Raw genomic sequence first — 69,798 nt, forward strand, 5'->3', positions numbered from 1 at the left:
AACTTACTGGTACGCAAGATGCGCTTGACAGATTTCATTTCATCCTGCATACTCGTTTTATAAAGTCATACAATACTATATAATGCCAGGTCTATCTTCCTTCGTAAGATCGGTCACGCAGTTTGCCTTTGTTGGAAGAGAGGTCAAAGAACCAACCAGGACAGAATTTTTTCGGTTTGTGACTGGACTTCTTTCTTTATATTCAGAATCCATTGTCTCGTTGACAGGGTCCCCAGCGCCCAGCCCGCAGCTCAGCATCAGCAGCACCGGCGATGCGGGGCAGGGGAAGAAGGCTTCGCGGCAGACGCGCAGCAGGAAGGCGAGTCTGGACTCCAAGCTCGGCGAGTCCGGGAACAAGGCGGCCCCGCGGAAGAAGCAAGCAGGCAACTCCAAGGCGAGGCAACACGTGATCCTTGGAGGACAGGACCATGGAGACGACTCGGACGGAAGCTCAGTTGAAGGTGAGTTTCGAGTCAATGTGGAGAAAAAGAAATTTAGGGATCCTTAACTTACCCCGAAAGGGCACCATAACATTATCGCAAGCGTTGAAGTTTTAAACCGTAACTTAGGCCCATGACTTGCTTATAAAATGGTAAGTTAGTTTTCTAGCTTTTCGGATTTGTCTTTGGAACACTGACAGCACGTTATTGACTTTTTGCTCATTTTGTCAGTATTTAATAATGTACTGAGAATTTTGTTTTGTACATAATTTTTCAAAGGAAATTACTCATACGTACTTAGAATATACAAAGTATTATTGCTGTTTATACGAATACATAATTAACGAGGAAAAAGTCAGTAACGTGCTGAGAGTGAAGTACCCGCCCCAAGGGCCTAAGTGCAGCTACATGCGGCATTTTTCAAAGGAATTTTGATCAAATAACACTGTCTCTCGGGTAAATGACCCAACGTATCTGAGGGGAAAATTTCGTCGGTTTTGACGTTCGATGCCTCCTTCATGCTAAGTAAGGCGTAGGCGAGTATAGTTTCCTCGCCCAAATTAGGGCGAATTGGAAGGCTTCCTCTTCCAAAATTGGGTAAGGAAGGGTGTTTCAGCTACCTATATGGCTCCATAGTATTATGACCCAAATCTGGGTAAGGAAACCTTTCTCACCCAAATTTGGGTGATAAAGAATTCCTCGACCAAAATTTTAGTCATGATCATGACTCTGTCATTCTCAGTGTATACTATTGGAAAAATTATTTTGGAAAAAATGACCAGTAATCAGCTGCACCAGCAGGATTGTTGTTTCAGTCTTGTTCTAAACGTTCATTTGGCAAAAAAGGACCTTACTGGCACGTAAGATCGAGGGGTCCTATTCAAAAGATCTTATCTGGGCGTTCCCCCCAAGTGAATCTTATCTTAAAAACAGATGAATTTCACTTAGTTTGATCGTTTGATACAGCTACATATCAATATAATTTGTGATTTTGTTCACGTAAATCTGAAGATGGAAGATCAAAGAAACCAAAAAAGCATGAAGAAATATATTCCGCTTACTGACGTATCCATTCCAATTGATCAAAATGAGTGAAATTTGCTTGCGTTTAAGATAAGATTGCCTTGGGGGAACGCGCAGATAAAATCTTTTGGATAGGACCCCTCGAGAAACGCTTGACAGGATTTTTTTCATCGCGCACTCTGGTTTTATGGAGTCACAATTTGTGATGCCACGTCCTTTCCTCCTTCCTACGATCGGCCTGGAAGAGTTCTAAAAACCAAACAGAAAACAAAATTTTGGTCTCTGACTGGACCTTTTAATTGGCAGAATCCGTTGCCTTCACTGTGGGAAAAAAACCACAGTAAATCCTGTAGCACCTGTAGTGATTAGTACAGCTGTCACTGTAGTTCAGATTACAGGATTCACTGTACTTTTTTACCGGATCTACTGTACTTTGTACAGGATTTACTGTACCACAGAAGTGGGGTACGGAATATCCTGTACCAGGTACAGTAAATACTGTAGCCAAGCACAGTAAATACTGTGGCCAGGCACAGTAAATCCTGTGTTCTGAACTACAGTAAATCCCGGCAAAAAAATTAACGGGATTAACCGTTGTTTTTTGGCACAGTGTTGTTCACAGGACCCCCAGCGGCCACCCCGCGGCTCCGCATCAGCAGCACCTCTTCCCTGGCCGGCCCGGCCGGCGATGCGGGGCAGGTGAAGAAGGCTTCGCGGCAGACGCGCAGCAGGAAGGCGAGGCTGGACTCCAAGCTCGGGGAGTCCGGGAACAAGTCTCGGGACAAGGCGGCCCCGCGGAAGCACCGAGCAGGCAACTCCAAGGCGAAGCAACACGTGTGTCCAGTGTGCGGCAAGGACTGGCCATCAGCTTCCAAGCTGGAGAGACACGCGACGAAGCACACCGGAGAGAAACCGTTCGAGTGTGATGTGTGCGGGAAGAAGTTTGGTGTGAAGGGTAACCTTGATGTGCACATGAGAGTTCATACTGCAGAGAAGCCGTACGAGTGCGACGAGTGTGGGAAAAACTTTTCGATGAAACAAAGTCTTGAATGGCACATGAGGATCCACAGCGGTGAGAAGCCCTACGAGTGTGATTTGTGTGGGAAGAAGTTCACTCTGAAAGGTACTCTTGATGTGCACAAGCGGGTTCACGGTGGTGCGAAGCCGTACGAGTGCGACGAGTGTGGGAAAACGTTCTTGACTAAACAAAGTCTTGAATGGCACGGGAGGATCCACACCGGGGAGAAGCCCTACGAGTGCAGCGTGTGCCAGAAGAAGTTCACTCTAAAGGGAACTCTTGATACGCACATGAGGGTTCACACTGGTGAGAAGCCTTACGAGTGCGAGGTGTGCTTTAAAAAGTTCACTCATAGAAGTCAACTGTCTCTGCACAGGAAGGTGCACGCTCCGGAGACTCAAACTGCAGACAACGGAGATTGTATTTAGAATTTAAGTCGAGTGTACGAATTCAATTCTTATGTAGTTTTTAGAGTCCTCTGCAAAGATTTCATGTGCTCTGATTTTGTTTTGCATGCCCTTTGTAATGTGTCCAACGACACTGGGAGCAATTTTGAAATAGTGTTTGCTTAAACAACCATCAAACCACCAGCTTGTGTCGAATTTTAAAGGGCAAGCTGAGGTCTCCTCGCTTGGTAAATGTAATAAAATTTTGTCTTTCCAATCAAGTGTGAGAGAAAGTGCTCCATTGGTAGACGCAACGTTTCGCTACAAAAAAAAAAAAAAAAAAAAAAAAATAGGCACTAACCGAGCAATATGTTTGCTGGTTTGCTATTTCAGTGAGAGGTGAAACATCTTGCAGAGTTCGTGCGTTGTTGTGACCGTCTAAAATAAGTGCAAGTCACCAGGTTAGGTTTGCCTTTGCAATCACTAATTCTGTCATGTCATTCATTGTTAATTTTTCGGGTTGTCTCTTTCATGGAACGGACTTTTTTTTTACGGTGTTACAACGTTGGTCGGAAGTAACATTGAATTTTAACTTGTTGTTGACCATTTTGTCATTGATTTTCGTTTAAAGTCAGTCATTTGCGTGTTGTATACGTCGTGTAGTATGTTAATTAACAGCCTTTGTTTGGGGGGAAGTGTGTAATCTCTATGCAAACCGTCACTATTTGACATTTAAGCTACCGATTAGCGCCGGCATTTTTAACCTAGCGATCATAGTGGGCGAGTAGTGTGGTAAAATAAAATGGCCTGCACGATCCGACGCCACTCCATGTAACATAGTCACTCTCCATGCCTGATGTACTGTTGTAAATAAACTCATTCGGTCCAAAACAGCAATCCATCCGAGTCTCATTAATACTATTCCTACCACGTTCTGACAAATTCTGCAGACCTTTTTTACGTGCTTTACACCCACAGATTGCAGCAGGGGGCGTATTATGGTAAATTTACACGACCTAAATCGACAATCTCCGATTTTGCTCCGATTTTGCTGACATTTAGCTCAAATGTTGCCCTCATGGGGAGGACACCCATGTGAAATCTCTCAGCTAGCCCCAGTGCTTTGGTTTCCGAGATATAGCGGTTCAGAGGTTTCATTTAAGGGGGCAATACACTGAAAATGGCCAAAAACTGACGTGTGCGATTGCTTCCATACGCGTTGTTGAGCGTTGTTCAATCTTTTCATGTGTCAAGACCTTGCAAAATGAAGCATTTTAAGCCCAGAATGGCGTCGATCGGACGTCAGGGAGCGGAGCAGCGCCCAATCAAATTTTCGTCAAAAGTCGAACTGGCGGGCGTCCCTCAGTCCGCAAAAATGAAGATATCTCGACCCTGTTTGCGCCAAAATGTAGGTAATTGAAGCGGCTATAGCGCAAACTAGGATTATGAACATCGAGCAACCGAAAGTACTAAATTTCATCCAAAAACACTTTTTGAGGATTTTGCAAAAATGATCAAAACAGGTTTTTTCGTAAAATTTTGTACTTTTGATTGTTCGATGTTCATAATCCTAGTTTGCGCTATAGCCGCTTTAATTACCTACATTTTGGCGCAAACGGGGTCAAGATATCTTCATTTTTGCGGACTGAGGGACGCCCGCCAGTTCGACTTTTGACCAAATTTTGATTGGGCGCTGCTCCGCTCCCTGACGTCCGATCGACGCCATTCTGGGCTTAAAATGCTTCTTTTTGTAAGGTCTTGACACATGAAAAGTTTGAACAACGCTCAACAACGCGAATGGAAGCAATCGCACAAGTCAGTTTTTGGCCATTTTGAGTGTATTGCCCCCTTAAGACTTTCCAAAACTTTTAAATACGAAGCAAAAAATGGGTCCCGTTCAGTCTAGTAGGACGAAAACGGTACGGTCGACTGTCATTTTGTCCACCTACCCGGGAGGAGCTGCGGACAAAATGAAAACAGCCTGGGCGGATAAGGCCGCCGTAATCCCTACCTGGGCTGGGTCAGTCCGGGGCCGGCGAGGCGAGGTCGAGACCCTCCCGTCAGAGATGCGCAAGCCAGCGCTTGGTAGTCCCGTGGAGTCAAAGGCACCCTGAGTCAGGCTAGCGGGCGACCGCCGTATACCTGCTGAGCCGCACCAGATGCTGACCTACGTAGCCTCGCGCAGGGCTTTGAGCATCTCTGACGGGAGGGTCTCTAAGGCCAGGCACCGGCCGGTGGCGCCCGTCCAGCCAAAGTCGTGGGGATGACTTGTGGACATAATGACAACAGCAAAAATGGACAAAATGACAGAGTCGACAGTAACATACACGTAAAATCACGAGAGGAATCCGAATATGCCCCCGGACGGATCGTACCTCGACTCCTTCTATCCGTAATCGCGCTTTTGAGCTTATTATTCAGGAACTTTTGAGGCTCTGGTTCGCGGTGTTCCAAATCGAAAAATCAACTTATTCAGGGTGCAATCTGTATGTCTCCGACCCTATACCCAAGTTCAAAGTCCCGAAGTACGGGATACGGCCCAAGTTTTCGCTCCACAGCCCGTTGATAAAGAAAAAACCGCCGATTTGACCCATTTTGAGCCAAAATGGCACATATTTGAGGCCATAGAGTAAGGTGATCGGCAACACACAGAGGTCTGGTAGGGTCAATTTGAAAGGAAATTTCATGCCCTTTCGGTAAGTGAAATAACACTCGTGGGTATTTGCCTTCTTTAGACGGTAAACGGCTATATGTAAAAGTGTGCAAACCTCAAAGACAACATATTTCCACTAAGATTCCAAACGCCATGAGTATAGCACGTATGGTGCGATGCAGCTGAGATATCGCACCATACGTGCGATGCCATAGCCATATCGCACCTTACGTGCGATGCATCCCGAAAATGCCCAATGCTAATGCATGGGAATGGGGAGGTATTGCACATCGACGCTATGCACATAGCGTTTGGATTCTGAGTGTCACCAAATTTTGGTATTTGACAGAAATGACGGTCTTGTGCCTAGTTCCCTGGGATAGGCACTGCAGCGCGAGCATGTTGGTGCCAAGTCCGGGCAAGTCTATCGTACGAGGGATTTACTCGAATGGTACAGCACCGGCCACCTCGTTGATGGAATAATAGGGTACTTCCGAGAAGGGCTGAAGCGGAAGTTAACAGGAAATCAAGAAGAACAAAGCATGGGAAATGAGTATAAGAATGAGCGTCAGCGTCGCTTCCGCAGAGTTATATTCTCTTTTCAGTCCGGCGTTTGTTCTTGATTTCTTCTCAACTTCCGGTCTAACTCTCGATGTTTTTGTACCATAATGCCAATTCCTATGCCAAGCCCTCTTATTCGTCACGTAAGTCCAGCAGATGGCGTGTTATGTATGCCTCGGTACCATGGCAAGTGCGTGGGCCAATCGAAAAAGAAAAGTTGGCATTGCCCCTTGTGCAGCTCACTGTTATTCCACCTGCGATGCAGACCGCACTTTCAGCGCGATACAAATTTCATCGCTCTTTTCTGTGATGATCATTGCAAAAAGGTGTGGTAAGCTGCAGCATCGCAGAATTTTGCAATGATCATTGCAAAAAACTGTATTGAATGCACATTTTGTGTTGCCACCATCGCATTATGCAATAATTTCTACTTTCATTGCAGAAATGTGCGATGATCATTGCAAAAATTTTGTGATACAAAAGTAATCGCATCTGGGGAGTAATGATTCGTGGGAATCACATTTTGGATATTATCGCACGTTTTTGTGTTGAAAGTATCGCAACTTGGATAACAGTGCTGGTATTGGACGGGAATGTGGAGCGATTGAGCACCTCCATCCCTTAGCAGTTAGTGGTTATTTTGGCGAAAGGGTCATTCTTCCCCCAACCCAACGGCTCTCTCGAGACATGTCATGGATTCAAATAGAGGGGGACCAGAGACCAGAGGATTGCCCACTGAAAAATTTCGCCAGAGGAGCATCAGTGCCGTCCCGTCTTGTAGACTAGGGTGGAGCAATGGATCTAATATCGATAATCTTTCACTGGTAAAACTAAAGCGTAGTATTACCCTCTGTTTTCAAGAGTAATCTGTTTACGCTTGAAATCAAGCGTAACAGGCTCATCCGCCAAGATTCCCCCTATCTAAATGCATGGGGGAATTTCCAGACTATGCTTATTCAAGCGTAACGTCTTCAAGCAAGCATAGAGTTGCGCTTTAGTTTTACCAGTGTTTCACAGGATTGGGACCCCCAGGATACTGTAAGACTAGTGCCAAAAGAGTTTTCGCCGGCGCCGCCCCCTTCTTGGATCTAAACATCAGAAATGACGCTTTTTTACGACCATACCGTCAACGGGGGTAACTTGGGACACTTTTTCACGTTTTTCGAACGCCAGAGGCAAGATACTCAACCCAGACCAATGGATCCTCACTATGTTTAAGTTTGACCCTTATCCCATGATTTCATGCTTGTCTGGTTCATTTGCCTCGATTGTATCGTTTCCCAGCGGTCTCGAAAGAGTGTCCCAAGTTACCCCATGACCGGGGGTAACTTGGGACAGTAGGTAATAAGCTACATTCCCATGCATCTATTGATGTCAATGGATGTAATAAATTGAAGTCACAACATGTAGACCGAGAATTCGGGCCGAGGAACTCTTGTAGGACCGACATTGGACTAAATCTAGGGCTCTACGTGGAACTCTTTGTTCTACTGGTATTTTCTAGGCATTTTCTGAAAATTTCAAAATATGCATTGCCAGAAGACAAAATTACAGAGCAAGGCATCTCTTTCCATCTTCATCGTAAAATCCGACGTTTAAGTTATGTCAGGGACCGGGTCAGTCAACTCCTAGAAGGCTAGGACTGCTGGAAACATGAGGAAAAGACTGACCCAAGTTACCCCGTAAAATTTGTTTTTTTGATAAATTGAAGTTTGGACCGAAGATGGGAAAACTATAATCAACGCCCTTTTGCGAACGTTATTGTCTGTGTATGATCTAACAACCTAGAGAGACTAATCGGCCAAATCTGCATTTCACTCGTTGCATTAGGGTCAACTTGTCAATGATTGACATATTTTGTCAAAAACCCTATTATGTAGTTTCACGTTTCTCAAATACTATTTGTGATGTTAAGCACCTCTTCCACCTTTCCGCGCGTGCCCTGAGGCCTCTGAAACAAAATCCAGCCGCGGGTTTGACGCTGGGAACCCCCTTCGCTGAATGGCAGCACCAACAGGCTGTACAGGGCAGACTGTCCCAAGTTACCCCCGTTGACGGTAACATTGGAATCGGAACAAATTTGACATGCCCTATGTGACTGAGAATGAAAAAGTCTTGATCAATACGCCCTATTTAGGGTGAGGTATTCTTAACACCCGAATTTGGGCAAGGAATGTTTCCTTGCCCAAATTTAGGCGAGGGAAGCTTCCTCGCCCAAAATTGGCTGAAGGAAGCTTCCACGCCCCAAATTGGGTGTGGATGGGTGTTATGACTCTAATTTGGGCGAGGAAACCTTCCTCAGAATTCCTCACTCAAAATTTAGGTCATGATCACGACTCTTTCATTCTCAGTGCTCGCTTTTAATGCGGAATGTATGTCTGAATGCTGTGAAATTTTGGGAGAGTTGTCGGACAAGTTCTTAGGGCCGGGCAAAAGCCGTTTTTGTTTAAAAACAACGTGAAAATCGTCGTTTTTGCCGTATTTAGAGGGTTTTCGTCATCTCTGCAGTGTGTTGTGCCATTTGAGACGTCCCACTTGAACCATCTCTAAAGACACGTTCTGGGATGGCATTTTTTATCCACTGAACTCCAAAAGTGACCTGAGCGGAACCGGAAATGGCACTGATCATCGCGCCGGAAGTGACCACGTTTCGGTCAAAATATGTAGGGAAGCGCCATTCAACATTTCGGCTTCATTCCCACTTCCGGCGCGTTCAGGACCGTTTCCGGTTCCACTCAGTGTACACGCTAGCCCAGTATGCGCTTCATAAAACAAATATTAGAAACACTGATGCTGTTACCACATCTTGTTGTGTTACAAGCATGTTGTACCGAATTGAGTTTCCTACAACAATAAATCTGTAGAGTGGACGGGGTTGTCCTAACAACATTTGTGTTGGTCTGTCACGTCTATTTCTAAACAGAAAACCTGTTTGTCAAGAATTAACTGTTTTTCATCACGATTGCATTATAGTCTTTTGACAAGGATGTTGTCCTGGAGTGCTATTGTCTTAATGGATGTACCGTCCAGACTAAAATCAGAGCAACATTGCTGAGATAGTGTTGTGTTATTGTGGTGGATTTATAACAGGTGCAGGGCGGACAGCTGCTCAGGCACTGGAAAGGCTTGCTACTAACTTCTGTTCTTTGACTTCCGGTCTCGGGGATTTGTCCAAGTACCCTTTACGGAATTCCGATTAATCTTGAAAAAAGAATTAGTCGCAAAAACAGCTTCCGTAGTCGCATACACAGATGCGATTAGTGGGACTTGCATCTGGTCTACGTCTTCCGTTTTAACATTCGGTGGCGTATACCCCATAGGATACGTCGGAGAAGAGCCGGACCGGAAGTGGAGAAGAACTCAAGTAGAACGTAGTAGTCTTCGAGTATGCAGCCCTGAGGAAGCGGCAGATGAGCGACGCAAACGTCCATTTTCACGAATTTCGCCTTGTTCGTTCTTCTAGATTTCTTCTCAACTTCCGTCCCAGCTCTCTGGAGTTCCCTACATGCATAGACCGTGCGTGCCTATTCAGCTGCGAAACCTCTGTCCTTATTTCCCGTACCCGATTGCATGACTTATTATGCGACAAGTGCGAACGTTTCGTACTTCGGTACTTCATTCGTCCGTACATTTACCATTCAGAAATACCGGTATGTGTTTCAGTGCGTCAGTGGGAATCATGTGTCACATTTGCTCCAATGTGTCAGTTTATGCTGCACCCGTTGATATTAGTCACAGTGCACAGCTTAAATACTCCTCACAGAATCACTTCGTATTCCAGCATTCGATCGCAGATCAAAACGAAGATCATAACCGGAAGCCGGGAGGAAAGGAAGTGGATAGCGGAGCACCGTTTCAATAACACTGTACAAGTACAACCAAACGTGGACGATTCCACGTTTCAAATGCCGAACTGAATTTTCAGTCTCTACACTTGAAAGTGCAGAGATTGCAGTCTCCACACGTGGAGTTGACCACGTTTGCACCATGCTAAGAGGTAGGGGCTTTGTGACGAGGGGTTATCCACTCCGGGAATCGTTCGTAATTTGCTCAAAAGTTTTGCGAAAATCTTAAAAGTTTCAATGGGGAGAGATACGTCATAGACTCAAAACACTCAAAAGCTAAGAAAAATCTTCGAAAACCTCTTCTTTTATGCAAGATGTGTTCAGGAATCGCGGGAATCCGGAATCGTGTGTATGCCCAAGTACCGAGCGGGTAACCCCTCGCTTTGTGAGCTGCGAACTCTGCACTTCCAAGAGTGGAGACTTACTCCGCATCAAAGTGTTATAGTTCCACGTTTGGTTTCACAGTGAAATGCCGACTAACATTCTCAATTCTAATGTCAAAAATTAATTGAAACAGAAAGCGCTTTTGGAGGGGATACGCCTCGGTGCACTCGCTGAGGTCTGAAAGGTCCTGAGAAGCTCCCGACAAAAAAAAAAAAACTTGGTCGGCGACATCGTAGGACCGGGCACCTGTGGTGTTTTATCGGTTCCTTGTATGCATACGAACTGCCGAAAACACATTTTGGACGAAATCCGAACCGCCCTCTGGATTTGGCAGGGGTCAAAACACCCCAAAAATGCCCATTTTCGACGTTTTGGGACTAGATGGGTTCTCCTAAACCAAAGCCCAAAAAAGTACCCAAATGGGCCCTGGGCATAGAAATAAGTGCGATCTTTCGATAGCCGGTCCGCAAAATGAGTTTGGACAAGCCGTTTAGGCGCTATCGGGCGCCAAAGTTGACAAATTTCACTAATTTCACAAATTTTTCGAAAAAAAATGTTCTTTTCCTTGTAATGCAGTTTTGATGGGCCTGATGTGTCAGAAATGTGTTCTTATCCTGCTTTCGTCAGTATTTACTTGATACAACTACGCGTCAGCTAACTATTACACTCATTTTCACGCTGTGCACGCTATTCAGCAACTTGAACGCCTGGCAGTTAGAGGCGTACTACACCCAAAAAGCCACTTGGCCGGCGACCATCTCGGATCGGGCTCAAACTTTTTTAGGCACGAAGTAGCCTTATAGTATCCCCCAAGATTCAGCCTCGCTGGGATTTGATCGCGTGGCCCCTTATGCAAGTCGAAACCTCTCTATAGGATTTTGATGAGATTTTGCAGACTGGTACAATTCTGAGACGTGATTTCAATTCTGGAATAAGGTTGAAATCTTACCGATAAATTTTGAGAAAATTGCCGTCAAAATCACTGTTTCTATAGCAAAGCTCGACTCGTCAACGAAAAAGGAAGAGAGAGGGGGGATCCGAGCCAAACCCAACCAATAGCGTGGCTCCTTTTCGCTTCTGTACAGGTTACCCCAAAAACGGTCGCTGCTTTGAAAAAGGACGTTCGAATAAAAAACTTTCTGCGACCGTGATAGAACAGATGTAACAATAGCACAAGAGGGATTTTTGGACGCAGTCTTTTCATTGGCACTGCCTGATGAAATTTTTTTATGGGAATGTCTTTGCTCATGCGCGGAACATTACACAGTCTTACCAATATGGAAACCAACACTCATTGTGAGTTTTGTGTTTGTTTCATTTTCAATGTGTATTTTCTACCACAAAATTAATCTGTATAAATTATGACATTGTATCTGAATATATTTTAAAGACACATGTTGAAGGAAAGATTTGAAAAAAAAATGTTAATTTTTTCATTTATCAACCTTTTTACTGAATCAATAAAACAAAAATATATTTCTTACATGTGTCTTAGCTGGTCTTAGCTCTAGTTTTTGTTTGATGGTAGTTCTCATTCAGTTACCACCATGACCACATGCTCCACCTCGCGACTTTCAGTGCCCGTTTAAAAAAGATCGTGCCGAGAATGTGTCGAAATGATGTCGAAATGATGCCGAAGTGTCCGGCATGCCCTGAATGATGCCGAAATGCGCTCGGCAAGCCCGAAATCCACCCGCCGCCGGCACGCGGCAAGCCCGAAATGAGCCCCGCTGTCGCGGGCGGCCCGGAATCGTACCGCGACCCCGGCCGCTGCCCGGCCGGGTGGATTTCGGGCGTGCCCGTGCCTTTCGGCATGATTCCGGGCATGCCCGAGTGACGGGGCGCATCGAGACCCTAATCAAAGAAGTGTCAAGTTAATGTCTTTGACCTGCGTACAAAATTGAAAAGTTAAAATAGTGAAATTCTTTCTTAAGTTTCAAGTCTATCAAAACCGGCGTGAAAAATTAGAAAATTCCGTGCAAACGAGATGTTTGTAGGACAATTTTGAATTCTTTGACTGAACAAATCTCCAATCAAATTAAACACTTTGATACGGGTACTTGAATGAATGCAGTTGAATCCGTTGAGCTACTGATGCTTAACAGCCTTAGCATACCTAAATAGTAACTTTAGCTTGCCATCCTATAGAAAAGGTCTGGCTCTCAATAACATGAGCCGCGGGAAAAGGGTACTACTTCGAGTACGTGGATTATAAGGAAGCGAAGAACCTGGTTTGCGTGTAAGAGCCAACACCCCAATAACTGGGTTTGGGAGCCTGAGACCTGGGTTTCCAGTGGGCCTGGATCCGCGTGTTGACTAGTCCACACGCAGTGCTCTACCTCCGCTCAAGTTCACCGAGTCTGCTGTTAGATCCAAGTGCCCAGCTGAACCCGCGCACCTTGTCCAAAAGTCGAGGGGCTCTCCGCGAGTAACCCAAGAGTCTCGCGGAGGTTACTTATTCGTCAAGACACAGGGCTCGCCGCGCGCTCCTCCCCCAGCAGCGTGTCTCCCCCGCCCCCTCCAGTGCCGCTCGGGGTCGAGCGAGCTCGCTGGAAGGCATCGGGAGCCTGAGGCCTCCTCCCCAGGTCTCCTCCGTGGTGCAGTTGGCAGCGTCTCGGTCCACAAAGACGGTCGTCCTGGGTTCCAATACTAACCAGTGTTTCTCCTTCAGCGTTCTGTGTACGTGTGTGTGTATGTGAGTGTGTATGTGCGTCTGTGTGTGTACGAGTGTGCGTGTGTGCGAGACTGAATAGGATCCGCCATCCAGGTACCTCCCCCTCCCCGGCGCCTTAATGGGAGGGACGGTTCGGCACGATTTCGGCATGCCCGGCAAGCGTCCGGCATTGCCGAAAATCGGTTTATTTTCCAACAAAATGATCGTTTTTCGGCAAGCCCGGACTCCTGGTTCGGGGCGGATTTCGGGCGTGCCGGCCGGGCATGCCCGAAATCCTGCCGTCATCCGGCACGATTTCGGGCAAGATCATTTTTAAACGGGTGCTCATGTTCCTCGAACAAGACTCACCTGCGATTCGAAACCATCCCTCCTGAGTTTATAAAGTTTGTCAAACCAACCGTCGTGGTGTGGTTACGTTGTGAGTGAGAGCTATTTCACAGAATTGAAGAAAACATGACTAGAGAACCGTAGCCTTTTGAAACAAGCCGAAACAATTCAACGTCAGCAACAATGGAGGGGCAGTTTTAATGCGCGACTACTCGTGTTTTCGGCTTCGCTATTTTCGCAAGGGCGCAGACGCCGAGAAGATTGTTGCCAACCCGCGAAAATTAATTTACTGCCTCCTTTCCCCCACGAACATTTTAATAATGATTGACTTAAAAGATGTTCCACTGTGGAATACATTAGCATTGGAATTTTTCGAATTTTACGGCATTTTGATATATTTGTTCCCAAGTTTAAATTTTGACGGGTGGCACATCGACCACATTGGTACCACTGCCATTCGTACCCAAACCACCCCCTATCCCTTTTACACAACTTTTTCCCTTTCTCCACACTCCTTTACAATAACCATATTCACTTCGTGGCTCCTAGGATTTCTTGAAATCGTATTTTTTCAGGATGCCTTTCACCCAAACGGACTGCCGAAACACCATGGGAGCGAGATTCGACTCGAACTCCGGATTTTATAGGGGTCGAAAACCCCCCAAAATAGCTGTGTCTGAGGGTTTGGGACTTTGTGGGTTGGTGGAACCGGCTGGCCAAAAAATCTACCCCTTAGGTGTTGCGTGTAGAAAAGAGTGCGCTCTTTCGTATGGCGTGTCGCACGAGGCTCTATGACGTCGGGTTTAGACGCTGCGGCCTCTCAAAGTTGCTCAATTTCACCATTTCAGCGTAGGGGCGTTTGAGGTAGACCGAGGGTAGAATGGCCCAGGTTAAAATCCTAACGGGGCATAAGTTAGCCAGAATGGGCTCTGTCATGCAGATTGACCACTGAACCTCGTCTCGTACTTGAAGCCCCGCAGAAAATGGTTCGGCTAATCCCATTGCTGCTTTGACGTGCGACCAGGACACTGCGGCGATAGGGTCTGCCGAAGGCAGGCCAGCGCCGCTCGTCAAGGCAGGTGTAAACGCCAGACGTGGATTATCGTAACTTGAGCGGCATCGCAAAGCCTGTTACGACGACAAGACAGTCTGGCGCACACTAACCCTGTATCAAAAGATTCAAGACACAGTCTAGCGTACACCAACCTTGTATCTAAAGATACGACAAGACGCAGTCTGGCGTACACCAACCTTGCATCAATGGAGGATGATCAGTCTGGAAATATGGTGTCTAGTCTTTCCCCACCCCTGAGGTGATAGACCTGACCCTTCTACGTAGGGTTTCGCTTCGTAACACGAGGCTTATCGTAGGATGTTTAATGCCCGTTCTTTTTCGTTTAGTCACTTCTAGCATAGGGCCTGGAGTGAAGAACGAAAAGAAGAACATAAGCCGGAAACAGCTGCCAAGTAACGCTTATTTATGGGGTATTTCGGAGCAGCCCTGGCCTGGAAGAAGAACAAAAACGAAAGTTAGAAATGGCAGTTTCTGTGAGAAATATACGCTCCAGATGAGCATACGCAGCGTATATTTCTCATAGAAACTGCTATTTCTAACTTCCGTTTTTGTTCTTCTTCTTCTGGGCCAGGGCTTCTCCGAAATACCCTATCGATAACGCTTGTATATTCTCAATCCACAAATTTAAGGAAGCTGAATTTATAATACAATTTATTTTAAACCTGCCAAACTCCCCCGAAAAAGGCCGTTTTTTTGAACTGTTTTCGGTCTTTGTTCTTCTTGTTCTTCACTTCAGGCGCTGCTAGAAGTGTCCATTACGAACCGATGCTCCGCAGACTCTATAGTGTGTAGACCGCCTTTCTTGCTTCGGAGACACATCTTAATGGGATTAGAACCTTTATTTCGACGAAGATCCGGGTGTCGGCAGTCGGCCAGTTCTTGCATGTAGCAGCACCATGGGGGGTCAGTGGGACGGTCCAGGTGGTGGTCCGAGATGTTTGTGGCGTGCGCCTTTCTCGAGGTTCCCTGGCCTGCCCTGCAACCCTGCACCCGCCAAACACATAGGCCTCCGAGAAACAGCCCACGTGGTAAGAGATCCTTAATTGAGGCCGTCGTGCCCGAGGACCCGGTGCCTCGCCCCTTTGCCTCAACTAACGGTGTGTTGCTTGCAGGTTCCGTGAAGGCTGAGGAATCGGAGGACCTTGGAAGACAGGACCATGGAGAGGACGCGAGTGGCGGTTTCTGCGAAGGTGAGTCTGGAGCCAATGTGGCCACGACGAAAGCCGCATACAAAAGTTTTTAGGCGACTTCCGTATTTCGGCGTTCTCTTTGGAATTACTAGCCAGGGGAAGGCCTTCGGCCTCGATGCTGAGCTGGATTCTGCTGGAGATGGTAATGCATTTTCATCAGTTGTAAATTTGGATGTGTTTATTTTGAAAATGAGCCTCTTTTCTTTTTGGGGGGTGATAGCCAGGAAGTATGCTTTTGCGCAAAGGATTGTGATTCGGCAATGGTTGGTTTCTCCTTGAATCGACGGAAGGCTATTTAATAATCTAAAACTAAATGTTCCAACCAATCCTAACCTAACCTAACGGGCTCGTGACAGATCTTACTCTACTCGTGACAGATCTTACCCTACTCTCGACAGATTTTATTCTCAAACTAAATGGTCCAACCAAACCTAACCTAACCTAACGGGCTCGTGACAGATCTTTCTCTACTCGTGACAGATCTTTCCCTACTCTCGACCGATCTTATTCTCAAACTAAATGATCCAACCAATCCTAACCTAACCTAACGGGCTCGTAACAGATCTTACTCTACTCGTGACAGATCTTACCCTACTCTCGACAGATCTTATTCTCAAACTAAATGGTCCAACCAATCCTAACCTAACCTAACGGGCTCGTAACAGATCTTACTCTACTCGTGACAGATCTTACCCTACTCTCGACCAGGGTTCGGAAAGTTACTCAAATTTTTGTAACTAGTACCGTTACAGTTACTTGTCCCAAAAGTTTTACTAGTTACTGTTACCGTTACTTTCGTCCGGAAAAGTAACTAGTATCGTTACTGTTACCGAAAAATTTGTAACTAGTTACTTTTACTGTTACTTTTTGGCAGAGTAGAGAAGTTCAATGCATAAAAAAGCCCCCCCTCCCCCGGTCACTTTTCCAAGCTGATCGGGTTCAACAAACGTCGTCTCTTCATTGCTTCTGCGACCAAGGTCAAGTGCACAGCCTCGCCCATTGCGACCGTACTTTCACGCCATCTTTTCATAATTGACCTGCCGCGCCGATTCCCAAACATGTGAGCCCCCGACCTGCCCGTCTCCTGCCTTTGTCTATTCAGGCCAGGCAGTTGCAGTGGGAGAGAGACAGGATGCCGCGCTCCGTCCTTTATGCCATTCTCGGGACCAATAAACCAGGAAGGTTGACCGGCAAGGACTATGGCGTCCGGAACGAATTGTCGCACCCTCTCTCCCTGACAACACACGTGGGGACAAAACAAAGTCAATCCGAGAAAAATATCTCATCAGCGCCGAGTTTTGCCTCACGTGTGCGCGAGAAGAAAAGGGAAAATGGTGGAGCCGGCGAGCGAAATGTAACTGTAACGAACAACTAGTACTTTACCGGCAAATTTGTAACTAGTACCGATACAGTTACCGAGCCTGAGAAAAGTAACTAGTTACTAGTATCGTTACTCAAAAAAGTAACTAGTACCGGTATTGTAACTAGTTACTACCTGTAACTTTCCGAACCCTGCTCTCGACAGATCTTATTCTCAAACTAAATGGTCCAACCAATCCTAACCTAACCTAACGGGCTCGTGACAGATCTTTCTCTACTCGTGACAGATCTTTCCCTACTCTCGACCGATCTTATTCTCAAACTAAATGATCCAACCAATCCTAACCTAACCTAACGGGCTCGTGACAGATCTTCCTCTACACTCTACCAAAAATGTCCTGTAAATGCCGTTAATTTATTACCAGTTTTTACTGTAGGTCAATTCACAGCGTTTGCTGTGAACTAGTTCACGGCGTTCACTGTGATCTCGGTTACAGTGTTCACTGTGATCTGGTCCCCAGTAAACACTGTGAGTTTGACGCCGCTGAGCACCGAAGTACTGCAAATCAGGCTCCAATTCACGGCGTTTACTGTGGCCAGATCACAGTGAACACTGTAACCGAGTTCACAGTAAACGCCGTGAACTAGTTCACAGCAAACGCCGTGAATTGCATAACAGCAAACATTGGTAATAAATTAACGGCGTTGACAGGACATTTTTTGTAGAGTGTACTCGCGAAAGATCATACCCTACTCGCGACAGATCTTATTCTCAAACTAAATGGCCTATGAAGCTTGGCGTACGACTATGGAGCTTGGACTATTGAGCTTGGACTATAGAATATGGACTATGGAGCTTAGACTATGGAGCTTGGACTATGGAGCTTGGACTATAGAGCTTGGACTATAGAGTTTGGACTATAGAGTTTGGACTATAGAGTTTGGACTATAGAGTTTGGACTATAGAGGTTGGACTATAGAGGTTGGACTATAGAGGTTGGACTATAGAGTTTGGACTATAGAGCTTGAACTATAGAGCTTGGACTATGGAGTTTGGACTATGGAGTTTGGACTATAGAGTTTGGACTATAGAGTTTGGACTATAGAGTTTGGACTATAGAGTTTGGACTATAGAGTTTGGACTATAGAGTTTGGACTATGGAGTTTGGACTATGGAGCTTCGACTATGTATACGCATATGAATATAGTAAAAATAAACAGAGGAAGATACCTCTTGTAAACTAAAGGTATCAGGGGGGGGGGTCGGACAAATGAGCTATTCAAAATCCCAAACAGGGTGCTTCGCTTCGCTCAGCAACAAGAAAACAAGGTGCAGCGGTCTTTCAAAACCATTTCCTAGTATTACGCCATTTGGTGTCATTTAGAACTTTTGTTTGTTTTTTAAGAAAATGTTCACCTCGGTACTCCCGTGGGGTTAAGATACGTTTTGTTTGTGTGAGTGTGTGTCGGGAGGCATGGAATTTCGGGACTGGCGCAGCGTCTCGAAGCCTGTTACCTCAAGCCACGGTCTAGCGTACACCTACCTTGCTATACACGTGCTGACATTTGGCCAGTAATTGAAAGAATATGGACGGCAGTTGCCGAATTTTGGGGACCTAGAAATTAGGCGAAGAAGGTTCCCCAAAGTGGGTCCCATCACTGAGAATTTAAGATAAATGATTACGCGTTAAATAATGGGCGAGGTACCTCATCGCCTAAGAGAATATGGTCCTCACCCATTTTGGGTGGTAAGTTATACCTCGGTCAAAATTGGGTTCTGGTCAATACTTTTTCATTCTCAGTGAGTCAGCACCTTAAGGTGAGGTGTGGTTAAAAATTTGTACCAAATTTGATATAAATGACAAATTTAATCCACCTGTTATATTAAGGCAATAAATTCTTCTATTACCGACAGCACGTCCTAAAGGTCTATGTTATGAACCATTAAGTGAGTGGTTCATCTAACGTGGACTGATGTATTCATGCGCCTTTTCTGGTCACCCAACTCTTACGACAAGTGTCGAAGAAATTTTTTTCTACCCTGTCAATTAGCCACGCATACAGTTTTGTTTTATACTGACCATACTTCGTGGGATAGTTCTTTGTGGTCCATGTAACAATGTAACAGAGATATTTCAAATAACTATCCACTTTCTTAAATGGTTAAACTTAAAATGGTAAAAAATAGATAAAGAAATTAATTTTTTCCTATTAAAAAATTGCGAAGTTTGCTCAGTCAAAACAAAAAACTTAAATTCTAATATCTCTGTTACATTGAAGTGTAGGGGTTTAGGTAACTCCAAAATAAATTTCGGATCATTCCGTCAAAAAACTTTGTGTGGCTGATTTTTCTACTAAACACTTAATTTCAATGAAAAAAGCCTACTGTGGCTAAATGGGTGGGTAGATTTGGACGAAATTTGATGTGTAATAGTTTCCTGCCTAGTACTTAAGGTGGGAAATACCCGTTGAAGCCCCTTTTTTCTAAAGTGCCTAGTTTTCATCGAAAATTCTTTCCTACTTTAATGAGTTTAATTTTGTCTTGTAATGTGTTCCTTATAGATTCCGAATTCAGCCAGACATTAAACCCAAGTACCCTATGAGTGTTGAAAGCTTCGGCCATAAAACAACGCTGCCAACCTTCGGTGCGCACGTTTTCTCGAAAAGTAATTGATCTCCAGGTCCAGGTATTCTGTACAGGATACTTGACACATATATCTAGTTCACACCGTCGCCTTTTTTTGAAAGTGAGTTCCAGTTTTTGCCCCGTCCCGTTTATTTTTTGTAAAAAAAATGACGGAGGGACGGGCATATAGTATGATGCATGCTGTGCGTCCGTTCGTTCGTCCGAGGACTTCCCGTGGTCCGATCTTGACCAAATTTGGGCATACAGGACATGAGCCCCGTCCCGTTTGAGCCCCGATGGTCTGAGCCCCAACTTGAGCCCCGACCCAAACCCCAATATCCAGAGCCCGGATTGAGCCCCGGCATAAGCCCCGTTCGAGCCCCGCTTGAGCCCCACTTGAGCCCCGTGGTAATAAATCATGCAAAAATGCATGATTTCAGGCCGCGGGGCTCAAATGGGGCTCAAACGGGGCTCAGATGGGGCTCAGGTCGGGGCTCAATCCGGGCTCTGGATATTGGGGCTTGGGTCGGGGCTCAAGTTGGGGCTCAACTCGGGCTCAGGTTGGGGCTCAGGTCCAGGCTCAGACCATCGGGGCTCAAACGGGACGGGGCTCATGTCCTGTATGCCCAAATTTGGTATGCAGCCTCCTTGGGTGACCCTAAGAACCGCCCGGTGGCAGCAAATCCGATCCGAGCCCCGGGGGCGCTGCTGCAGGTGCATCATGGTCTACATGGGGTCGAGGAGGATCTCGGCAACGGATGCAGCTAGCAGGGCATGTAGGGGTATTTTTGGAATCGGTGCGACGAGAAAAAACCAATGGTGCCACTTTCGAACGAATCGGAGAAGTTCGGACCCGGGTTCAAATCCCAGTGGGGTATATTTTAAACTTTCTTTTCATTCGAGTTTCTGCATTGTTGCTTATGTTTTTGAGGGCGCTGATGACGAAAATAACATCTATTTTGACCCTAGACCCTGGTTTAAAGTCGTCAGGGTTAAACAAAGGCGAAATTCACACATTTGTTAATGTACGGGACGGGCCAAAGTTGCCGATGTATATCGCTACTTTTCCTGTTATTCGTAAATAAGGCTGAAAAGTGAAAATGGAGAGTCAATACTTCATTTTTTTGCACTTTTCTGCCGTGTTTGTTTTCAAAAAACTGGAACTCACTTTCAAAAAAGGGCGACCTCGACCCCGCCAGTTCAGCCGGGGCCCCTCGCGGGGCGCTCTTCTCAACTGGCGAGGTTTGCAAACGCTTTTGGTCAGCGTGTATCCTAAGGCCTTTAGCCAATCAAGGCCCATTAACAAGGGCCCGTTACCGTCTGCTAAGCGCAGTGTGCCAGCAAAACGGACACCATCGTGAGTTACCGTAACTTTGCATGACGGGGCGTTCCACGTCAAACCATCATGGTCCAAAACGTACTTGCTCAGATCCGGCCCCCAATTTTTTTATCTGGTAGTGTACCACCCTAAGACCACTCTCATAAATTTTTTTGAAAAAAAATTCAGAACTTTGGCCACAGTGATTTTTTGAAACTTCAAAAAAAAAATTTAATTTTTTTTTTAGTTTTTTTTAAATTGTGCAACTAGGTGCTTAAATGGGTTGAAAACAGTAAAGGGCAACAGAAAATAGTGAAAAAAAAAATTGGGACCCCCCAGCCCTTACCAGAAACAAAGTTTACGATAATAAAAACCACGGTTTCTTGAATTCCCAAAATACGCCGTCTCACTTTTGGACCATATTGGCATCAAAGGACCCCAATGAGGTACTCTAACTGTCACTAAAAAATTAGGGACGGCAATCCATAAACAGCAGAGATATTGTCAAAAAACTCAAAAAGTTATCGAAGGTTATCGAAGCTTTTTCCCCCAAAATTGTCAAAATGGGACCTTTATTGATTCCGCTGAGGCACTGTGCATTGAAATACTATTCAATTGTCTATCTTAACACCATGGAAGATGTGAGAGAGGTAAAGGTCAGCATTACAAGAGTTTTGGAATTACACGGCAATAAGTTTTTTTAATTATAATAACCAAATGCGACAAAATGCATTGTTTGGCAGTCGCCAACTGAAGCTCATTGATTGGTGGGGACTTCATCCAATTTTTTTTTTTTGAAGTTTTAAAAAATCACTGCGGCCAAAGTTCTGAATTTTTTTTCAAAAAAATTTATGAGAGTGGTCTTTGGGTGGTACACTACCAGATAAAAAATTGGGGGCCGGATCTGAGCAAGTACGTTTTGGACCATGATGGTTTGACGTGGAACGCCCCTGACCCCACAATGGTGACGTGCCCACCATCCCACTGGTGCAACGTGTTTTGCGTTGGGTCCCAGAGTCATTCTGGCCATAGTTGTCAAAATTGCGTAGTGTTCATGAGCGTCGCGCCGGCCCCGGTATCGGGCTCGGCGGTCACGCTGACACCGTCAAACGAGGCTAAACGTCTCGTTTCCAATCCGAGGGGTTACCCACTCCGGGAATCATGTGTACACTCAGTCCGGGAATCATTCCTAAATCTTTCAAAATTTGATGGAAAATCCTCATAGTTTCAATTTAAAGTCATGGTAACCATGTGATACACACAAAACATTCAAATACAAACAATTTTTTCGAAAGTTCTCTCTTTTTCTCAGAGATATGTTCTGGGAATCGCGGGAATCCGGAATCGTGTGTACACTAAAGCAACGAGTGGGTAACCCCTCGTTCCAATCCCAACAAATTTTGTCAAACCTTTTTTTTTCACGTGTCTCTGGGTTGACGAGAACCCAAATCACACTGTAACAAATTCCGTACTTTCGTACGGAAATGGTACAGAAAAATATAGAACAGAGGTACGGAGAAAAGTACGGAACGTTCCGTACTTGCCCCATGAACCCATGTAAATGGGTACGGTAAAAATGTACGGAACGTTCCGAAGTTGGCAAGTATGGACGTTCCAGGCAAATTATTGACCAGACATGTTCCGTCTCTTGCGTACTTTTTTCTCACAGCGTTCAAAGTTTCGTTTCTTTTGGACAACCCATGTCGAAAACCCTTTTTTAACCAAATTGACAGCGTCATACAACAAAATACTACAAAATTCATCGTACCTTACGCTAAATCATGCGTTATACGATGCAGACATATTTGTTAACTAAAAAAAACCTGCGTAATTCGATGAAATCATGCAGACATTTGGACATATTACGTAGGCCTACACTGTTAAAAAATGATTGTACAGAAACAATCAGATGAGTGAAAATTTAGTCGTTCCAAAACATAGAATTTCATCATGAACCAAAGCGAAACAACTGTCATTGACTCAAGTCAGCGACAATTTGTCGTTGAAGAACAATATTCTTGTTATCACCCTTAACGATACAATTTGTGTGGAAACAACATCTTTTGCAATTATCTGCTCAATTAAAGCGAATTATGAAAATTCATCTAATTTGTTCGCCAAGTCATAGTGAAATTACTATTGATAAAATAAGAACCATGCAAAATAAATTTAGCGACAAAAGTTCTCCATGAGTACTTGTCGCAGACATAACAAAATCTTTTTCGACTTACAATACTTGTCGTTGACTTACAACATTTGTTGTTGGTCAACGACTTGTTCTTGAAAGTGGACTGTTCATGTAGTATTACAAGTTAGTCGTTGTGAAATTATCCTTTAGTTCCTGTACGACTATGGTTTGACAAGCTATTCGTTCCACAACAAATCTTGTTGTTAAAAAAATTAGCGACAAATGTGTCGCTAAGTTACTACAAAATTTTTGTCAGTGTATGTGCAAATTTATGTGAACCTCACGCTGATACATATCGTATTAGTAGTATACAAACGTTCGTAAGAATATGACCGTGTGGTTCACAGGACCCCCAGCGGCCACCCCGCAGCTCCGCATCAGCAGCACCTTCTCCCTGGCCGGCCCGGCCGGCGATGCGGGGCAGGCGGAGCAGGCTTGGCGGCAGACGCGCAGCAGGAAGGCGAGGCTGGACTCCAAGCTCGGGGAGTCCGGGAACAAGTCTCGGGACAAGGCGGCCCCGCGGAAGCACCGAGCAGGCAACTCCAAGGCGGGGCGACACGTGTGCCAAGTGTGCGGCAAGGACTGGCCATCAGCTTCTAAGCTGGAGATTCACGCGAGGAAGCACACCGGAGAGAAACCGTTCGAGTGTGACGAGTGCGGGAAGAAGTTCACGTTCAAGGGTAATCTTGACGTGCACATGAGGGTCCACACTGGAGAGAAACCGTTCGTGTGTGATGTGTGCGAGAAGAAGTTTTCCATGAAACAGGATCTTAAGCGGCACTCGAGGATTCACAATGGGGAGAAGCCCTACGAGTGCGGCGTGTGCAAGAGAAGGCACTGAAAATCTACCGGCGTGACTTCGTGCCGCTGCAGGGGCGTGAATAAAGTGTCAGGCCATTAAACGGCATGACACAAAAGTCACGCCAAAAATCGGCGTGACTCAAAAATTCACGCCAATTTTTGGCGTGAATTTCTTGTCATGCCGCTTTTTGGCGTGACTTGCCTCAGAAAACGCGTTGTCAATCACGCCAAATGAGGGCGTGACTCACATGTCACGCCGTTTTTCGGCGTGAATTTCGTGTCACGCCAATTTTTGGCGTGACTTTTTGTCACGCCATAATTTGGCCATGTGTCCGACCATTACGTTTTCAGTGGGTTCACTCACAAGGGACATCTTGATAGGCACATGAGGGTTCACACTGGTGAGAAGCCTTTGCGATGTGTGCAGGGAGAAGTTTGCGAGGCCTAATACTTTTGCAGCACTCAAGCGAATCCACTCTGGGGAGAAACCGTAGAGTGCGACGTGTAGAAGAAAAAGTTCACTCAGTTCTCAGTTGGTTGGTCGTGGTTTGCACCGGAGGCTTCACTCTGGAGAGACGCCTTAACTTTGTGCGGAGAGGTGTCAATTTGGTGTCGTTCAATGCCCAAGCGCTCATTCATGAGCGATGCAAGGATTTGATTTGTTCGGTTTTCTGTCTTCGTGTGGGAGGGGCAACGCAATGTGCCTGCGGACATTTGCAACAGTTAAGGACAGGTTTTTTCGCGCCTCTAAAATTTGTTTCTTTACTATTCAACTGCTCTGTATCTTGCCTAGTTATTGCCTCTTCTTGTATAACACTCCTACCCTTGCGATACGTTCTTTATGTGGCGGTAAATTGCTTTTTTTATTTGTCATATTTCTTGTGGCCATCAAAAGATTTGTTACTGAATAAATATTTCCTTTCCCTTTCCATTGACAAAATTTCCGCACATGAAACTATAAAAAGAGTCACAAATGAAACTGTTGAAAGCAACTAAGGGTGCGCGCATGTATTCTTGTAAAATGTGCCGCTCCACTGCAAAGCAGAGGTCAAGGAAGGCAAATGTGTGTCTGCCGCCATCGCGGTGCTTTGCGTCTCTTTTTCTAATTCGCTTTTTGTTTCAGGCCCAGACCACTGTGAAGCAGAATGCTTCAGCTTTGCATGGCTGCCTCTGTTTCTTCTGAAAATCTGCGCTTGCTTCATTTAGTCCGATTGGAAGCTTTTATTTTGACGAGGTTGTGGGTGGCGGTTGTTGGTACCTTCTTGCATGGCGGGTCGGTGGGTCGGTCCAGGTGGTGGTCCGTGGTGCTTGTGGCGTGCTCCTTGCACGAGGTTCCCTGGCGGACGGTGGTTCCGCCCTGCACCCGCCAAACACATTGGCCTCCGACACAACAGCCCGCGTGTTAAGGGATCCTTAACTGTGGCCGTCGTGCCCGAGGACCGGTGTCCTGCCCGTTTGGCTCCACTAACGCTGTGTTGCTTGCAGGTTCCGCGAGGGCAGAGAAGTTGGAGGGCCCAGAAGGACAGCACTGCGAAGAGGACGCGGACGGAAGCTGCCACGCTGAAGGTGAGTCCGGAATCAAGCAGTGTGGTGACGAGACAGGTCGCACTGTGAGCGGAGTGACACTGGTGTTCTCCACAGCCATCGCCACAGAGCCAACAAACGTTCCGCAGCACTGTGCGAAAAGACCACAGTGAATCCCGTTAATTTTTTTGCCGGGATTTACTGTAGTTCAGAACACAGGATTTACCGTGCCTGGCTACAGTATCTACTGTACCTGGCACAGAATATTCCGTACTCCGCTCCTGTGGTACAGTAAATCCCGTAGAAAGTACAGTAGATCCTGTTAAAAAAGTACAGTAAATCCTGTACTCTGAACTACAGTGACCGCTGTACTAATCACTACAGGATTTACTGTGATTTTTTCCCACAGTGAGTCCGGTTCAGAAAATTCTCGTTACACTTTGTACTATCGCCGTTGTAACTTTTTTCTCAGCCTTTGTTTTGCTTTTGTTGTATAATTGCAGTGCAATGTGCGAGACTTCGACAGCAAACTTTTGCGATAAAAACACGGTTCGACTCGGTCCTGGAAGTTCCAGGACCGAAATGGCTGGTTTGGGTCGCGCGCACCTGTTTCCAGGACGGATCGCGACCAGGGTGAGGTTTAGTCCTGGAAACGGGTGCGCGACCCGAGTTTTCTGACCAGGTTCCAGGACCAAGCCCCACCCTGGTCGCTTACCGTCCTGGAAACGAGTGTTCCTGGCACCCTCGGGCTCGGGCACCCGCTTCCAGGTTTGCCGTCCGTCCTGGAAACGAGTTTACCGTAGAGCCGGACGGGCGTCACTCCCAGCCTCAAACCTCTCGCCGTCTGCGCACCGCGCGCCCGGCAAGGAGGCAATCCCGCCACGCTGCCGCGTCCGGGTGGTAGAAGGGTGGCCTACCTCGCCCCTGTCAACTGTCACCTCCCTCTCCCTCCCCTCTCTCCTCCCCGCCCGTCCCCCGCCACCGCGCGACTGCCAGACACACCCCGTTATTGAGATTACCAGGGGCGGATCAAGAGGGGTGACTTCTCAAAAATCAGGATTTGGATGTTGCATATCGTTTCTCATATTTTTGGGAGCGGAGACAACTAGTCTTGAACCATCTTGAATGCAAGTTAGCTCCAAAGCTGATCCAATGTATTGTCAAAACATCCAAATTCGGATCACCCCCTTTGCCCCACCTCTTGATCCGCCCCTGGTAATCTCAATAACGGGGTGTGTCAATGAGGGTGACTTTTCCGAATTTGAGATGTTTGAATGTCGCATGTTGATTCTTATGTTTACAGGGGTGTAGGTAACAACACTAGCCTTACTTTTTGCAATGGGCCTAAGATGTTCACATTTGGAGGCTTTTTAATTTTCTGTTTTTTTTACGATACGTAAGATCAGCTTTAGAGCTTGCATTCATCATCGTTCAAGATTCGTGATCTCCGCCCCTGAAAACACAGAAATCGCGTTGCAACATCCAAAAATCCTGATTTTTGAAAAGTCACCCCTCTTGATCCGCCCCTGGGAATCTCGAAAACGAAAATTGATCATATTTTCAGGTTCAGCACCCCAAATCACTGTTCCGAGTGACACTATAAGTTCAAGATCGAGAACCTGCGGTCTCAAATATGCATCATGCTCCCCTCCACACCACTCCAACTAGCGAAAATTTGCCAAATCGCAACACTAAAAACCGTCTTTCTTCCTTGTTTATGAATTTTTTCCAACCAAATTTTGAGGGTTGCTACACTTAAGTATGGACTATAACCCATCAAAAAATAAAAAAAATAAAAAATACTACTTTTGAGAAAATCGTGTTCAAAAATTTGACTTTGTTCAATGTTTGTCAAATTTGAAAATATTTGTCAAAATGTTGAAATAAGCTTAAAGTCCAATTCAATACCTTTCGAATGCGCCTATAATGAGATCTGTAGCTTCATTTTTGAAGAAACTACAGCGTTTTCAAAAAAGGTCTGCAACGAAAATCAAAATTTTTAACAGAAGCTATAACTTTTTCAAAAATCGTTATTTTTTGCTCAAAATTGATTTTGGGGGGTTTCAGACCATAGCCAACAAGCTCGCAAAGTTTCATCGAAATCGGATAGGCCACTTGCAACAGCATGTCGAACCCCCATGGAATGACCCCCTTTCGATTCGAGTGGGTTGGGTCTGATGTTGATGTTCTTTTTCTTTTTCGGCTTAGGCAAGATGGCGTCATTGGCGCGAAGATCTTTGACGTTTAAAATGAAAAGCCGTCGCGGTGGCGCTGGCAGTCGCGCGGTGGCGGGGGACGGGCGGGGAGGAGAGAGGGGAGGGAGAGGGAGGTGACAGTTGACAGGGGCGAGGTAGGCCACCCTTCTACCACCCGGACGCGGCAGCGTAGTGGGATTGCCTCCTTGCCGGGCGCGCGGTGCGCAGACGGCGAGAGGTTTGAGGCACACTCGTTTCCAGGACGACTGGTGAACCTGGCAGTGACGCCCGTCCGGCTCTACGATAAACTCGTTTCCAGGACGGACGGCAAACATGGAAGCGGGTGCCCGAGCCCGAGGGTGCCAGGAAAACTCGTTTCCAGGACGGATCGCGACCAGGGTGGGGTTTGGTCCTGGAACCTGTTCAGGAAACTCGGGTCGCGCACCCGTTTCCAGGACTAAACCTCACCCTGGTCGCGATCCGTCCTGGAAACAGGTGCGCGCGACCCAAACCAGCCATTTCGGTCCTGGAACTTCCAGGACCGAGTCGAACCGTGAACGAATTTCCGTTTCGCACGTGTGCGAATGTGTGAAGGTTGTAACCTTTCACACCTGATCGCACCCTTAAGTGCAATAATTCAGTTACTCCATAATTTTGCAATTAATTTGAGCGATGTAACCCCCTTTTCACTCTCATTCTAGGAACATGACATCACGTTTGTACCAATGAAACAAATTGTTAATTGCCCTTGTGCATTTTGTCACATTTCCTAGAATGTGAATAAGCTAAAATATGCCTGATTCACATTGAAACGAATGTAAGACAATGCTCAAACGAAATTGACATTTTGTTTCATTCGTTTGAACGTGATGTCACGTTACTGGAAAGACAGTGTTGCGATACTTCAATCGCTATTTGTTCCGTAATTGCAGATTATTTCAAAATATTATTATTTGTTTTTCGATACCGAAATACTGACAGTGCTTTTTGCAGTTTGAATGACTGTACTCCGATCAAAGTAAATTACAAATTCCTTGCCTGGTTCACAGGACCCCCAGCGGCCACCCCGCAGCTCCGCATCAGCAGCACCTTCTCCCTGGCCGGCCCGGCCGGCGATGCGGGGCAGGCGGAGCAGGCTTGGCGGCAGACGCGCAGCAGGAAGGCGAGGCTGGACTCCAAGCTCGGGGAGTCCGGGAACAAGTCTCGGGACAAGGCGGCCCCGCGGAAGCACCGAGCAGGCAACTCAAAGGCGGGGCGACACGTGTGCCAAGTGTGCGGCAAGGACTGGCCATCAGCTTATAAGCTGGAGGTTCATGCGCGGAAGCACACTGGAGAGAAACCGTACGAGTGTGATGTGTGCGGGAAGAAGTTTACTCGGAATGGAACTCTTGTTAGGCACATGAGGGTTCACACTGGAGAGAAACCGTTCGAGTGTAATGTGTGCGAGAAGAAGTTTTCTATGAAAGAGGATCTTAAGCGGCACACGAGGATCCACAACGGGGAGAAGCCCTACGAGTGCGACGTGTGCAAGAAGAAGTTCGCTGTGAAGGGTAATCTCGATGCGCACATGAGGGTTCACACTGGTGAGAAGCCTTACAAGTGTGATTTGTGTGAAATGAAGTTTTCGTGGCGAAATCTTTTTGCAGCACACAAGCGAATGCACTCTGGGGAGAAACGGTAGGGTGTGACGTGTGTAAGGAAAAGGTCACTTCGAAGGATGTTCCTGGCTTGCACAGGAGGCGCTTATTCATGTGTGATGCAAGATTTGCACAGAGGTCGGTTTTCTGTCTTTGTCTCGAAGGATTGACTCAATGTGCCCTACGAACAGTTTAGGATGAGTATTTTCGCGCCTCTAAAATTTGTTTCTTTACCAGTTATCTGTAAAATGTATTGGCTAGCTGGCGCTTCATTTTGTAAGACACTGTTGACACGGTAGCAAAACGTTCTATATGTGGCAGTGAATTGTTCTGTCTCATTTGTCATGATCCTCTTAGCCATTGAAAGGATTTTACAAAAAGCTTTGTTATTGAACTAATATTTACTTTCCCTTTCCCATGGCGATTTTGTTCCCGGGCATGTATTAAAGAAAAGAGTGACAAATAAAACTGTCCAAGTTAACATTGGTTACGCACTATTTTTGTGAAATGTGTCTCTTCATAGCATAACAGAGGTGAAGGAAGGCGAGTGTGTGTCTACCCCCATCGCGGTGCATTGCGTCACTTTTTCTAATTTGCTTTTTGTTTCAGGCCCAGACCACTGTGACGCAGGATGCTGCACGTTTGCATGGCCGCCTTTGTTTCTTCTGAGAATCATTGCAGGCTTAACTCAGTCCGACAGGAAGCTTTTATTTTGACGAGGTTGTGGGTGGCGGTAGTTGGTACTTTCTTGCATTCCTGTCATGCATGGCGGGTCGGTGGGTCGGTCCAGATGGTGGTGCTTTGGCGTGCTCCTTGCAGACAGTGTGGTGACGGGACAGGGTTGGTTATACTTTACAAACTGAAGTGTGTACTCAGTATGCATCTACAGATGCATACTTGCAAGTACACACCTGCAGATGCATACTTAGCTGAGTACACATCTACAGATGCATACTTAGCTGAGTACACATCTACAGTTGCATACACAGCTGAGTACACATCTGCAGATGCATACTTGGAGAGGTTAGGTATGCATCTGTAGGTGTGTACTCAGCCAAGTATGCATCTGTAGATGTGTACTCAGCTGAGTATGCATCTGTAGATGTGTACTCAGCTGAGTATGCATCTGTAGATGTGTACTCAGCTAAGTACGCATCTGTAGGTGTGTACTTGCAAGTATGCATCTGTAGATGCATACTGAGTACACACTTCAGTTTGTAGAGTAGTTTTGTGATTGCAGATCTTGGGCATTCATTTTTGTGATAAGTTTCGTGATATACTGTGGAAAAAGGGACATTTTTTCCGTTATCTTATGGCCTGAACTTTCCGTGATTTGAGACCCAGGATTTTCCATTATTTGAGACACAGGATTTTCCGTGATATCAGATTCAGGCTTTTCCCGTTGTTTGAAACCCAGAGATTTCCGTACTTTGCACAGGGCGTTAATAGGCCATAGCAGTGAGGGGCAGACTTTGTGAGGGGAATTTCTTAACTTGTCCAATGAAAATACTCACGTACAGAAATGGATTCATTCCTCTTATCAAGGTTAACAAAAAAAAGTCATCCCACATCCTGATCTTAGGTTCGAAATGATGGCGGGGTTGAACTTCAAACATACCAAAGTTTTGTATCGGTAGGAGATACAATGGCTTTTGGCACTATTGACGTGAACAGGTGAAAAATCAATTGTGGAAATGGAAAACTGATGACGGGAATGGATTCGTCGGAACGAAAGTACTAAAAGAAATATACCCGTTTATTACAGGTTTAGACTCGAAATCGGCCATTAATGGCCGATCTGCAGAATCCAATACGTCGAGTTCAGCTCGTTTTTGCAACGCCTTTTAAAAGGGGTGTCAAAATCGACCTTTCGGATTCTGTTGATCGTTCATTTCGAGTCTTCATCTACAACATAAGGTTATATTTCTTTTCATTTCGTTGAGACGAATCCATTCCCATCATCAGTTTTCCATTTCCACAATTGATTTTTCACCTGTTCACGTCAATAGTGCCAAAAGCCATTGTATCTCATACCGATACAAAACTTTGGTATGTTTGAAGTTCAACCCCTCCATCATTTCGAACGTAAGTTCAGGATGTGGGATGATTTTTTTGTGTTTACCTTGACAAGAGGAATGAATCCATTTCTGTAAGTAAGTGTTTTCTTTGGACACGATGAGAAATTCCCCTCACAAAGTCTGCCCCTCACTGCTATGGCCTATTAACGCCCTGTGCAAAGTAAGGAAATCTCTGGGTTTCAAACAACGGGAAAAGCCTGGATCTGAAATCACGCTAAATCCTGTGTCTCAAATAACGGCAAATCCTGGGTCTCAAATCACGGAAAGTTCTGACCATAAATTAACGGAAAAAATGTCCCTTTTTCCACAGTCTAGGAGACAGTAAAAGGTTTTTAGAAAGCAAAGCACTGCCAGTGGTTTTTGCAGTTTGAATGTCATAACAGTATAACAGAACATCATTGTCATGCCATAAGAAGATCCAGAAAAGTCAGGAATACACTGTGCCTTCACTGTCATCCCACTTGCGATACAGACCGCACCTTCAAATTGCATTGGACTTATCTGTGATGATCATTGCAAAACGGTGTAATGAGCTGCTGCATCGCACAATTTTGAAATTACCATGACAACAATTTGCAATGATTAATTTGGATTGCGGATTATGTGTTTTATCATCGCAGATTTATGCAACAATTTCTGCCTTTCATGGCAGAAATGTGCGATGATCAATGCAGGATTATGTGATTCTACCTTTGCCTGAAATGTGATTGCAGAATTTGGGATACAAAAGTCATTGCATCTGGGGAGTTATGATTCGTGAAAATTACTTTTTGAATATCATGGCACATTTGTGCGTTCGCACTGGAATAACAGGGACAGTGGTAAACTCTTAATCTACACTAAAGGAATCCGTTGCCTGGTTCACAGGACCCCCAGCGGCCACCCCGCAGCTCCGCATCAGCAGCACCTTCTCCCTGGCCGGCCCGGCCGGCGATGCGGGGCAGGCGGAGCAGGCTTGGCGGCAGACGCGCAGCAGGAAGGCGAGGCTGGACTCCAAGCTCGGGGAGTCCGGGAACAAGTCTCGGGACAAGGCGGCCCCGCGGAAGCACCGAGCAGGCAACTCCAAGGCGGGGCGACACGTGTGTCAAGTGTGCGGCAGGTACTGGCTATCAGCTACTGACCTGGAGAGACATGCGAGGAAGCACACCGGAGAGAAACCGTACGAGTGTGATGAGTGCGGGAAGAAGTTCACTCAGAAGGGTAATCTTGACGTGCACATGAGGGTCCACACTGGAGAGAAACCGTTCGAGTGTAATGTGTGCGAGAAGAAGTTTTCTATGAAAGAGGATCTTAAGCGGCACACGAGGATCCACAACGGGGAGAAGCCCTACGAGTGCGACGTGTGCAAGAAGAAGTTCGCTGTGAAGGGTAATCTCGATGCGCACATGAGGGTTCACACTGGTGAGAAGCCTTACAAGTGTGATGTGTGTGGAAAGAAGTTTTCGTGGCCAACTCTTTTTGCAGCACACAAGCGAATGCACTCTGGGGAGAAACCGTAGAGTGTGACGTGTGTAAGGAAAAGTTCACTTGGAAGGAAGGTTCTGACTTGCACAGGAGGCTTCCCACCGGAGGGACGCCTTAAGTACAGAGAACTGTCAGTGTCGTTGTCCCTTGCCCACGCGCTTATTCATGTGTGATGCAAGGGTTTGATTCGTACAGTGGTCGGTTTTCTGTCTTTGTCTCGGAGGATTGACTCAATGTGCCCGCGGACACTGCGAACAGTTTAGGATTCGTATTTTCTCGCCTCTAAAATTTGTTTCTTTACCAGTTATCTGTAAAACGTATTGGCTCGCTGGTGCTTTATTTTGTAAGACACTGTTGACACGGTAGCTAAACGTTCTACATGTGGCAGTGAATTGTTCTGTCTCATTTGTCATTTTTCTATTAGCCATTGAAAGCATTATACTAAAAGCTTTGTTATTGAACTAATATTTCGTTTCCCTTTCCCATGGCGATTTTGTTCCCGGACATGTATGAAAGAAAAGAGTGACAAATAAAACTGTCCAAATCAGCATTGGTTACGCACTATTTTTGTGAAATGTGTTTCTTCATAGCAAAACAGAGGTCACGGAAGGCGAGTGTGTGTCTACCCCCATCGCGGTGCATTGCGTCACTTCTTCTAATTCGCTTTTTGTTTCAGGCCCAGACCACTGTGAAGCAGGATGCTTCACCTTTTTTTACTTTCTTCTGAGAATCGTTGCATGCTTAACTCAGTCCGATTGGAAGCTTTTATTTTGACGAGGTTCTGAGTGGCGGTAGTTGGTACTTTCTTGCATTCCTGTCATGCATGGCGGGTCGGTGGGTCGGTCCAGGTGCTGGTCCGTGGTGCTGGCGGCGTGCTCCTTGCACGAGGTTCCCTGGCGGACGGTGGTTCCGCCCTGCACCCGCCAACCGCATTGGCCTCCGACACAACAGCCCGCGTGTTAAGGGATCCTTAACTGTGGCCGTCGTGCCCGAGGACCGGTGTCTTGCCCGTTTGGTTCCACTAACGCTGTGTTGCTTGCAGGTTCCGCGAAGGCAGAGAAGTTGGAGGGCCCAGGAGGACAGCACTGCGAAGAGGACGCGGACGGAAGCTGCCACGCCGAAGGTGAGTCTGGAGACGCTGTGAAGTCCCGATGAATGATAGGTCCCCGTCAAAACCAATTCTGTGTTTAGAATGCTGATATAGTTGGGTTGAAAGATACTACAATCATTTGGGTCTCAGGGCGTGTTTCGAGTACAAAGGGAGACTTGTAACACTCCTCTAAGATTGTTAAATTGATGCTATTTTCTCCTCAATAGGACCCACTTTGAAAAGTAGTTAAAAATTTGATCTACCAAGATTTTATAAAAAAATTTCATTGGGGAGGCACATTTTATGCTCTGAGCCCAGTCGCTGATCCTTTTACTCGTATTTAGGCTATAACTGTATAAATCTTCTAGCGCATACTATTTTGTCATAAAAGGTTGTTCTTAACATTTTTCACTTAAATTCATTTTTAAAAGACGCCGGCATGCACAACTTAAAAGGAAAACTACATTTTCATTCGCAAGCTTTCTAACCAAACATTTCACTATAATTGATCAAACATGTACAAAATAGACTAAGTTCAGCTTAAAAAGCTTACAAACAATAATAAAATGGAAATTTTGAGCTATGCATGCCGGAATCTTTTGAAATTGAATCGAAGAGGTGAAATATGTCAAGGTCAACATTTTACGACAAAATAGTATGCGTAAGAAGATTTTTTAAGATTCAACCAAAAAAGGCTCTTAAAGACTCTTCGACTGGGTTCAAAACCTGGCATATGCCTTCAAAAGTCAAATTTTGGTCTCCTCAAAGAAAGATTCTAAATTCTGAATAAATTATGACGGTGGGATCCATTTAGAAAATGGCAAGATTTTTACCAAAACCTCCCCTTAAATTGAAAAATCGTTGTAAGACTGACCTGCTTGGACAGTTTTAACTTCCGAATGTGCCCAGTCCGGTGGCTGGTCCAAATAGGTAGAAAAGCAGTAATGTCTCGAGTTACCCTCTGTGTCTCAAATTATCCCGGTTTACGGAATGCACATAAAAGTGCATCGTAATTTCGTGTCTCAATCCACACCGAAGGAACCTGTTGCCTGGTTCACAGGACCCCCAGCGGCCACCCCGCAGCTCCGCATCAGCAGCACCTTCTCCCTGGCCGGCCCGGCCGGCGATGCGGGGCAGGCGGAGCACACTGAGATTCCAAACGCTATGAGTATAGCACGTATGGTGCAATGCGCTGTGATATCGCACCATACGTGCAATGCCTCAGCCATATTGCACCTTTGGTGCAATGCTTCCCGAAAAGGCCCTATGCTAATGCATGGGAAATGGGAGGCATTGCACTTCATGTGCAATGCTTTTGCATTGCACCAATTGACGCTATACTCATAGCGTTTGGATTCTCAGTGCAGGCTTGGCGGCAGACGCGCAGCAGGAAGGCGAGGCTGGACTCCAAGCTCGGGGAGTCCGGGAACAAGTCTCGGGACAAGGCGGCCCCGCGGAAGCACCGAGCAGGCAACTCCAAGGCGGGGCGACACGTGTGCCAAGTGTGCGGCAAGGACTGGCCTTCAGCTTATAAGCTGGAGGTTCATGCGCGGAAGCACACTGGAGAGAAACCGTACGAGTGTGATGTGTGCGGGAAGAAGTTCACGTTGAAGGTTAATCTTGACGTGCACATGAGGGTCCACACTGGAGAGAAACCGTTCGAGTGTGATGTGTGCGAGAGGAAGTTTTTGACGAAACAAAGTCTTGAGTGGCACATGAGGATCCACAACGGGGAGAAGCCGTACAAATGCAAAGTGTGCAAGAAGAAGTTTACTGTCAAGGGAACTCTAGTTGCGAACATGAGGGTTCACACTGGTGAGAAGCCGTACAAGTGTGATGCGTGTGAGAAGAACTTTTCTATGAAAGAGAATCTTAAGCGGCACACGAGGATCCACAATGGGGAGAAGCCCTACGAGTGCGACGTGTGCAAGAAGAAGTTCTCTGATAAGGGTAATTTTCAAAGGCACTTGAGAGTTCACACTGGATAGAAGCCTTCCGAGTGCAACGTGTGCAAGAAGAAGTTCGCTGTGAAGGTTAATCTTGATGCGCACGTGAGGGTTCACACTGGAGAGAAGCCGTACGAATGTGACGTGTGTGGGAAGAAGTTCACTCAGAAAGGTCATCGTGATTTTCACAGGAGGCTTCACACTGGCGAGAAGCCTTAGTTGTGTACGGAGAAGTGTCAATTAGGTTTCGTTGTTCAATGCACACGCGCTCATTCATGTGTGATGCAAGGATTTGATTCGTTCGGCTTTCTGTCTTCGTGTAGGAGGGCCGACGCAATGTGCCTGCGCTCTTTTTGGATAGTTATGGACAGGTTTTTTCGCGCCTCTTAAATTTGTTTCTTTTCCATTTATCTGCTATATATCTTGCCTAGTTATTGCCCTTTTTTGTCTTAAACGGTTGTAACGTTTGCGGAAGGTTCTTTCTGTGGCAGTGCATTGTATTTTTTGTATTCTTTCATTTGTCATGTTGCTTGTGGCCATCAAACGCTTTGCTATTGAATAAATATTATCTTTCCCTTTCTATTGACTAAATTGTTTTCGGACCTGTAACTATGAAAAGAGTGTCAAATGAAACTGTTGAAAGCCACTAACGGTGCGCACATCTATTTTTGTAACATGTGCCTCTTCCCAGTAAAGCAGAGGTCAAGGGAGGCGAGTGCGTGTCTGCCGCCAATGCAGTGCTTTGCGTCTGTTTTTCTAATTCACTTTTTGTTTGAGGCCCAGACCACTGTAAAGCAGGATGCTTCTGTTTTGCATGCTCTACAAACTGAAGTGTGTACTCAGTATGCATCTACAGATGCATACTTGCAAGTACACACCTACAGATGCGTACTTAGCTGAGTACACATCTACAGATGCATACTCAGCTGAGTACACATCTACAGATGCATACTTGGCTGAGTACACACCTACAGATGCATACCTAACCTCTCCAAGTATGCATCTGCAGATGTGTACTCAGCTGTGTATGCAACTGTAGATGTGTACTCAGCTAAGTATGCATCTGTAGATGTGTACTCAGCTAAGTATGCATCTGCAGGTGTGTACTTGCAAGTATGCATCTGTAGATGCATACTGAGTACACACTTCAGTTTGTAGAGTGGCTGCCTCTATTTCTCATGAGAATCTGTGCATTTTTGCGCAATCTGCAATCTGCGCAATCAGCTCAAGCAGTCCTATGGGAAGATTTTATTTGGACGAGGTTCTGGGTGGCAGTTGTTGGTACCTTCTTGCATGGCGGGTCGGTGGGTCGGTCCAGGTGGTGGTCCGTGGTGCTGGCGGCGTGCTCCTTGCACGAGGTTCCCTGGCGGACGGTGGCTCCGCCCTGCACCCGCCAAACACATTGGCCTCCGACACAACAGCCCGCGTGTTAAGGGATCCTTAACTGTGGCCGTCGTGCCCGAGGACCGGTGTCTTGCCCGTTTGGCTCCACTAACGCTGTGTTGCTTGCAGGTTCCGCGAAGGCAGAGAAGTTGGAGGGCCCAGAAGGACAGCACTGCGAAGAGGACGCGGACGGAAGCTGCCACGCCGAAGGTGAGTCTGGAGTCAGTGTGGCGACGAGACAGGCCGCACTGTGAGCGGAGTGGCACTGGTTTTCTCCACAGCAATCGCGACAGAGCCAACAAACGTTCTGCAGTCCGGTTCAGAATCTTCTCGTTACACTTTGTACTTTCGCCGTTGTAACTTTTTTCTCAGCCCTTGTTTTGCTTTTGTTGTATAATTGCAGTACAATATGCGAGTCTTCGACAGCAAACTTTGGCGATAAAAATGAATTTTCGCTTGGCACGTGTGCGACTGTGTGAAGATTGTAACCTTTCACACCTGATCGCACCCTCAAGTGCAATAATTCAGTTATTTTATAATTTTGCAATTAATTTGCGCGTTGCAACCCCCTTTTCACTCTCATACTATGAACATGACATCGCGTTTGTACCAATGGAACATGTTATAATTTGCCCTTGTGCATTTTGTCACATTTCTTTCAAAGTGAATAAGCTAATATATGCCTGATTAACAATGAAACGAATGTAAGACAATGCTCAAACGAAATTGACATTTTGTCTCATTCGTTTGAACGTGATGTCACGTTTCTGGAAAGACAGTGTTGCGATACTTTAATCGCTATTTGATCCGTAATTGCAGATTATTGCAAAATATTATGATTTGTGCACGGTGAAACCGATGTCTGGAAATTTCCAGACATTTTTTCCCATTTTCAGACATTGTCTGGAAATGGCCGTTTTTTTCCAGACAATGTCTGGAAATGTCTACTTTTTCCAGATAATGTCTGGAAATGGTCAAATCAAGAACCTATAAAGCCCCAATCCGACTGACTCACTGACTCACTGACTCACTCACTCACTGACTCACTCACTCATAGAAATGTTTGGGGTGAAGGAGTGGTCGTAGAGACTTGCGGTTTTTTCCATTCGATTCCAAATTTTATGGGAAAATTGGGAAAAATCCCAAAAGTTGAAAATTCCTCACCGTTTCCGAGAAAACCTTCTTTATCTACGAAAAAGGGGAACAAATTTCTTACCGTTTCCGAGTAAACCTACTCAATCTTCAAAAAAGGGGACCGACCGACTAGAAATTTTTATTCGCCCCATCGGTAGGTCTGGTCGAGACATTTCCGAAACTGTGCCGCAATCGGGTCCTCGTCACCGGCAACATCCTCAAAAACGATAAAATAGGCCTAAATTTAACAAAATCCACTCTATCTTCAAAAAAGGGGACCGACCGACTAAAAATTTTTATTCGCCCCATCGGTAGGTCTGGTCGAGACATTTCCGAAACTGTGCCGCAATCGGGTCCTCGTCACCGGCAACATCCTCAAAAACGATAAAATAGGCCTAAATTTAACAAAATCCACTCTATCTTCAAAAAAGGGGACCGACCGACTAAAAATTTTTATTCGCCCCATCGGTAGGTCTGGTCGAGACATTTCCGAAACTGTGCCGCAATCTGGTCTCTGTCACTGGCAACATCCTCAAAAAACAATTACATAGGCCTAAATTCAACAAAACCCACTCAATCTTCGGAAAAGGGGACCGACCGACTAAAAATTTTTATTCGCCCTATCGGTAGGTCTGGTCTTGACATTTCCAAAACTGTGCCGCAATCTGGTCCCCGTCACCGGCAACGCCCTCAAAACGATTAAATAGGCCTAAATTTAACAAAATCCACTCAATCTTCAAAAAAGGGGACCGACCGACTGAAAATTTTTATTTGCCCTATCGGTAGGTCTGGTCGAGACATTTCCGAAACTGTGCCGCAATCGGGTCCCCGTCACCGGCAACACCCTCAAAACGATTAAATAGGCCTAAATTCAACAAAACCCACTCCATCTTCGAAAAAGGGGACCGACCGACTAAAAATTTTTATTCGCCCTATCGGTAGGTCTGGTCTTGACATTTCCAAAACTGTGCCGGAATCTGGTCCCCGTCACCGGCAACATCCTGAAAACGATATAAAAATATCAAAATAGGCCTAAATTCAACAAAATCCACTCAATCTTCAAAAGAGGGGACCGACCGACTGAAAATTTTTATTCGCCCTATCGGTAGGTCTGGTCGAGACATTTCCGAAACTGTGCCGCAATCGGGTCCCCGTCACCGGCAACACCCTCAAAACGATTAAATAGGCCTAAATTCAACAAAATCCACTCAATCTTCATAAAAGGGGACCGACCGACTGAAAATTTTTATTTGCCCTATCGGTAGGTCTGGTCAAGACATTTCCGAAACTATGCCGCAATCAGGCCCCGTCACCGGCAACGTCCTCAAAGTCATCAATCAAGAACCTATAAAGCCCCAATCCGACTGACTCACTCACTGACTCACTCACTCACTCATAGAAATGTTTAGGGTCAAGGGGTGGTCGTAGAGACTTGCGTTTTTTTCCATTCACCTCTATCCTTGTCAAAGCAGTCTTCAATATTTTCCGGACCTTGTATGCACCCATTGACTGCCACAGTAGCGAATGCAATACAAGCTATCTATTTGGGCAGTAAAAGTAGCTTATTATATGGTCTAAAGCTGTTAAATAGGCCTTTCATAGAAGCAGTACATTTACTTCCTTAGAAAATTAGCCTTTGGTCACCACGGACTTACTGAAAATACTTCGGCACGCGCCCCACACATGCGGGGGTCTGGGGGCGGAGCCCCCAGCGAGCAGCGCGAGTCCCAGATATATATCTGGAAAAAAAACGGCATTTCCAGACAATGTCTGGAAATAACATTTTCCAGATAATATCTGGAAATTTCCCAGATAATGTCTGGAAACAAAGGCCTTGACGCCGAGGTCCACGGATTTGCGACCTGGGGGTCCCCGATGGTGTCCTCGAGGTCCCCAGGACACGAGGAGTCCAACGCCGAGGTCGCCGACGCTCTAGGACAAGCGGTTCCGGAGATACGAGGACGTACCACAAGGAGTCCGTCAAAGCAACTTTTTTGTTGGAGGCCAAAATCATCATCGGCCTGTGGCTGCGTTCCACTTGGGTGTCCAGGACTTTTGACTTCAGCATCGTGTTAAGGTAGTGCTAGACTACCAGGAACCCGTCAGAGGTCGCCGTCGGACCACCGGTGCGCCCAGGATGCCGACGAACGTGGCTGCTGTGCCGCCACACGGTTCAACACCGTTGTCGCCACCACCCAGGTGGTCCTCGATGGTGTCCTCGAGGTCCCCAGGACACGGGGAGTCCAACGCCGAGGTCGCCGACGCTCTAGGACAAGCGGTTCCGGAGATACGAGGACGTACCACAAGGAGTCCGTCAAAGCAACTTTTTAGTTGGAGGCCAAAATCATCATCGGCCTGTGGCTGCGTTCCACTTGGGTGTCCGGGACTTTTGACTTCAGCATCGTGTTAAGGTAGTGCTAGACTACCAGGAACCCGTCAGGGGTCGCCGTCGGACCAACGGTGCGCCCAGGATGACGACGAACGTGAGGCACGCCGGAGCGCTGTGGCGTGCCGGGTGCCTAAACGATCGTCGCCACCGCCGCGGCCGCTGTCGCCGGGTCCTCCGCACCAACCGCGAGGTTGGACGACGGAGGCCGACGCCGTTGGCACCGACGCCGCCGACGTGTACGTCGACGCCACCACATTGGCCTCTGGCATTGGCCTCTGGCTGCGCGGCCGTTCGAGCACACGGCGGCGGCGTCGGCCGTCAGGGCACTCCTCGTCGGTGCCGACGGCGTCGTCGGCCCTGGCCGTGGTGGCGTTGACGGACACGTCGGTGGCGTCGGCCCCCGTCGTCCAAGCTGTAGATCGCGACGTAGGACACGGCGGTTGCGGGGGCGACGCGATCGTTCAGGCACCTTGCCCGCCACGTTCGTCGGCACCCTCGGCGCACCGGTAGTCCGACGGCGACCCCTTACTGCTAGCCCAGGTGCACCCTAACGCAGTGTTTAAGTCAAAAGTCCTGGACACCCAAGTGGAACGCAGCCAGAGGCCGAAGCGGCCGTTGGAGCACACTAACGGCCGACTAAGCACGTGGTGGCGTCGACGTACACGTCGGCGGCGTCGGTCCCAACGGCGTCGGCCTCCGTCGTCCAACCTCGCGGTTGGTGCGGAGGACCCGGCGGCAGCGGCCGCGGCGGTGGCGACGATCGTTTAGGCACCCGGCACGCCACGGCGCTCCGGCGTGCCTCACGTTCGTCGGCATCCTGGGCGCACCGTTGGTCCGACGGCGACCCCTGACGGGTTCCTGGTAGTCTAGCACTACCTTAACACGATGCTGAAGTCAAAAGTCCCGGACACCCAAGTGGAACGCAGCCACAGGCCGATGATGATTTTGGCCTCCAACTAAAAAGTTGCTTTGACGGACTCCTTGTGGTACGTCCTCGTATCTCCGGAACCGCTTGTCCTAGAGCGTCGGCGACCTCGGCGTTGGACTCCCCGTGTCCTGGGGACCTCGAGGACACCATCGAGGACCACCTGGGTGGTGGCGACAACGGTGTTGAACCGTGTGGCGGCACAGCAGCCACGTTCGTCGGCATCCTGGGCGCACCGGTGGTCCGACGGCGACCTCTGACGGGTTCCTGGTAGTCTAGCACTACCTTAACACGATGCTGAAGTCAAAAGTCCCGGACACCCAAGTGGAACGCAGCCACAGGCCGATGATGATTTTGGCCTCCAACTAAAAAGTTGCTTTGACGGACTCCTTGTGGTACGTCCTCGTATCTCCGGAACCGCTTGTCCTAGAGCGTCGGCGACCTCGGCGTTGGACTCCTCGTGTCCTGGGGACCTCGAGGACACCATCGGGGACCCCCAGGTCGCAAATCCGTGGACCTCGGCGTCAAGGCCTTTGTTTCCAGACATTATCTGGGAAATTTCCAGATATTATCTGGAAAATGTTATTTCCAGACATTGTCTGGAAATGCCGTTTTTTTTCCAGATATATATCTGGGATTTGACCATTTCCAGACATTATCTGGAAAAAGTAGACATATTCAGACATTGTCTGGAAAAAAACGGCCATTTCCAGACAATGTCTGGAAATGGGAAAAAATGTCTGGAAATTTCCAGACATCGGTTTCACCGTGTACTGACAGTGCTTATTGCAGTTTGAATGACTGTACTCCGATCAAAGTAAATTACAAATTCCTTGCCTGGTTCACAGGACCCCCAGCGGCCACCCCGCAGCTCCGCATCAGCAGCACCTTCTCCCTGGCCGGCCCGGCCGGCGATGCGGGGCAGGCGGAGCAGGCTTGGCGGCAGACGCGCAGCAGGAAGGCGAGGCTGGACTCCAAGCTCGGGGAGTCCGGGAACAAGTCTCGGGACAAGGCGGCCCCGCGGAAGCACCGAGCAGGCAACTCCAAGGCGGGGCGACACGTTTGCCAAGGGTGCGGCAAGGACTGGCTATCAGCTTCTGAGCTGGAGAGACACGCGAGGACGCACACTGGAGAGAAGCCCTACGAGTGTGATGTGTGCGGGAAGAAGTTTACTCAGAATGGAACTCTAGTTGCGCACATGAGGGTTCATACTGGTGAGAAGCCGTACAAGTGTGATGCGTGTGAGAAGAACTTTTCTCTGAAAGAGAATCTGAAGCGGCACACAAGGATCCACAATGGGGAGAAGCCCTACGAGTGCGACGTGTGCAAGAAGAAGTTCGCTGTGAAGGTTAATCTTGATGTGCACATGAGGCTTCACACTGGAGAGAAGCCGTACGAATGTGACGTGTGTGGGAAGAAGTTCACTCAGAAAGGTCATCGTGATTTTCACAGGAGGCTTCACACTGGCGAGAAGCCTTAGTTTTGTACGGAGAAGTGTCAATTAGGTTTCGTTGTTGAATGCCCACGGGCTCATTCATGTGTGATGCAAGGATTTGATTCGTTCGGCTTTCTGTCTTCGTGTAGGAGGGCCGACGCAATGTGCCTGCGCTCACTTTGGACAGTTATGGACAGGTTTTTACGAGCCTCTTAAATTTGTTTCTTTTCCATTTATCTGCTATATACCTTGCCTAGTTATTGCCCTTTTTTGTCTTAAACTGTTGTAACTTTTGCGAAAGGTTCTTTATGTGGCAGTGCATTGTTTTTTTGTTGTATTCTTTCATTTGTCATGTTTCTTGTGGCCATCAAAAGCTCTGTTATTGAATAAATATATTCTTTCCCTTTCCATTGACAAAATTGTTTTCGGACCGGTAACTTTTAAAAGAGTGACAAATGAAACTTTTGAAAGCAACGAAGGGTACGCCCTTCTGTTCTTGTAAAATGTGTCTCTTCACGGTAAAGAAGAGGCCAAAGAAGGCGAGTGTGTCTGCCGCCATCGCGGTGCTTTGCGTCTCTTTTTCTAATTCGCTTTTTGTTTCAGGCCCAGACCACTGTGAAAAAGAACGCTAGCGTTTTGCCGCCTCTGTTTCTCATGAGAATCTGCGCATGCTTTTTTGAGTCCGATTGGAAGCATTTATTTTGACGAGGTTCTGGGTGGCGGTAGTTATTTCTTTCCGGCTTTCCTATGGCGGTTCGGTCCAGGTGGTGGTCCGTTGTGCTGGCGGCGTGCTCCTTGCACGAGGTTCCCTGGCGGACGGTGGTTCCTCCCTGCACCCGCCAACCACATTGGCCTCCGACACAACAGCCCGCGTGTTAACACGTTCACTGCGGCTGGATACACTTCAAGTTTCCGGCCAGGCGGATGGGCACATCAAGAAACGACGCAGCCCCTTTCGCTGCTATGGGTACACATTGTGTACCCAGCCTAACTCAGCCAATTTCGGCCTGATTTCGACGGGACAGGTCTCGTTCAACTCGGACGGTCAGTGCGAAGCGCGGTGCGGTGGGGTCACATTGTGTACCTACCGTGTACCCAGCCTAACTCGGCCAATTTCGGTCCGATTTCAACGGGACAGGTGTCGTTAAACACGGACGGTCAGTGCGGTGCGTGATGCGGTGGGTACACATTGTGTACCCACCGTGTACCCACCATTTCGGGTCGCAGACCCAGGTTGCGACCACTCGTTGGAAAGGTCTCATCAAGACAAGTTCAATTCGACCATAAAAAAATTTTCTTGGACGACCCCCCCTTTTACCAGTATATTGATTTCAAAACTGTATACTGGAAAAAGGGGGGTCGTCCAAGAAAATTTTTTTATGGTTGAATTGAACTTGTCTTGATGAGACCTTTCCAACGAGTGGTCGCAACCTGGGTCTGCGGCCCGAAATGGTGGGTACACGGTGGGTACACATGATGGGTACACAATGTGTACCCACCGCATCACGCACCGCACTGACCGTCCGAGTTGAACGACACCTGTCCCGTTGAAATCGGACCGAAATTGGCCGAGTTAGGCTGGGTACACGGTGGGTACACGGTGGGTACACAATGTGAACCCACCGCACCGCGCTTCGCACTGACCGTCCGAGTTGAACGAGACCTGTCCCGTCGAAATCAGGCCGAAATTGGCTGAGTTAGGCTGGGTACACAATGTGTACCCATAGCAGCGAAAGGGGCTGCGTCGTTTCTTGATGTACCCATCCGCCTGGCCGGAAACTTGAAGTGTACCCAGCCGTAGTGAACGTGTTATGGGATCCTTAACTGTGGCCGTCGTGCCCGAGGACCGGTGCCTTGCCCGTTTGGCTCCACTAACGCTGTGTTGCTTGCAGGTTCCGCGAAGGCAGAGAAGTTGGAGGGCTCAGAAGGACAGCACTGCGAAGAGGACGCGGACGGAAGCTGCCACGCCGAAGGTGAGTCTGGAGTCAGTGTGGTGACGAGACAGGCTGCTTTGTGAGCGGAGTGGCACCACTGGTTTTCTAAGTGTAATAATGAACTAATTTAAAAGCAATAACATTTTCATTGCATTAGTAGCGCCATGAAAAAGTCATTGCATTATGAGTGCAATACATTTTGTATTGCAGTAGCACATTTACCACTTTATAAGCGTTGTTATCATTTTATCACACCAAAACTGTGATAATCTGGGCCCAGACCGACCAGAACCTACGAGACTTATTGCGGTTTTAATGCGATAAATTTTTCATAGCTGCCACAGATGTGACAATTTAAAGGAATCACATTAGCCTTTTTATCGCAGCAAAATTCTTAATTGGCTGAGCGATAGCGAAGCCCGTAGCTCCAGTGGGGTTCAAAAAACCTTTTCTGTCCGCGTGCGTTCGTGTGTGTGTTTGTGTGTGGGGGTGTGCGCGCACCAATCGTGTTGAACGGCTCGGCCGATCTGGCAGAGATTTTGCAGGGTCATTAGGTATGTTCTTGGCTCGCCACACACCAAAATTCAGATTTCTATCTCAATCCATTCGGTCATATTAGCTAAAAAATTTCTTTTAAAAAAACTGCAGATAAAAGACAACTTTTTAGGCACTTTCAACTTTATGTCAAGTTTGATGTCATCGCATATGTTTTGGAGGCTGCTGTGACCAAAATGGGATCCATTCGGACCCCCGACTGAAAGTTAAGTCCCAGCAGTGTAGATTTTGATGACCAAATGCTATTTATTGAAGGGATCACGCCCATTTCTACGGTCTGCCTAGGAAAGCAGCCTACCGAAGGCAGGTTAGCGCCGCAGGCCAAGGTAGGTGTATTCGCCAGGCGAAACTAGCGCAGCATCGCGAAGCCTGTTACGACAAGACACGGTCTGGCGTACAGCTACCTTGTTATTGCAAAAAACTGAGATGATGACAATTCAAAATCCGCAATCATTACAGTTTTTTTTGCAAATGATCATTACAAGGTAGGTGTACGCCAGACCGTGACTTGTCATAACAGGCTTCGCGATGCTGCGCCAGTTTCGACAATCCACGCCTGGCGTATACACCTACCTTGGCCTGCGGCGCTAACCTGCCTTCGGCAGGCTGCCTTCCTGAGCAGACCGAAGCAATGGGCGTGATTCCCTGAAAACAGCATTTGGTCATCAGAATCTACACTGTTAGGACTTAACTTTCGGGCAGAGGTCCAAGCGGGTTCTTTCTACGTCATCACCAGCCTCTAAAACCTATAAAACGACATGAAACTTGACAAATAGTTGAAGGTTCGTAAAAAGTTGTCTTTTTTCTGCCGTTTTTGAAGTTTTTTTTTTTTTTTTTTTGCTTATTTAACCGAAAAGATTGAGATAGTAAGGGAAGGTGGGGTACCATGTGACACTTTTAGGCGGATGCCCGCCAACACGAAACTAACAATTGTACGGATCCATACTGCTCGTGCCGACAAAGAGGGGTCCCTTAGCTTCAAAGTCCCGTTGAGCTTTTCATTTTACCTCGATTGGTTGCGAAGGTATCCCAGTTTGATTGGGTGCATGTAAAATGTTACATGGCGTACCACTGAGTTCACCATGTGACAGCCCGTGGGCACCATGTGACACCTCAGACTAATGTGTAAAAATTGCTGTTTTTCAATGGAAATATTCGTAGATGTATTTAAAAAATGGTTAGGAAAGCAAGGAAACACATCTATGTTAATCAAAATATAATTTATTTTAAAAAATCAACTTATTTTTGACGCACGCATCGTCGCCCAAATTTGGGTGACGAGCCAGCGGTGACCAAATTTTGGGCAGTCTTAAAATCGTCACCCCAATTTGGGTAACGCCGTCGACGACGCCGTGACGTCCCCGATGACGTTCTTCCGAGGCCACCACGATGATCCAATGTGGCGTTGAGGCCTCCGGTCATCGTGCTGGCCCCGGAAGGACGTCATCGGGGACCTCACGGCGTCGTCGACGTCGACGGCGTTACCCAAATTTGGGCGACCGAACGCCTGTTACCAAATTTCGGGTGATGATTTTTTCGTCACCTAAAATTGGGCAACGAAGTTGCATCACCCATTTAATGGGTGATGGTGGTGACCCATTCATTCTCAGTGTACCGTCTGCAGGTCGGCCCGGCCCGCGCCCGGCCATGGGTGTCGTCTGCAGAGGCCAACTCCTTTGTAGTTCCAAACCTGGCCACCAGGCGGCGCTAGGCTTTGCCTTCGAGCCCCCAGAGACGCCCAGCCACCCCTAACCTCTCTCAAACACATACACACAAGGGTTAGTGTAATGTCCCACGCCTACAACACACAAAAGCAGGACTTATTGGGGAAAACAGGAAAATCGCGGATTAGAGAAGGTGTCACATCGTGCCCCACATCGAGTGACACATCGTGACCGAAGGGGTGGTTTTCGAGGAATTGACAACTGCGCCCTTATCCCTTGCGATAGAGAAGCGAGCCCAAGCTTATTTTACGCTTAAAACATCAAAGGAGAACATCCTGCAAGGCATAGGCCGTTTAAGTGTGTTTAAAAGGTGAAAAGCGGACGCGGCGTGAAATAGAAAAAAATTCCAATTACCTGTTTTGGGGGGGGGTAAAAATTTCTCGTGTCTCTACTTTCCGCCCTGTTCGACGCACAGTCACGGCCTGTTCGACGTCGATGCCCCTTCTTGATACCGCACACACACACACAGACATAAATAGTTTTTTAACCCCACTGGAGTAACAGGTTTCGCAATCGCTCAGCCAACATAATTCTGCGATACAGCAAACCATCTCACCATCTTGCATTGATCATCACCGAAAAGTGCCCTTTCGCCTAAAGCGCGGTCTGTATCGCAAGTGGAATAACAGAGCAGTCAGGCAGACAGTGGTCATGTGCGCAAGCATTCTCGAAGCCGCTGTTTCGTTTGAGGCTCGTATTTTTGGTTCCCATTTCGAAGGTCGTAGCACATTTTTCGCTCGTTTCTTATTTCAGGAAGGGCCGTTACTGTGACCTGCCACCTCTGAAAGCAGCGGGTGGCGGTTCTTTAAAAAGCACGACTCGTTAAAACAAAATAAAGCATGCATTTTGACCTGCTTGAAATTCTGTACAATTACACGGTAAAAGTGAAACCTGGGATTCCCAGGAGCCCTATGTTATAAGGTATAGGAGTTTCCAGGAGATTCCTGGGATTCCCAGGAAGCGTTTTTACCGTGTATGCACAAACGCGTGCCTTCTAGCACCTTAAATTCGTGCATATCGGAACCCATGCTCAATTACGTGCAATGCTTATGCGCCAAATAAAGCATAGTAATTTAGTCCACAGTGAAGAATCCGTTGCCTGGTTCACAGGACCCCCAGCGGCCACCCCGCAGCTCCGCATCAGCAGCACCTTCTCCCTGGCCGGCCCGGCCGGCGATGCGGGGCAGGCGGAGCAGGCTTGGCGGCAGACGCGCAGCAGGAAGGCGAGGCTGGACTCCAAGCTCGGGGAGTCCGGGAACAAGTCTCGGGACAAGGCGGCCCCGCGGAAGCACCGAGCAGGCAACTCAAAGGCGGGGCGTGTGCCAAGTGTGCGGCAAGGACTGGCCGTCAGCTTCTAGGCTGGAGGTTCATGCGAGGAAGCACACCGGAGAGAAGCCCTACACTCTAAATGTAGGGTGTCCAGAAACTGGGCGACATTTGGCACCCTAAAAAGTGGGGCAGGTGACAAAGGCGCCCAGTTTCTGGGCACCCCATATGTAGAGTGTACGAGTGCGACGTGTGCAAGAAGAAGTTCGCTCAGAAGAGTAATCTTGATTCGCACATGAGGGTTCACACTGGTGAGAAGCCGTATAAGTGTGATGCGTGCGAGAAAAACTTTTCTTTCAAAGAGGATCTTAAGCGGCACACGAGGATCCACAGGAGAAGCCCTACGAGTGCCACGTGTGCAAGAAGAAGTTCGCTCAGAAGGGTAATCTTGATTCGCACATGAGGGTTCATACTGGTGAGAAGCCTTACGAGTGCGACGTGTGTGGAAAGAAGTTTTCGTGGCCACATCTTTTTGCAGCACACAAGCGAATGCACTCTGGGGAGAAACCGTAGAATGTGACGTGTGTAAGGAAAAGTTCACTTGGAAGGATGGTCCTGGCTTGCACAGGAGGCTTCCCACTGGAGAGACGCCTTAAGTACAGAGAACTGTCAGTGTCGTTGTTCCATGCCCACGCGCTTATTCATGTGTGATGCAAGGATTTGATTTGTACAGTGGTCGGTTTTCTGTCTTAGTCTCGGAGGATTGACTCAATGTGCACGCGGACACTGCAAACAGTTTAGGATTAGAATTTTCGCGCCTCTAGAATTTGTTTCTTTACCAGTTTACCTGTAAAATTTATTGGCTAGCTGGTGCTTTATTTTGTAAGACACTGTTGACACGGTAGCAAAACGTTCTATATGTGGCAGTGAATTGTTCTGTCTCATTTGTCATGTTTCTTTTAGCCATTGCAAGGATTATACAAAAAGCTCTGTTATTAAACTAATATTTTCCTTCCCATCGCGATTTTGTTCCCGGACATGTATTTAAGGAAAGAGTGACAAATAAAACTGTCGAAGTCATTATTGGTTACGCACTATTTTTGTGAAATGTGTCTCTTCATAGCAAAACAGGTCAAGGAAGGCGAGTGCGCACACTAAACTTCTTACGGATTCATATCTGTATTCCGGACATTTTTGTGCAATTGCAATTACGGATAGACTTTGCTTGTTATACGGATGAAATCATCCGTAATACAAAGAGTTTTTCGTCCGTACCTTACGGATATTTTCGTCTGTATGTTAGGGACACGAAAACCTTTGTATTACGGATGAAATCATCCGTATTACAAACAAAATCCATCCGTAATTGCAATTGCACAAAAATGTCCGTATTGCGGATACATGGTGTCCGTAAGGAGTCTTCAGTGCGTGTCTGCCGCCATCGCGGTTCTTTGCGTCTCTTTTTCTAATTCGCTTTTTGTTTCAGGCCCAGACCACTGTGAAGCAGGATGCTTCGGTTTTGCATGGCTGCCTCTGTTTCTTCTCAGAAACGTCGCACACTTAATTCAGTTCAATTGGAAGCTATTATTTTGACGAGGTTGTGGGTGGCGGTAGTTGGTACTTTCTTGCACCTCTGTCATGCATGGCGGGTCGGTGGGTCGGTTCAGGTGGTGGTCCGTGGTGCTTGCGGCGTGCTCCTCGCACGAGGTTCGCTGGTTCCGCCCTGCAACCGCCAAACTTATTGGCCTTCGACACAACAGCCCGCGTGTTAAGGGACCCTTAACTGTGGCCGTCGTGCCCGAGGACCGGTGTCTTGCCCGTTTGGCTCCACTAACGCTGTGATGCTTGCAGGTTCCGTGAAGGCCGAGGAATCGGAAGACCTTGAAGGAAGGGACAATGGAGAGGACGCGAATGGCGGTTTCGCAGGCGAAGGTGAGTGCGTCTGGAGCTAACGACGAGACTCCTTTTTCAAAGGATCTTATCCGGGCGTCCCCCAAGACAATCTTATCTTAAACGCAGGCGAATTTCACTCAGTTTGACCATTTGGGACGGGTACTAGGGCAAGCGGAATATATTTCTACATGCACTTTTGGTTCATTTGATCTTCAATTTCAGCGAGGGAATAAACACTCGTGTAATACCCAGTACACAAAAACAGTGTATTACGCGTGATACACGTAACTGTAATATCATTTTAAGGCAAAATGTGCCAAATTTTGGCATTTTAATGCCGTAATACACGTGTAATATACCCGCAATACAGCGTAATACCGAGTACTCTGTAAGGGAGGGTGGGGCACCATGACCACTGGGGCACCATGACCGACCCCCTCGCTCTCGGGAACTACTTTGCCGACGGCAACCGGTCGACCGGACTTTCGAGAGAATAGAATTCTAAGTATTTTCAGCCAGAGCCCTACCTTCTAGCTTCAAGGGTACGACCATAGCACCTCGCCAAAATTTTTGTTACAGCGTTTTGGCTAAATTGGGCGTTTTTCAAATCTGAGAGATTTTTTCTCACTCTCACATTTGAGGAGATAAGTTCGATGTCTTAGGTTTTTTTAAAATGTCGGCTCTCCGGCAAAATATCCAACATCACATTTAATTCTAAGTAGCTTTTTGCTTGCTCGGGGAGCCTTAGAGTCGTAAACTGCATTGTGGGGAGCCATGACCACTTCTTAGTGGGGCACCATGACCATACATATTTGAGTGTTTTTTCTCATATTTTGGCCTGATAGTGATTTATTTTCGTCGAAAATTTGCTTTTTGCTTCTGAAAATGTATAAAGGTTGAATAATTGCTGCAGAAAAGATAGTTTTATCACAAATCGTGAATCACCAGGATGATTAAGAATGGTTCTGAAACTGAGACTTAAAATGGTAGTTTCTCTTGCACTAAATGAGCTCCAAACCGCAAAAGTTGGCCGCGAAGGCGATCCGTGGCTACTTTGCACCAAGATGGCTCTGGCATTATGAGAAACAGCATTTAATTCACTTGTTTGCAGTGTAGTAACCGCGATAATTTTCTTAAAATTTACCAAATTGAAATCTGCATACGAATTTGGATTCGTCTTAGCAAGACAAACATAAAATGTTAACACATGTCATAGCTTTGGATGTGAAATTAGAAAGCCTTAGAGCGTCAACTGTTTTAAACCGTCCATTTTAAGGCATCTTAGAACGTTTGATACTTCGAAGGTTTTTACAGTGTTTTTTAGCTAAGTTGACTGGCCTGATGGTAAGGACAGCGATATAAACAATTTCAATGAGAATACTGGTAGAAAGTACACTTTTTTGGGCCAAAAATTACTATGGTCATGGTGCCCCACGGGGTGGTCATGGTACCCCATAGGTGGGGCGCCATGACCACTTTGCGTTTTATTTTCCAAAGTGTTCTGTGAGCCTGCCGTGCATTGCAGACAAGTTCCAATGGGTGGAAGAGGTCCTTGGAGGTCCAATGAATCCCCTCATGCTGGAAACTTAACTTTTCGAACCACACGGTAGAGTAGAGGGAGGCACAAAAAAAAAGTGGTCATGGTTCCCCACCCTCCCTTACACGATCTGATGGAGTGTCAACCCCCTCGCATTTCAGTGAATTTAGTAACCAATTATGTTTGTTTGTTGCTGTATCAGATGAAACTAGGTGAAATTCGTCTGCGCAGGGCTCTAAGTCACTCAGCAAAGTGCCCTCTTCCATTCCGTTCTGTTTGTTAAAGTCCGATACAAGGGTTCGCATAACCTGGCATGGACATCGATAATGGTGACCACTTAATGAACAACCAAGTGACCAAGGCGCCTTTGCAACTAGTCTCCTTTGTCGGGGCATTCATAGTCAATGGAAAGAGGCCAATATCTGAATTTTCCGGACCTTAAAAGAAGGCGAAGAAAGGTTCTTGAAAGAGAACGCCTGGCACACCAACAACTGGATTAGGCGGCAAGTTCAGGGAATACCTGAATTGGAGCATACACTGTTAAAAAACGTGCTGTAAATTAACAGCACTTATGCTGTTAAGTATGATAGCAACACGACTTGTTTTATTACAAGCCTGTTGTAGCCCTCGGTGCTGTTTTCTGACAGTACGATTGTTATAAAACAATACTTCTTTGGAGTCTTCGATGAAGTCTTCGCTACGTTTGTGTTGATCTCATCGTGCCGTTATTAAACAAGACCCCTCTAACCTGACAACAACGTATGTTTTTAGATTGCAAAAGGCTGTTTCTAAACATGAAACCTGCTCAACGACAACACAACTGTTTTGAATCACGATAACATTATTGTTACTTGACAAGGAAGTTGTTTTGAAACGAAAGTGTTGTTTCTCGATGGGTTTCCCGTTTTGACACAAAACAAGACTGTTGTTATTTAACAGCATTCACTGGTAAAACTAAGGCGTAGTATTACGCCTCTTTGAAGCGTACTAAAGGCTGGAACGCCCTGCTTCAAGCGTAGAGTTTGTGCGCTTGAAGCCAAGCGCACTCAAGCCAGGTCAGAAATTCTTACGCCATGCTTCAAGCGTAAAGTCAGTACGCTCAATTTCAAGCGTAAAGAAAACCTATGCTCAATTTTACAAGCACAGGAGAATGCGCACATTCATCGTGTAAAACCAGCTTAATTTAATTTCAGATAATATCTTACATTAGCTTCATGCATCCTTCAGACAATAAATGAACTTTCAAAGAAAATTACAAAATGTATGAAAAAGATGTTTGGGAGTCCAAGTCCTATTGGCCTTTAGGACTCCGGAACACTCCAAAAGTGTTTACACCTGGCGCAATTCCGATATTTTTTGCTTTTTACACCCCGGAGTGTGAAAAGCAACAAGTAACTTATTTGCACTCGAGACTGAGGGTGAATAGTCTAGATGTGTGTTTGTGTTGACAAACTTTATTTCAAACGGATCAGTTTCACCATTTGCACCATGTCAAGCATTTTGAAGTTGTGCCCAGTGTGTCGCCCGAAGAAATCTTTATGCTCACAGTCACAGCATACTCACAAACTTGAAAGTAGAGTAAAATCGAACTGTCCTATCAGCACCAAGAGGTTATGTAGTCTGTCTGTGGGGCTAGGCCTTCAGCATGTCATCAGGAACCATGAAAACCAGCGCCAGCGGTCTGAGACTAAGAAACAAATCATAAACATTAAAACCAAACCAGCAGGAACAATTAATGGATAGCACTACAAGGTAAGTGTCTCAAGAGTGAACGCCGGAATTGCGCCAGGTGTAAACACTTTTGGAGTGTTCCGGAGTCCTAAAGGCCTATAGGACTTGGACCCCCAAACATCTTTTTCATACATTTTGTAATTTTCTTTGAAAGTTCATTTATTGTCTGAAGGATGCATGAAGCTAATGTAAGATATTATCTGAAATTAAATTAAGCTTGTTTCACACGATGAATGTGCGCATTCTCCTGTGCTTGTAAAATTGAGCATAGGTTTTCTTTACGCTAGAAATTGAGCGTACTGACTTTACGCTTGAAGCAGGGCGTAAGAATTTCTGACCTGGCTTGAGTCCGCTTGGCTTCAAGCGTAGCTCTTCTTTACGCTTGAAGTCAAGCGCTGAAGTACGCTTCAAGATTTTACGCTTGAGGAAAGGCGTAATACTACGCCTTAGTTTTACCAGTGTTACTGTAGGTGATTGTGTTGTAATATTACAGTGGATTTTTAACAGTGTAGGCCCATCACTTTCTTACCAATGAACATCAAACAGTTTTCTTCACGCCTGGGAAATCTTCGAGATGTTTTGCACTGTGGCGTGACCCCATTTCTTGCCTTGTTCGTAGGACCCCCAGCGGCCACCCCGCAGCTCCGCATCAGCAGCACCTTCTCCCTGGCCGGCCCGGCCGGCGATGCGGGGCAGGCGGAGCAGGCTTGGCGGCAGACGCGCAGCAGGAAGGCGAGGCTGGACTCCAAGCTCGGGGAGTCCGGGAACAAGTCTCGGGACAAGGCGGCCCCGCGGAAGCACCGAGCAGGCAACTCCAAGGCGGGGCGACACGTGTGCCAAGTGTGCGGCAAGGACTGGCCATCAGCTTATAAGCTGGAGATTCACGCGAGGAAGCACACCGGAGAGAAACCGTACGAGTGTGATGTGTGCGGGAAAACGTTTTCCATGAAACATAGTCTTGAGTGGCACACGAGGATCCACAACGGGGAAAAGCCCTACGAGTGCGACTTGTGCAAGAAGAAGTTCGTTCAGAAGGGTGCTCTTGATAGGCACCTGAGGATCCACACCGGTGAAAAGCCCTACAAGTGCGACGTGTGCAAGAAGAAGTTCGCTGTGAGGAGTAATCTTGTTGTGCACATGAGAGTTCACACCGGTGAACAGCCCTACAAGTGCGACGTGTGCAAGAAGAAGTTCACTGAGAAGGGTAAACTTGATGTGCACATGAGGGTTCACACTGGAGAGAAGCCGTACGAATGCGACGTGTGTGGGAAAAAGTTCACTCAGAAGGGTCATCGTGATTTGCACCGGAGGCTTCACACTGGCGAGAAGCCTTAGTTTTGTACGGAGAAGTGTCAATTGTGTGTCGTTCAATGGCCACGCGCTCATTTATGTGTGTCGCAAGGATTTGATTTGTTCGGTTTTCTGTCTTCGTGTGGGTGGACTGACGCAATGTGCACGCGGACACTTATAACAGTGAAGGATAGGTTTTTCGCGCCTCTAAAATTTGTTTCTTGACCAATTATTTGCTATTTATCTTGCCTAGTTATTGCGAAAGGCTTTGTATGTGACAGTGCATTGTTTTATTTTCATTTGTCATGTTTCTTGTGGCCATCAAAAGCTTTGTTACTGAATAAATATTTCCTTTACCTTTCCATTGACAAAATAGTTCCCGGTCCTGTAACTATTAAAAGAGTGACAAATGAAACTGTTGAAAGCCACTAAGGGTGCTCACATCTATTCTTGTAAAATGTGCCTCTTCACAGCAAAGCAGAGTTCAAGGAAGGCGAGTGTGTCTGCCGCCATCGCGGTGCTTTGCGTCTCTTTTTCTAACTCACTTTTTGTTTCAGGCCCAGACCACTGTGAAGCAGGATGCTTCAGTTTGGCATGGCTGCCTCCGTTTCTTCTGAGAATCGTCGCATGCTTCATTCAGTCCGTTTAGAAGCTTTTATTTTGACGAGATTCCAGCAGGAACAATTAATGGATAGCACTACAAGGTAAGTGTCTCAAGAGTGAATGCCGGAACTGCGCCAGGTGTAAACACTTTTGGAGTGTTCCGGAGTCCTAAAGGCCTGTAGGACTTGGACCCCCAAACATCTTTTTCATACATTTTGTAATTTTCTTTGAAAGTTCATTTATTGTATGAAGGATGCATGAAGCTAATGTAAGATATTATCTGAAATTAAATTAAGCTGGTTTCACACGATGAATGTGCGCATTCTCCTGTGCTTGTAAAATTGAGCATAGGTTTTCTTTACGCTTGAAATTGAGCGTACTGACTTTACGCTTGAAGCATGGCGTAAGAATTTCTGACCTGGCTTGAGTGCGCTTGGCTTCAAGCGTAGCTCTTCTTTACGCTTGAAGTCAAGCGCAGAAGTACGCTTCAAGATTTTACGCTTGAGGAAAGGCGTAATACTACGCCTTAGTTTTACCAGTGAAGACAATCTTATCTTAAACGCAGGCGAATTTCACTCAGTTTGACCATTTGGGACGGGTACTAGGTCAAGCGGAATATATTTCTACATGCACTTTTGGTTCATTTGATCTTCAATTTCAGCGAGGGAATAAACACTCGTGTAATACCCAGTACACAAAAACAGTGTATTACGCGTGATACACGTAACTGTAATAACATTTTAAGGCAAAATGTGCCAAATTTTGGCATTTTAATGCCGTAATACATGTGTAATATACCCGCAATACAGAGTAATACCGAGTACTCTGTACACGATCTGATGGAGTGTCAACCCCCTCGCATTTCAGGGAATTTAGTAACCAATTATGTTTGTTTGTTGCTGTATCAGATGAAACTAGGTGAAATTCGTCTGCGCAGGGCTCTAAGTCACTCAGCAAAGTGCCCTCTTCCATTCCGTTCTATTTGTTAAAGTCCGATACAAGGGTTCGCATAACCTGGCATGGACATCGATAATGGTGACCACTTAATGAACAACCAAGTAACCAAGGCGCCTTTGCAACTAGTCTCCTTTGTCGGGGCATTCATAGTCAATGAAAAGAGGCCAATTTCTGAATTTTCCGGACCTTAAAAGAAGGCGAAGAAAGGTTCTTGAAAGAGAACGCCTGGCACACCAACTACTGGATTAGGCGGCAAGTTCAGGGAACACCTGAATTGGAGCGTAGGCCCATCACTTTCTTACCAAAGAACATCAAACAGTTTTCTTCACGCCTGGGAAATCTTTGAGATGTTTTGCACTGTGTCGTGACCCCTTCCTTGCCTAGTCCACAGGACCCCCAGCGGCCACCCCGCAGCTCCGCATCAGCAGCACCTTCTCCCTGGCCGGCCCGGCCGGCGATGCGGGGCAGGCGGAGCAGGCTTGGCGGCAGACGCGCAGCAGGAAGGCGAGGCTGGACTCCAAGCTCGGGGAGTCCGGGAACAAGTCTCGGGACAAGGCGGCCCCGCGGAAGCACCGAGCAGGCAACTCCAAGGCGAGGCGACACGTGTGTCAAGTGTGCGGCAGGGACTGCCATCACGCTTCACATCTGGAGATTCACGCGAGGAAGCACACCGGAGAGAAACCGTTCGAGTGTGATGTGTGCCGGAAGAAGTTTTCCATGAAACATAGTCTTGAGTGGCACATGAGGATCCACAACGGGGAGAAGCCGTACAAATGCAAAGTGTGCGGGAAGAAGTTTGCTGTGAAGGGTAATCGTGATGTGCACTCGAGGGTTCACACTGGAGAGAAGCCGTATGGGTGCGACGTTTGTGGGAAGAAATTCACTCGAAAGGGTAGATGTGATTTGCACAGGAGGCTTCACACTGGGGAAAAGCCTTAGTTTTCTACGGAGAACTGTCAATTATGTGCCGTGGTCCAGTGCCCACGCGCTCATTCGTGTGCGATGCAAGGATTTGATTCGTTCGGTTTTCTGTCTTCGTGTGGGAGGGCCGACGCAATGTGCCTACGCACACTTTGGACAGTTAAGGACAGGTTTTTTCGCGCCTCTTAAATTTGTCTCGTTATCATCTGCTATATATCTTGCCTAGTTATTGCCCATTTTTGGCCCGCCCTTCTATTCAAAAAATAGGGGGAGGGCCTATGCATTTGCCTTTGTGTCTGTGTGTTGTTGTTGTTGGCGTCTGTGTACAAGGAAGGAGTTGAGCTAGAGTAACCAGATTTGGAGGGTACTTCAGGAGTACCGTCCAAACAAATAATCCGGTGGTGCAAATCCCGTCCGGGTCGCACAAGGGCTGCTGCAGGTGCATCATGGTTTACATGAGCGGGAGGGGGATTTCCGCCATTATTGGTGCTAGCAGGGCACACTGTCAGAAATGTTGTCGTAAATTAGCGACAAAAACGTCGCTAATTTTGATAGCGACAGAAATCGTTCTGAAACTACTTCGTCGTAACTGAACGACTAAAAAATCATTTCTCTACGACAATGTCGTAATCGCGATTACATATTTTAAAATCTGATATTCCCGAAAAGTAGATGAAAAGTTGGAATTTTGCTCGCTTATTTACGATTTGTGTCGTTCATTTACGACTCATTACACAAATTTACGAAAAGATTCGTTAATGTACGACTTAAGTCATAACTGCACGACATATTCCATAGATAAATTACGATCGTTCGTAAACTTACGATTAAGTTGTAAATTTACGACTAAATTCGTTTCAAAACGGAACGTCTCCCTATCAAAATTAGCGACAAATGTGTCGTAAATTTACGACTCAAGTCGTAAATTTACGACTCAAGTCGTAAATTTACGACTCAAGTCGTTTATTAACGACTTAAGTCGTAACAAAATATTTCTTTTAAAAACGACCTAATTGTTTTACAAAATATCGTAAATTTACGATTATTTTTAACAGTGCACATAGGGGTATTTTTGGAATCGGGGCGACGAGACAAGATGAATGGACCTGGTCCCGACCCCATCGGCCGCTTTTACAAGTTGGCCAGATCAGGATCTTCGAAAAAGGGGGTCGACCGACTAAAAAAATTTATTGCAGATTTCGGTTGGTCTCAGCAAGACCTTTTCAACGAGGGGTCGGAAAGGGGGTCCAGGAGCCCGACTTCGTCTATTAGTCACATCAGGATCTTGAAAAAAGGGGGTCGACCGACTGAAAATTTTTACTTAAGTTTTGGATAGGTCTTGGCAAGACCTCTTGAACGAGGGGTCGGAAGGGGGGTCCAGGAGCCCGCCTTCATGAGTTATGGGAAAAAGTGCGACGGACTCGTTTTGCGCTCCTGCTGGGCCTCTATTGCAAGGAGTTGCAGTAGCATGGCAAATACGGGTATTTTCGGAATGAGGGCGAAGAGACAAATGAAATGGGCATATTCTTAGGACAGTTGGAGTAAAAAGTGTAAGGACTATTGCATATTGTGAATAGAAGGGCGGGCCTAAGTCACGATGGTACATCGATAACTTTGCTTTACCCGCTCACGGTGTGTGTGATGCGAGCGGGCCGAAGGCCCGGGCCTTCGACTGGCCAAGTTGGGTCTGATGCGAGGGCCGAAGGCCCGAGAAAGGCCGCCGGCAGGCCAAGCTGGGCCGGCCCCCTGTCGAACCGAGCTGCCGGCGCAGCGAAGCGGAGCTGGCAACTCGGTTCGACGGAAGGGCGGGCCCTAGCTTGTTGTCTTACACTGTTGTAACATTGCGAAAGGTTCTTTATGTGGCAGTGGCAGTTTTTCTTAATTCCTTCATTTGTCATGTTTGTTGTGGCCACCACAAGCTTTCACTGTTAAAAAAAATCTTAAAATTCAGACCAATTTTGTAAGACCTGGTGGTCTGATTTCTGAATTAAGACCAGAAGTATTCTAAAGAAGAATCCTCGGATGAATTTTAAGACTTTCGCAGTCTTAAAAGCAAATTCAGACCATCCAGACAAAAAGTCTGACAGGGGTGACTGAAAATTCAGACGAAGTACAAGACCATGTAGTCTGAATCGCCTTTTCAGACTATTCTCCTGAAAAGGAAGACCGATTGATCTTAAATTTCAAACTGGTTGTGTATTTTCAGACCATGGGTCTGAAACGGGAGACGTATTGGTCTTAAATGTCAGACTGGTTGCCTCACTTGACCAAATTTAACCGCAATATTTGAGCGCTCGATACAGAATCTTAAATATTCACGAACAGCCCAAATTGTCCGCAGTTTAACTCCCGCAACACGCGGTTTGTTTGTTTATTTGCGGCCTCCCAGCGTCCAGCGAGCGCGCTTGGAGTCATCGGCATCCTGCAGCCGTGCTCTCAGAGCGGTCCCGTGGTGTAATGGATAACCCGCAAAGCCGACGAGCGAGGATTTGATGGTTCGAATACCGAGATATTCGGAGTTTCCGAGTAAAGAGAACGGCCGATAAGTTACGCGCAAGTTCTATCAAAGACTTCTCTCGCAATTGAGTGAAGATTCAACGTTACAATTTTTTGTTTTTGTCTGAATTTTCTTCAGACTGGCCGTGTCTAATAATTCAGACCACCTAAATCTTAATTTTCAGACCACCCAATTCTAAACTTTGAGACCACCCTATTCTAAATTTTCAGACCGCCGAAATGGTCTGAAATTTCAGAACCCCTTACTGCTAATTAACTTCAGTCAAATTTTGTCTGAAATTTCAGAATTTTTTTTTTTACAGTGTTGTTATTGAATAAATATTATCTTTCCCTTTCCATTGTCAAAATTATTTCCGGACCTGTAACTATAAAAAAAAGTGTCAAATGAAACTGTTGAAAGCCACTGGTGCGCACATCTTTTCTTGTAAAATGGGCCTCTTTATAGCAAGGCAGAGGTCAAGGAAGGCGAGTGTGTCTTTCGCCATCCCGGTGCTTTGCGTCTCTTTTTCTAGTTCACTTTTTGTTTCGGGCCCAGACCACTGTGAAGCAGGATGCTTCAGTTTTGCACGGCTGCCTCTGCTTCTTCTGAGAATCGACGCATGCTTCATTCAGTCCGTTTAGAAGTTTTTATTATGACGAGATTCTGGGTGGCGGTAGTTGGTACTTTCTTGCATTCCTGTCATGCATGGTGGGTCGGTCCAGGTGGTGGTCCGTGGTGCTTGTGGCGTGCTCCTTGCACGAGGTTCCGACACCACAGCCCGCGTGTTAAGGGATCCTTAACTGTGGCCGTCGTGTCCGAGGACCAGTGTCTTGCCAGTTTGGCTCCACTAACGCTGTGTTGCTTGCAGGTTCCGCGAAGGCAGAGAAGTTGGAGGGCCCAGAAGGACAGCACTGCGAAGAGGACGCGGACGGAAGCTGCCACGCCGAAGGTGAGTCTGGAGTCAGTCTGGTGACGAGACAGTGCTGGCTACAGTTTTGTGATTGCAGATCTTGGGCATTTAATTTGTGATGGGTTTTGTGGTAAGACTCTTAAAAGGTTTTTGGTAGCAAAACAATTAAAGTGGTTTTAGCTGTTTGAGTGGCAGTATACAGTGAGAACATCATTGTCACGCCATAAGGACACCTGGAAAAGTCAGGAATACACTGTGCTTTCACTGTCATCCCACTTGCCGTGCAGAACCCAACACGAATTTCATCGCACTTTTCTGTGATGATCCTTGCAAAACGGTGTAATGAGCTGCTGCATCGCACAATTTTGAAATTACCATGACAACAATCTGCAATGGGTAATATGAATTGCAGATTTTGTGTTGTCATCATCGCAGTTTTATGCAACAATTTCTGCCTTTCATGCGATGATCAATGCAGGATTATGTGATTCTAAAGGCATTGCATTTGGGGAGCAATGATGAGTGGGAATCACTTTTTTGATTGCATTCCACATGCGTTGAAAGTATCGCAACTTCGGTAACAGGCACTGTGGTAAACTCATAATCCACACTGAAGGAATCCGTTGCCTGGTTCACAGGACCCCCAGCGGCCACCCCGCAGCTCCGCATCAGCAGCACCTTCTCCCTGGCCGGCCCGGCCGGCGATGCGGGGCAGGCGGAGCAGGCTTGGCGGCAGACGCGCAGCAGGAAGGCGAGGCTGGACTCCAAGCTCGGGGAGTCCGGGAACAAGTCTCGGGACAAGGCGGCCCCGCGGAAGCACCGAGCAGGCAACTCCAAGGCGGGGCGACACGTGTGCCAAGTGTGCGGCAAGGACTGGCCATCAGCGTCGCACCTGGAGATTCATGCGAGGAAGCACACCGGAGAGAAACCGTTCGAGTGTGATGTGTGCGGGAAGAAGTTTTCTACGAAACAAAGTCTTGAGTGGCACATGAGGATCCACAACGGGGAGAAGCCGTACAAATGCAAAGTGTGCGGGAAGAAGTTCACTCAGAAGGGTCGTCGTGATTTGCACTGGAGGCTTCACACTGGAGAGAAGCCTTAGTGTGTACGGAGAAGTGTCAATTGTGTGTCGTTGTAGAATGCCCACGCGCTCATTCATGTGTGTTGCAAGGATTTGATTTGTTCGGTTTTCTGTCTTCGTGCGGTAGGATGGACGCAATGTGCCCGCGGTCTCTTGGAACAATTAGGGATAGGTTTTTTTGCGCCTCTAAAATTAAATCATTTACAATTTAACTGCTATCTTTCTTGCCTAGTGGCTTCTCTTTTCTGTGTTACGATGGTGTAACGGTTGTGAAACTTTCCACATGTTGCAGTGAAATGTTTTTTCTTCATTCGTGATGTTTCTTGTGACAATAAAGGGGTTTGGTATTGAATAAATACTTCCTTTCCCTTTCCTTTGACAAAATTGTTTCCGAACATGTAACCTCTTGAAGAGCGACAAATGAAACTGTTGAAAGCAACGAAGGGTACGCACTTCTATTCTTATTTAAAACGTGTCTCTTCACGGCAAAGCAGAGGTCAAGGAAGGGGAGTGCGTGTCTGCTGCCATCGCGGTTCTTTTCGTCCCTTTTCTAATTCACCTTTTGTTTCAGGCCCAGACCACTGTGAAGCAGGATGCTTCAGTTTTGCATGGCTGCCTCTGATTCTTCTGAAAATCTTTTCTTGCTTCATTCAATCCGATTGGAAGCTTTTATTTTGACGAGGTTGTGGGTGGCGGTAGTTGGTACTTTCTTGCATTCCTGTCATGCATGGCGGGTCGGTGGGTCGGTCCAGGTGCTGGTCCGTGGTGCTTTGGCGTGCTCCTTGCACGAGGTTCCCTGGCGGACGGTGGTTCCGCCCTGCACCCGCCAACCACATTGGCCTCCGACACAACAGCCCGCGTGTTAAGGGATCCTTAACTGTGGCCGTCGTGCCCGAGGACCGGTGCCTTGCCCGTTTGGCTCCACTAACGCTGTGTTGCTTGCAGGTTCCGCGAAGGCAGAGAAGTTGGAGGGCCCAGAAGGACAGCACTGCGAAGAGGACGCGGACGGAAGCTGCCACGCCGAAGGTGAGTCTGGAGCCAATGTGGCAACGAGGCGCACGGTAAGGACGGTACCTGGTTTTCTCTGGAAGCCTATGGTAGAGACATGGGCGATTTCCAGGGAGTTCTTGGCAAAACCAGGAACCGTTTTTACCGTGCGGGCCGTACTGTGAGCGGAGTGGCACTATTATCCAAGTTGCGATTCTTTGAACAGAAAAACGTGTGATATCGAAAGTATAATTCCCACGAATCATTGCTCTTAAGATGCAATGACTTTCATATCGCTTAATTTTGCAATGATTCTCGCCCATTGCTGCAATGAAAATCGAAATAATTGAAAACAACTGAGAAGATGACAACTCAAAATCTGCGATAATTGCAGATTTTTGCAATGATCATTGAAAAACTCTTCGATTCAGCAGCCCATTACACCTTCTTGCAATGGTCTTCACCAAAAAGTGCCATGAAATTATCATTGCGCTGAATGCGCGGTCTGTGTCACAAGTGGAATAACAGTGAAGTCAGGCAGACAGTGTTTATGTGCGCAAGCGTTCTTGAAGCCGCTCTTCTGTTTTAGGCTCGTATTTTCGGTTCCCATTTCCATGGTCCTTTCACATCTTTCGATCGTTTTCTCTTTGAGAAGGGACGTGACTGTGACCGGCCACCTCCGAAAGGAGCATGAAACGCAACAGACTTGTTTAAGGACCTAATGATGTTCGTCGTAAAAACACGCGTTCTTGGATCAGCATGACTCAGTAAAATTTGTTGCCGTTTGTCGAATTCTGACGTCAGCAAACGCCTTTGTCGAGTCTGATCGAAATATTTTTAATTGCTTACAGATAGAGCCAACAAACGTTCTGCAGTCCGGTTCAGGAAATTCTCGTTGCATTTTGTACTATCGCCGTTTTAACTTTTTTCTCAGCCTTTGTTTTGCTTTTGTTGTATAATTGCAGTGGAACATGCGAGACTTCGACAGCAAACTTTTGCAATAAAAACGTATTTTCGATTCGCACATCCTTTCGCACCTAATCGCACCCTCAAGTGCAATAATTCTGTTATTCCATAATTTTGCAATTAATGTGTGCGATGTAACACCCTTTTCACTCTCATTCTAGGAACATGACATCACGTTCGTATCAATGAAACATATGCCTGATTCACATTGAAACGATTGTGACACAATGCTCAAACGAAATTGGCATTTTGTTTCATTTGTTTGAACGTTATGTCACGTTCTTTGAAAGAGAGTTTTGCCATACTTTATTCGCTTCTTGTTCCGTTTTTGGCCCGCCCTTTTATTCAAAAAATAGGGGGGGAGCCTATGCATTTGCCTTTGTGTCTGTGTGTTGTTGTCGTTGTTGTCGTTGTCGTTGTTGTTGGCGTCTGTGTACAAGGAAGGAGTTGAGCTAGAGTAACCAGATTTGAAGGGTACTTCAGGAGTACCGTAAATGCGGGTAAAATGGACCACCAGTGGGTAATGTGGACCACCCCTGAAATTCTTTTAAATGATCGATTCGAGCCAAGTAACTTTCAAGTTCGGATGCTAGCAGCCGAAACGGTTTTCCATGCCACAGGTAGGCGGCATCACCGATCACATAGAAGAGTTTAAGGGGTGGTCCACATTACCCACTGGTGGTCCATATTACCCGCTTTCACGGTCCAAACAAATAATCCGGTGGTGCAAATCCCGTCCGGGTCGCACAAGGGCTGCTGCAGGTGCATCATGGTTTACATGAGCGGGAGGGGGATTTCCGCCATTATTGGTGCTAGCAGGGCACATAGGGGTATTTTTAGAATCGGGGCGACGAGACAAGATGAATGGACCTGGTCCCGACCCCATCGGCCGCTTTTACAAGTTGGCCAGATCAGGATCTTCAAAAAAGAGGGTCGACCGACTAAAAAAAATTTATTGCAGATTTCGATTGGTCTCAGCAAGACCTTTTCAACGAGGGGTCGGAAAGGGGGTCCAGGAGCCCGACTTCGTCTATTAGTCACATCAGGATCTTGAAAAGAGGGAGTCGACCGACTGAAAATTTTTACTTAAGTTTTCGATAGGTCTTGGCAAGACCTCTTCAACGAGGGGTCGGAAGGGGGGTCCAGGAGCCCGCCTTCATGAGTTATGGGAAAAAGTGCGACGGACTCGTTTTGCGCTCCTTCTGGGCCTCTATTGAAGGAGTTGCAGTAGCATGGCAAATATGGGTATTTTCGGAATGACGGCTAAGAGACAAATGAAATGGGCATATTCTTAGGACAGTTGGAGTAAAAAGTGTAAGGTTGCATATTGTGAATAGAAGGGCGGGCCTAAGTCGCGATGGTACATCGATAACTTTGCTTTACCCGCTCACGGGGTGTGTAATGCGAGCGGGCCGAAGGCCCGGGCCTTCGACTGGCCAAGTTGGATCTGATGCGAGGGCCGAAGGCCCGAGGAAAGGCCGCCGGCAGGCCAAGCTCCGCTTCGCTGCGCCGGCAACTCGGTTCGACAGGGGGCCGGCCCTAGCTTGTTGTTGCAGATTATTGCCAAATATTGGGAAAATTGTTTTGATACCAAAATACTGACAGTGCTTATTGCAGTTTGAATGACTGTGTACCCATCACAGTAATTTGCCGTGTTCACAGGACCCCCAGCGGCCACCCCGCAGCTCCGCATCAGCAGCACCTTCTCCCTGGCCGGCCCGGCCGGCGATGCGGGGCAGGCGGAGCAGGCTTGGCGGCAGACGCGCAGCAGGAAGGCGAGGCTGGACTCCAAGCTCGGGGAGTCCGGGAACAAGTCTCGGGACAAGGCGGCCCCGCGGAAGCACCGAGCAGGCAACTCCAAGGCGGGGCGACACCATGAGAGAAGGGCGCCCTGGAGTCCCAGCTTACTCGCGGCCGGACGCCGCCCGGCCGTGGTTTACACCACTTTGACGCTAAACGGCTCATCGCACCAAATTTTCGAGGGTACCAGCGGATTCGGGAAGGTTTTTTACGTGCCCCCCCGTTTTTCTTTTTTCGATTCGGTGACATGAGGTACTCACGAAATCGGGTTGAAGGGGCATGAAGTGGCGCGGACGAGGCTCCGCAGCGGCTGGCTGCCTGACGGCTGGCCGGCGGGCGGGCGCTGGCTGCCAGCCCTGGCTGCCGGCAGCCACTGCGCATGCGCGGCGCCGCGCTACTTTTCCCTCGCGTCGGGGAAAAAGAGAAAAGTCTCCCCCTCAGGCGGCAACAGGCTATGAGTGTATCAGCAATGGGCGCGAATTATTAGGCCATTAGCGACAATGTTCATTAATGATGCAGAGCGAAACGAAATCGCCAAACCAGCTTCTCGAAGGGCTAGGCCCAAGCCTACGTCCCGGCGAAGGCGCCTTAAGCATAAAAAGGGAGCTAGACGAACTTCAATCAAGTCCAGTGACACTAGTGGCGTTGATGAGGTGAGGTTAATTTTTACTTTAAAAAAAATTTTCTGTTGGCAGTTTACGAATGTTAACATTTCTTTATTATTTTTTGAAGGCTGAGAAAACATCCTCGTCTTGCTCATCCTCCTCATGCAGTAACTCAATAGAATCTGGTCACCCTCACATTGATTTAAGTTCTGACTTGAAGGGGACTTTTTCGGCTCCATTGACACCTATAGAGGTAGATACTTAGAACCTTTTGTCATCCTGCTTTGTAATAATGGTTGTCCTTTAATCATTTTATATTTGTTTCAAGGCTGAGCAACAATCTGATGGGAAACAAAAAGTGGCCTTCACAGTAAATTATGATGTCAGTGGTATGGATGCTGATCGTACAGATAAAATTCCACCGTCACCTCAGGTAAATATTTTGAAACTTTGGTGTGAATACTTTGCTAAAATGGTTGCCATGTTATCATGTTATTTTTATTTATAGACTGACCAAGAATCTGATGGGAAACAACAAGCAACATTCACAGTGGATCCTGATAACAGTGGAGCGGACGCTGACAATTCAAACAGTATTCCATCATCACCTGCGCAGGTAATTATTTACAAACTTGTGTGAATGTGCTTGGCAATTGTTGATAAATCATTTGTTATTGTGGTTTTTTTTATTTGCAGAAAGTTGATCAGCAAGATGTTCCCAATGCTCCTGCCAGTAATGTGTTGGACTTACTTCTTGAACTGAAGAAGAAAGTGGATCTATTCTTACCAAAGCGGTGGATGTCTATTGTTGATGGCAAAGCTCTTCACGTCGTGTATTATTCCAATCAGAAATGCTTCATCATTCAAAGAAGTTTAGTGGTCTCCCCTGATGGTAGTGTTGAACTGTTTGTGCATCATGACCCTGTTGACATTGAGCCCTTTGTCAAGGGCCTAACCCCACCCAAACCACTGGATGAAGACACAATCAGTAGTACAGCAGACAGAATAATATCTATAGTGAATGCAGTGTGGAAGATGCAAGTGTGCAGTGGTTATGACGAAGAAAGGTTTCAGGTTGCTTGGGCTTCTTGCAGTGGTGGAGTAGTTGATCGAAACCCATTCCATGAGTGTAGATATGTGGAAACTTTTCGTTCTTCGTCCTGTACTAAACTAGTTTCAGGGCGTAAGTGGCGGTGCTTCAATTGTGCTAAACTATATTTCCCTTTGCGAAGAATAGCTTCAGCAGAAGCTGAGAAGGAACGCCATGCCAACACTGCAAACATTCATCTGACTGAACGACAGCTACTTGAGAAGCTTGCAAAACAACGAACTGAATTGAATAATGCCAAGAAAACAATCTACAGACTACAGGCCAGGATGCAGGAACTCATAGAGCAACAAAGTGTTTTAATTGATCATTCTTTGGCAGCTGATTTGGAAGAAATTTTAAACAACGCCACACTAACTCCAGCCCAATCAATATTTTTGCAACAACAAATAAAGGCATCTCAAGTGAAAAATGCCTGTGGGATGCGTTGGCATCCAACAATGATTCGGTTTGCCTTATCAATTCACCTCACTTCACCGGCTGCTTATGAAATGATGCGCCAGACAGGCATGATAAAATTACCATCAAGTTCAACCTTATTTGAGTATTCTCATGTGAAGCCTGCTGAAGAGGGCATTGACAAAGAGGCCCTGCATTCAATTGCACAAAAAGTTCAAAAGTTTCCTGAAAAGCATAAAAAATACCATGTGTTAATGGCTGATGAAATACATATCTCACAAAATTTAGTATTTCAAAAGTCAACAGGGCGTATGATTGGGTACACATCCCTTGATGATGTTGACAATGAAGTTAAAAATTTAGAAAAAAGTATTGATGACCCTGACAAAGAATTAGAGGAAACTGTGGCTACCAAGATACTAGTTTATATGGTGAAAGGTGTTACCAATGGCGTCAAGGAAGTGGTTGCTTCCTTCACAACCAAAGATTTATCTGCAAATCAAATGTATGTATGGACTTGGAAAGTGATTGGAGCATTAGAGCGCAGTGGCATTGCTGTGATTGCCTTTGTCAGTGACGGCTCATCAGTGAATCGAGCATTCATCAAGAAGCACAAACCTGCAACGATTCATAAAAGTGGGCTCACCTTTGATACCTGGAACAAAGCGGCAAGAGGACGGAAGCTTTATTTTATTGCAGACGTTCCACATCTCTTGAAGACTATAAGAAATTGCATTTTGAATTCCAGATGGGACGGCAAGAAAAGCAGAAGAAAAATGATGAAAAATGGGAAGAAAATTACTTGGGACTTCATCATAAAACTGTACGAGGAGAAAAAAGTTAAAAGTCTTCGAAAGTCCTTCAAACTTAATGCAATGAACGTTTATCCGGACAGTTACGCTCGCATGAAAGTTAAGTTAGCTGGTCAACCACTGAGCAAAACTGTGTGTCAAGACATGCGCAGTCAGGGCTGGGCTGAAGCTTCTGAAACTGAAAACTTCATTGAAGCTGTGAATGATTGGTTTGACTGCCTTAATGGTGCCCACTCATCACAAGGAACTAAAACTAGAAATCCCAATCTTGCACCATACACTAAGGACAACCATCTGGACCGCTTTGAGTTGGTTGATAATTTTCTGAAGTATTTGGACGAATGGGAAGAGGAAGCAAGAAATCCAAATGTTACCCTCAATGTCACCATGGACAACACCGCTGCTGCACCTGCTGACTTGGATGAGAGTGAAATTGAAGATGGCACCTTCAATCCTGATGCGGACACCCCAGCCAGCAAGAAACTTCTCAGCGCGCAGACTCTGGAGGGAATTAGAATTACTAGCTTGGCTTTTAAGCCTTTAGTTTTGTTCATGCTAGACCAAGGGGCATCTTTTATCAACGCTAGGGTTTTTTGTCAAGATCCCCTGGAACAACATTTCAGTAAAGTAAGGGCTGGCCAAGGTGGAAGTAATAATCCCAATGTTATGCAATTTCTTAACAGAAACCGTGCCCTGCATACAATTGGTGAGCTTGGTATGAGAAAGCGTAGAGGTAATTCAGGTGAATGTGGAAGCCATGTTGAAGTTACTACTGCTAAAATGCCTAAGTTACAATGGAGAAGAGTCCCTAAATTGACTGATGAGTCATAAGTGAATGTTAGTTGAATTAGCTTGGTTGCCTTCCTTTGTTTGTGCTTCCCAGTCATGAAGTTTTCTTTGGTTTTTAAAAATAATAATTTGTATTTTATTTTAAAAACTAGTGTTAAATACTTGTCTGTGATGTATATTCTAGTTTAAGTGTTTGTTGTGCTTGAATGAGACATCAGATAAAAATGAATGTCAATACTGAGAAATAAAGGAACAAGATTTTTTAAGACTGTGTGATGATTGCTACACCAATTTTTATTATAAACTAAACATCTCTTTCAACATAGATACACTAAAACAAAATCTATGTTTCAATAAATATCAAATTAACAAACTTGAAAAATTATTACAAACTTGTTGCAATT

At 46.6% G+C, this 69,798-nt stretch overlaps 7 protein-coding genes across 8 annotated transcripts in view; all 7 read left to right on the forward strand.

Moving 5' to 3' along the window:
• LOC117647672 (zinc finger protein 239-like) overlaps positions 1-3,768 on the forward strand; it is an 11,005-nt gene extending 7,237 nt beyond the window's left edge. Inside the window, exons 11-12 of the mRNA XM_034389560.1 lie at positions 228-461; positions 2,074-3,768. Of these exons, the coding sequence (XP_034245451.1) occupies positions 228-461; positions 2,074-2,909 (1,070 nt within the window). The 3' untranslated portion in view covers positions 2,910-3,768. The remainder of the gene's footprint in view (positions 1-227; positions 462-2,073) is intronic.
• A 10,915-nt stretch (positions 3,769-14,683) lies between these two features.
• On the forward strand, positions 14,684-36,302 carry LOC117647673 (zinc finger protein 32-like). The gene is given in 4 exon segments (XM_034389561.1): positions 14,684-14,796; positions 25,315-25,395; positions 28,598-28,683; positions 35,185-36,302. Coding segments are annotated over 4 exon segments (1,071 nt in total). The 5' UTR covers positions 14,684-14,690; the 3' UTR covers positions 35,983-36,302.
• LOC117647674 (zinc finger protein 3-like) lies at positions 14,686-43,396 on the forward strand. Of its 2 annotated transcripts, none has more exons than XM_034389562.1 (5): positions 14,686-14,778; positions 15,123-15,414; positions 15,499-15,576; positions 37,276-37,356; positions 42,443-43,396. In XM_034389562.1, the coding sequence occupies exons 2-5, from the start codon at positions 15,321-15,323 to the stop codon at positions 43,072-43,074; spliced, it is 885 nt and encodes a 294-aa protein (XP_034245453.1). In that variant the 5' UTR covers positions 14,686-14,778; positions 15,123-15,320; the 3' UTR covers positions 43,075-43,396. The 2 variants fall into 2 exon arrangements, with proteins under 2 accessions (XP_034245453.1, XP_034245454.1); XM_034389563.1 differs by lacking the exons at positions 37,276-37,356; positions 42,443-43,396 and adding exons at positions 23,376-23,861; positions 24,183-24,758.
• Positions 32,073-33,224, forward strand: LOC117647676 (early growth response protein 1-like). The gene has a single exon (XM_034389565.1). The coding sequence runs from the start codon at positions 32,481-32,483 to the stop codon at positions 32,760-32,762; it is 282 nt and encodes a 93-aa protein (XP_034245456.1). The 5' UTR covers positions 32,073-32,480; the 3' UTR covers positions 32,763-33,224.
• A 6,569-nt stretch (positions 43,397-49,965) lies between the features above and the next one.
• On the forward strand, positions 49,966-55,321 carry LOC117647675 (zinc finger protein 239-like). Its single transcript, XM_034389564.1, has 2 exons — positions 49,966-50,440; positions 54,289-55,321. Exons 1-2 carry the CDS (start codon positions 50,350-50,352, stop codon positions 55,002-55,004), a joined length of 807 nt encoding a protein of 268 aa, XP_034245455.1. The 5' UTR covers positions 49,966-50,349; the 3' UTR covers positions 55,005-55,321.
• A 5,317-nt stretch (positions 55,322-60,638) lies between these two features.
• Positions 60,639-62,278, forward strand: LOC117647710 (zinc finger protein 235-like). Its single transcript, XM_034389606.1, has 3 exons — positions 60,639-60,645; positions 60,764-60,886; positions 61,486-62,278. The coding sequence occupies exons 1-3, from the start codon at positions 60,639-60,641 to the stop codon at positions 61,947-61,949; spliced, it is 594 nt and encodes a 197-aa protein (XP_034245497.1). The 3' UTR covers positions 61,950-62,278.
• Positions 62,279-66,181: 3,903 nt separating this feature from the next.
• On the forward strand, positions 66,182-69,436 carry LOC117647711. Its single transcript, XM_034389608.1, has 5 exons — positions 66,182-66,334; positions 66,414-66,539; positions 66,615-66,719; positions 66,795-66,902; positions 66,983-69,436. The coding sequence occupies exons 1-5, from the start codon at positions 66,182-66,184 to the stop codon at positions 69,434-69,436; spliced, it is 2,946 nt and encodes a 981-aa protein (XP_034245499.1).
• Positions 69,437-69,798: the final 362 nt, after the last annotated feature.

The sequence above is a fragment of the Thrips palmi genome, unplaced genomic scaffold (genome assembly GCF_012932325.1).
Source record: "Thrips palmi isolate BJ-2018 unplaced genomic scaffold, TpBJ-2018v1 HiC_scaffold_2, whole genome shotgun sequence".
In the NCBI taxonomy this organism is placed as follows: Eukaryota; Metazoa; Arthropoda; class Insecta; order Thysanoptera; family Thripidae; genus Thrips; species Thrips palmi.

What these genes read in the sequence shown, in the direction of transcription:
- LOC117647674 (XM_034389562.1), top strand. Translation starts at nt 15,321, where the DNA reads ATGTTTGTGGCGTGCGCCTTTCTCGAGGTTCCCTGGCCTGCCCTGCAA. An exon ending in GAGTGGCGGTTTCTGCGAAG is followed by an intron (nt 15,577 to 37,275) that starts GTGAGTCTGGAG and finishes TGTTGCTTGCAG; the next exon opens with GTTCCGCGAAGGCAGAGAAG. An exon ending in CGGAAGCTGCCACGCCGAAG is followed by an intron (nt 37,357 to 42,442) that starts GTGAGTCTGGAG and finishes CCTGGTTCACAG; the next exon opens with GACCCCCAGCGGCCACCCCG.
- LOC117647676 (XM_034389565.1), top strand. Translation starts at nt 32,481, where the DNA reads ATGAGGGTCCACACTGGAGAGAAACCGTTCGAGTGTAATGTGTGCGAG.
- LOC117647675 (XM_034389564.1), top strand. Translation starts at nt 50,350, where the DNA reads ATGCTTGCAGGTTCCGTGAAGGCCGAGGAATCGGAAGACCTTGAAGGA. An exon ending in TGGCGGTTTCGCAGGCGAAG is followed by an intron (nt 50,441 to 54,288) that starts GTGAGTGCGTCT and finishes CCTTGTTCGTAG; the next exon opens with GACCCCCAGCGGCCACCCCG.
- LOC117647710 (XM_034389606.1), top strand. An exon ending in CGGAAGCTGCCACGCCGAAG is followed by an intron (nt 60,887 to 61,485) that starts GTGAGTCTGGAG and finishes CCTGGTTCACAG; the next exon opens with GACCCCCAGCGGCCACCCCG.
- LOC117647711 (XM_034389608.1), top strand. Translation starts at nt 66,182, where the DNA reads ATGTTCATTAATGATGCAGAGCGAAACGAAATCGCCAAACCAGCTTCT. An exon ending in CTCCATTGACACCTATAGAG is followed by an intron (nt 66,540 to 66,614) that starts GTAGATACTTAG and finishes ATTTGTTTCAAG; the next exon opens with GCTGAGCAACAATCTGATGG. An exon ending in AAATTCCACCGTCACCTCAG is followed by an intron (nt 66,720 to 66,794) that starts GTAAATATTTTG and finishes TTTTATTTATAG; the next exon opens with ACTGACCAAGAATCTGATGG.